Below are 69,702 nucleotides of genomic sequence, written 5' to 3' on the forward strand. Positions count from 1 at the left end.
CCACTCATGGACTCTGCTTTCAGCTCCCTCCAGACTGCAACCATCTTCACCAAGCTCGACCTCCGAAACGCTTACCATTTAGTGAGAATAAAGCAGGGTGATGAGTGGAAAACGGCCTTCAATACTCTTCTGGGACATTTTGAGTATTTAGTGATGCCGTTTGGACTGACTAATGCTCCAGCTGTTTTACAATGTCTCATCAATGACGTTCTGCGTGACATGTTGAATAGATTTGTGTTTGCTTATCTTGATGATATTTTGATTTTTTTCACGGACTCTTGATGAGCACGTTCAACATGTCAGTCTTGTGTTACTGAGGCTGTGAGCAAACAGGCTCTATGCTAAAGATGAGAAATGTGACTTTCATGCCTCCAGTGTCAGTTTTCTTGGGTTTGTGATTGAGAAGGGCCAACTCAAGCCAGATCCTGCCAAGATCAAAGCTGTAGAAGGGTGGCCTACACCCACAACCAGGAAGCAACTCCAAAGGTTTTTGGGGTTTGCCAACTTTTATCGGAGGTTCATCAGAAACTACAGCTCTGTGGCTTCTCCCTGGACCAAGCTGACCTCTGTAAGAGAACCCTTCACCTGGTCCTCAGGAGCTGAGGCAGCCTTTATCAAGTTGAAAAGTCTTTTTTGTTCTGCTCCTGTACTGTCTCATCCTAATCCTACAGCGCAGTTCATGGTGGAAGTGGACGCCTCAGAATCTGGAGTTGGGGCGGTGCTCTCTCAGCGTTCATCCTCAGATCGGAAGATGCACCCCTGCACTTTCTTCTCCCGACAGCTGTCTCCTGCGGAGAGGAATTATGACGTGGGGAATCGTGAGCTGTTGGCAGTTGTGCTGGCCTTGAAGGAATGGCGCCACTGGCTGGAAGGAACAACTCAACCTTTCCTGGTATGGACAGATCATAAGAACTTGTCGTACCTCCGTTCTGCCCGCAGACTGAATCCCCGTCAAGCTCGGTGGTCCCTTTTTCTGGGACGCTTCAATTTCACCCTCACTTACCACCCAGGGTCCCGCGACCTATAGCCTGATGCCCTGTCCAGGCAATTCGAGCTGCCAGCCTCCTGTGATACTCCTCAGGACACCATCCTACCTCGCTCCTGTGTTGTCGGGGCTGCCATCTGGGAGGTGGAGCGTGAGGTTGAGAGAGCTCTGAAGGACCTTCCCTCTCCACCTGAATCTCCCACAGGTCTTCTGTTTGCTCCCCCATCTGCTCGTTCCTCTGTGCTGCAGTGGGGCCACAACTCCAAGGTGGCTTGCCATCCTGGAATACACCGGACTTTGACGTTGCTTAAACAGCGGTTCTGGTGGCCCTCCATATCTGCGGACACACGGGAGTTTGTCCAGGCTTGCTCTGTCTGTGCTCGTGGAAAGGCTTCTCATTGAGCACCAGCAGGTCTTCTGCGACCACTCCCAGTTCCTCATCGACCCTGGTCCCACATAGCTGTGGATTTCATCACTGGCCTTCCACCTTCTGAAGGTAACACAACAGTCTTGACAACCTTCGACCGTTTTTCAAAGTCCGTCCATTTTGTGCCACTTCCCAAGCTCCCTTCAGCCCTTCAGAGAGCAAACCTCCTGGTCCAGCAGGTATTCCGTTTGCATGATCTGCCCCAGGACATTGTGTCAGACCGAGGCCCCCAGTTCACCTCCAGGGTGTGGAACGCTTTCTGTCGGGCCATTGGGGCCACAGCTAGCCTGTCCTCTGGATACCACCCCCAGACCAATGGCCAGACTGAGCGGGCTAACCAGGACCTTTGCGCTGTGTGGCAGCTAGTCATCCTGCTTCGTGGTCAACTCATCTTCCCTGGATTGAGTATTCACATAATTCCTTGGTCTCCTCTGCAACAGGTCTGTCTCTATTCATGGCGTCCAATGGCTATCAGCCTCCCCTCTTCCCCTCTCAGGAAAGAGCCGTGGCCGTCTCTTCTGTCCAGGACCATCTCCGCAGGGCCCGTCGTGTTTGGCACGAGTCCCGGGCAGCCCTCTCCCGCACTGCCTCTCGGAACCGTGCTCAAGCGGACCGCCGCAGGGTCCCAGCCCGAGAATACAAACCGGGTCAGAAGGTTTGGCTCTCCACACGAGACATTCCCCTGCAGTGCGAGTCCAGGAAGTTGTCTCCGAGGTTCATTGGCCCTTTTGAGATAGACTGGGTCATCAACCCCTCGGTGGTCCGTCTTAAGTTGCCTGCCTCAATGCACATCCACCCGTCCTTCCATGTGTCTCTCCTGAAGCCTGTCTCCTGCAGTGTTCTCAGCCCTCCGGCCGAGCCCCCTCCTCCTGCCCTGGTCGTGGATGATCATCCGGCGTTTCCTGTTCGCTGCCTTCTGGATGTCCGGCGACAGCGTCGCGGTCTGCAGTATCTCGTGGACTGGGAGGGTTATGGCCCGGAGGAGCGTTCCTGGGTTCCCCGCTCCTTTATCCTGTCCCCTGCTCTTTTTGATGACTTTTATGCCCGTCATCCCGACAGACCTGGTCGGCCGCCGGGTGGCGTCCCTTGAAGGGGGGCACTGTTGTGATCTGTGTGAGCAGGTGGGCGTGGCTGACTTTTTCCCTAGTGCCTCCCTACATGGCACACCTGTTCCTCATCTCATCAATGTCTTTAAATGCCTGAGCCTGTTGCTTCTCCATCCCGGATTATCACTTTTCCATTGCTCTACATATCTGTGGTTTTCTAGTCTAGCTCCCTGATTCAGCTGCCTGTCTAATTCTCTTCCTTGTCCTGTGAGGAATAAACTGTTTAACTGCCCTCGGAGTCAGATTCTGCTTTCGGGTCCTACCGCTCGCCATAACAGATTTGTTCCAACTAGAAAGTGAGGGGGTAACAAATTAATGCATTTAATTAATTCTAAGGAAACATATTTGATATAATGTATATTTGTTTAACCTTTAAATCTTATTAAAAAAAAGTAAGAGACACAAAACTGTGAGAAAATAAACATTTTCTTGTCACATTGAAATATCAAAAACTTTATGATCTTGCTGTGAACTTTCAACAGAAATTTACCTGAGATCCGATTCCAAACTGTTCTGTCGCCAGTCAGTCGGTCGGTCGGTCGGCCAGCCAATCAGTCAGCCAGCCAGTCAGTCATGTTTTGGGAATTTTATAAGCAATAAATAACCAAAAATTCCCATTTAAGTTTTTAAAAGGGAAAATTAAATGTCTTTAGGAGTCTATCGAAATGGAGTCTTATTTTATTATAATTTTAAAAACAATGAGGGGAAAATAAATTAAGCATAATAAAAATTTTGGGTGCATTTAACCCTTTTCAAAACAGTAATAAAATGTGAGACAGCTGATCAACTAAAACAAAGAGAGGAGATGAGAGCAAGTGTTAGAATTGGATCAGTCAAACTAATTCTTGATCAATTTCATAGAAATCTAATGTGAGAACAGTTCAAAAAACACAAGCCTGACATCTATTGGTCAATTGAGGTATTACTCTTTATTCTATATATTTTTGTGAGATGTCCTAATCATACATCTGAGCTCAATTAAGGCCCAACATGACACCATTTACGCTGCTTTGCTTTAAAGGTAATGATAAAAAAAACATTCATTCATCTTAATAATAAATCGGCATGAAAATACTGACTTACGTAGATAAAAATAATCAGTAAATCAACTTTTTTTAAATTGTAATTGTACATAAAGTGTTTATGATGCATTTAGTTCCCTGAAACTCTAAAACCTACATTCAGTTGGTGTAGATGAGCTAAATGAAACATTTAAAAGTTAACATTAAAATTCCTGATTACCATTGGGGAAAGCAACGGTTAACAACATCAACATCTGGTTTGTATCAGTCAACTTCAGGGGTCGTGATTCAATCACTTTCACTCGAAGGAACTGATGTCAGCCTCTCCGTCTACAACGATACAACCCTTGTGCTATCCTATGGGGTCAAGATGAACATTGACGTGTTAGTCCTACCATGACAAAGGTGGATAAAGGTGAAGAGGATTTCATGTAATCCATGGAAACCAGTGAAGATCACAAATCATTGAAGAAAAAAGGTTCAGCGCACTGTCTAGTGGGTCTAAATGACCCAACTTCCAATGTTAAAGTGCCTAAGATAGCACAACAAAACAAAGGCAGATGAGATCATTCTGTAGTAAAAGGAGACGAATGCCTTTGTATTTGTGGTCGTTGACGTCCATCAATGATGGTTTTATACAAAAAGGAAAAGCTGAAACCAATGATTCAGGCTCAGTTTGTCATTTTTAATCCCTGCCGCTTTCACTCGATGAACAGATTCAAACATTTAGAAAAAATCATCTTTAAAGTCCCCCTGATCATCTTTTGATCTATTGTAAAAGAATTCCCAGTGTTGTTTTTTTAAATCTAGGTCATAGTTTCTGCAGAATATCAGAAATTAATCTCTATATAAGTGTGTAGGACTTTTTGCATGGAGTGAGCCTCCCCTCATTTCCCATCATCCTTCTTCCGCTAGCTCACATCCCCCTCACACCCCCAATATTTTTGCAGTGTTGCAACAAAAGTAGCGAGCGATATCAGAGCTATCCAGCCGTTCAGTGTTGATCCAGATTCCAGCTCAGACGAGGAAAACAAAGACGTTCATGACTATTTTTATCTGCAAGTGGAGGCATCAGAATGGAGCGGAGCAGGGAGCTTGTGGCCCGCCATTGTAGCACCTACGTGACTACTAAAACCTGTTTTCAATGGTTCCTGATTCCCCATTTGAATAAACAGAAATTCCATTTTAATCTTAATTTTCTGTATATTTGTCGTCCATCATCAGAAAGATGTGGAAAAAACAAGAAACAGCATTTTCATTGGAGTGGCTCTATGAATGTTGTCGATCATTCAAAATAAATGTGAGAGATGTAGAAAAGCCCCGCTAACCGCCCATTCCCAACAAGCATCAACAAAAGCATATCATGAACTTCAAGCTGCTCTGGACCTTCAGATAAAATAGCCTGCAGGCTTGCAACCTCCTTTGTGTGTCAGCACACTGTGTAATCATTGTTGTTGTGTTGCTGCCGATGGACACAGGGCAAATATCCACACACATAACAAAAATGATCTTTTTGTTGATTAAAACTCAAATTAAAAAAAAAACTTTTCATCAACATTTAGAGAGTAAACAATTTCTTTGATAGTGAACAATCTGCTTCAGTGACTTACCACCAGGGGGCGACATCTGTCCACTTCAAAATGCGTGTTGCTGACTAGATCATCATAACAAATCTATGGTATTGCAGGGACACTGGAATGCTGTGAGGAGCATCTTTTAAAGTCTCACAGCATGTTTGCATGAAGAATCACAGTTATCCAATAATGGTGTTTTTGTTTTTGGTTTTGTTTTTGTTGGATAAGTGATGAATTTTGTAGTGAAGCAGCCCCACCCATCCTGTGGTTGATAAATTACCAAACACTAACGGGTGACTGGCAGGTTAGCACCGTAGCAGCACTGCTACACAAGATGGAACAGGAAAAAAAACAGAAACTCAAAAACTAAAATGACTTGAAAGTAATATCTGAGGTTTTTGGGTTTGGAAAAATGTGAATTTTTAAGAGTTGGCTGCTCAGATAAACAGTTTGTGTGCATATTGAGTGTGTGTTGATTTCACATTTGTTGTTAGACAAGAAGGGCCAAAAAGTAAAATTGGTTGCTTTTATTTACATTTCCAGAAGACAGTGACTTGTTTCACATTAAAAGTGCAACAATATAAATATTTTTCAATAAAAAACGGACCTGTAGAACTTTTCTTTTGTTTTACCTGCAGCTGTGAGAGAAACTTCAGAAATCCACATCTACACACATAATCTCTTCATACAATCCTTGCGTCTCATTCACCTGTATGTGGGAGGGGCAGAGTCACCAGCTGTAGGATTGGCTGCATGTTGAGAAGATTAAAAACGACGCACTGTTTAAGACCCAGATTCTCCAGAAACTTTATGTAATGTTTGTACTTTTGCCAGCAGCCTCTTGATTTAAAGACCCTTAAACATCGGCGCTTTAGCTCCAGTGCTTACATTCCTTCGTCTACGTAAACTCATCACCCGTTCACGCAATTAACGTAATTCCAGCAGATTCTGAAACAGAGAAAAGCAGCCCAGCACTGATATGCAACAGTAGTGAAGTGTTTACACCATCAACGTAAAATTAGCGGATTTAGTCTTGGAAAAAAAGCGGCTTTGCCCCGTTATGCAACTCTTTATGAATTTTAGTTAAGTGTGGCAAAGCGGCGTGAAATGGTCAAAGAGTTACGGTTTGTCAAACTAAATGATGTCTGATGCCATTTTTGTGACTTTAGGTCGCATATATTTGTCTGCTTAATGCTACTAACGCATTGCAGCACATTCTCATCTTAGCTCGAGACCTTTTGGCTAGCTCGGTACTAAACTTCTGAGACTCGTAAGATACTTTCCCAGTAGCTTACGAGATCCTCCTCTTCACTGTCCACACAGTAAACGTTTTAAAATGGGCGATGTGTCTCCGACCAAACAGAGTGAGCGAGCTGCAGAATATGAATTACACCATGGCACTTCTCCATACCATGGAGAAGGGGAGCCAATCAACCTGCACACGACACCACCTGGTGGACAACATATGGTACTACATATGACTGCATACATTTTAAGCCGTGAACATTTTCTACCACGACAAAAGGTGTATTAATATTCAGGCGTAGTTTTTTCTAAGTCATGCTCTTTAATGAATAGTGACATATTGTTTCTGGTACTGTCATGGGATATATCGGGGGGACGTGTCGTATCGTGCCATGTGTATCGGGATACGTATTGTATTGGCAGCCTCTTGTGAACTCACACTCCTAGTCTTAAGTATCACTTTGTGCTATGAGTAGGAAAATCTCACAAGCTAGGATGGGTCATTTGAACACATCTATTGTGTTAAAGGGTTCAAAGCTTCTTCAATGAAATTGGAAACACTCCTAGTAGTGTATTGCAGAATGGAAGGAAAAAAAGAAACATTTTATTGACTGATGCATTCCAACTTGTGTTCATGTGTGTGTATGTTCATAATATAAAATGTAAATTAGTGTTTCAGAACCCGTCACACAAACTGTATCTGTGTTGTATAGTTTTTCAATTCAATTTCAATTCAATTCAATTTTATTTGTGTAGCCCAAATTCACAACAACAGCCGTCTCGATGGGCTTCGTATCGGTAATTGAAAAAGTTAAACATAAGATCAAAAGGATCATGAATAAAAAGAATTCAATAGGAAAATACTAAATTGAACTAACAACCTGACTAAGCTAAACTGGACATTCCTGCCCTTAGACCCCCCCCTTCGCGGTAAAAAAAACTCCTGAAAAAACGGATTCTGGAAAAAACAAAGAAACCTCAGGGGTGCCCACATGAAGGAGGGATCCTCCCCCAGGACGGACAGGCGATTTACCAGAACTCTTAGAGAAGAATTAACTTGTCTATCCCTATAACTACATATATAAAGTCCAGCTGACAAGCTTCATCCAGTTGAAGTTGGGTGGACAGTCGGGGGCGCGACACGAGCCGGAGACAGGAACCACAGCCAGGTGTAGAAGCAGGAGCAGAGACGTTTTACTTGGAGCGAACGTGGCTCCAAGCTACCTGGTGAACTGAGCTGGCTGTGGCTGGAGGGCTTTCTCCTGTGAAGCGGTAACTGTTCTAAAGGGAGAGAAGGACAAGTCATCTCAGTTGTGACACACCCTGTTTTTTCGATGAGTCCCAAAGGAAAAATGTGAAAGGAAGTACATAATATTCCGTTTGTGGTTTTGCACAGAATATAATTTGGTTTCTTTTCACTCCCAGTTCAACAATTCAATTCAATCCTGTTCATTTTGATGGGCTGCACTGGTTCAAATCCCTGCTGGCTTCTCTCTGTGCAGAGTTTGCATGTTCTCGTGCATGCTTGGGTTTTTCTCTGGGCGATCCAAACACAGGATTCGTCTGTATTCCCCCTAGATGGGATTTTGAGTGTGAGGTTGTGTGGCCCTGTGAAGCAATGACTACCTGCTCAGGGTGTATCTGCCTTGAAGGCTGGGAGAGGCTCCAGCAACCTCATGATCCTGAAAGGGATTCAGTGGTCGGATGGATCCAGAAAACTTAGATGTCTCTGATAAAGGACGCCACGACTCCCTTACCCCTTGTTTCGGTTCAAGTCTCGAGTTTTGCGTCATGGTTCTGTTTCAGTTCCATATATGATTTGTGTGCAAAAAAGCAACAAAAAGAATATATTTCGGATTTGCTAATGAGCGATTAAGCCTTGTGCAACCCAATAAAACAACAGTAAATATGTTGAATTCAGCACAACACCTGGGTTTGACACTTTCAACGTAAACAAATGCAAACATTTGTAGTCAGGATGCAACGATTCACTCTCCCCACGATCGGGTTCAGTGGTGTCACATGAGGTTCAGGTTTGAACCGAGAATTGTGTCCATCCGTGGTGCTGATTCTAGTGCATGAATGGAGGAACATTGTCCAGCCCATAAGCACAAACACGTAAAGTAGTTAGGTGAACATGATTATTCTGCACACCCAGTTACTGAGAAAGGTTAATTGGTGAATTACACTGCCATAGGTTGATGTTTCAGTGAAGTTTCTTTGACATGTCAGTTCATTTTACTTAAAATATTTCAAATGTACCCAAACTATCAGCTCCTGCGACTTTGCGTTGCTGGTATTTTGGTGTGTGGAATGCAATAATTGGGTAAATGCTGCCTTACAGCAATTTTCCATCACTGGACATGACAAGAAGGAAAAATGTTTTTAGGACATCTTTGCCAAAGGTCAGAGGTCATGCTTCGCCTTATCAGAAATGATCAGGCGAATAACCTTATGTATGGTGGATTTGACTATCATAGGGGGCGTTTTCCTTGCTTTTCACCATACGGCTGGTTCACTAAAGTCCAGACGAAGTGTTTTTGCACTCCTGCTCTTTGCTGTGCTCTTCATTGAGACTAACCTAACACATTTTTGAAAGCTCGCCTGGGTTCTCTCTGCTGTGCCTCTAGGCAAAGCTTGTTTTAACCAGTGCCAGAAGAAAGCAGGTTGAGACAAAGCTGCAGTGTAACTCACAAAGTATGACACAGATGAGATTTGAAAGAGGAAGAGTGGCTCCTAAAGCAACCACCGGAGCAGCTTGCCTTCTTGTTGGGGCCTGTCTTTGAAGAAGGCCAAGTGTAAGCTGACATGCGATCGAAAAAGTCAGAAGAGCAGCAAACGATCCACACGGCCGATTCCGCAGACAGCTTTCATATTCTTTTCCTATTTGAGGTGAAGATTCGATTGTCTGGGCATGTAGGGCTGGTGCCGGTTTGCAGGGGTGGAGACAGCATTCAGACCTTTGGCCTTTCACTCATGCAGGGGGTTTTAGGAGTGGATATCAGCTTGTAGAGGTAGCCATGCATGCACTTGTGCAGCTGTTCCAGTAGTAATGTTTGGCTTCAACAGGTCACTCCCTCTGCATGATAGTGTCGCCTTCACAATAATGTGGCTGCCTGCCAGATAAACAGTAAATTAAAAAAAACAAGACTTTAAGTAAAATGCAAGCAAATAAGACACAACATGTTGCTCATTTTCAGAGACAGTTGAACGTTTTCCCAACTGAACAGGTGGAGCTGAAGATTAATGCCTGTGCAGTCAGATTCTTTCTTCTCTAAATCTTATTTTTGACTTTACTAAACTGGTTCATGTTGATCCAGTACTTAGTGAGAAGAGATGGGTTTCTCCTTTGGGCCTTGTGTAAACAGAGTCTTCAGGAAAAGCTCAGCGCTTTGAAAAAGTTTGTTTAATGCTTCGTCTGACAGCAGCAAAAGGGGGTTTTATCCACAACGCATGCAATGTTTTTCTGGCTGGATTTTTGTTTTGCACATTTAAAAATTGAAACAAAGACCGCGTCTGCCTGGATAAAACCTAATTCCACTGAGGACGATCAAAACAAATAAAAATAACAGGTTGAGCCACAAACCCAGAAACTTGCTATTTTCCCAGGAACATAAAACTTTATGCGATTTGAAATCTGCAATTTAGTCAAATGTAAAGATGGTGACCAAACGTTACTGAGCTATGGGCGAAGGCTGCAATGATCTCAGGTGTGTTTGGTTTGTTGTTTTTGCTCAGCTGAAGCTACAGTCACATGCACCTGTTGACCCGTATTGGCCTTGCAGGTTTCTGGGTTGTCCGGTTGCATCATAGTGGGAGTGCAGACTCCTTGAGACTTGTTGAAAATGGAGTGCATCGTGTGAATCGTGAAATATTTATAAGGCTATATTGGACGCTGCACGCACTTATGACGTGCAGGTCATATGTGCTGTTGCCTTTACAGCACAGTGATAGTAAAGCACTAGTCACGCCTTCCCCTGTGGCTGAAAACAGGCTGCAAAAAATGAGCAAACCTGTACGGGGGACACAAGGAGCATGCTCTAATCCTGTTGGCAGCACATACTGACTCATTTTTGCTGACTTTCTAGCAGATAACAGAGCTGGAGTGAACTTAAAAAACGTCTCTGGGGTCGATGTGGATATGTCCTCATACTTCCTCATATGTGATGATCACATGATATACCTTTGACAGAAGACTGTCTGGGCTCTTTCAGCTCCAACCACACCCAAGTTTGCTTTAAGTAAAGTTTATTTCCTTGTGCTTTGCACTCATTCACAGACACTTTACCACAGTCTTTCTAACTTTCTTTTTCTCGTCAAGCTTTATTTTTAAATCCTTTTTTCCAGATTTCAGGGGGATTTTTTTTCTTTCTGTCATTTTTTGCTGGATTTTTTTGTTTTTTCCAAACAGTCATTTATAAAATTTCCACTGTGAAGCAGGCAGAAATGGGATCTAAAAATCACTTTGAAATTAAAATGTCACCTTTAAACATTTTAACTCACATTTGGTAGAATTTGGTGAAAAGTTCATGAATTATATAATCAAAGTTACAACGTTATGTAAATGTAATATTCTGCAGTTCCCTCTTTTTGCCAAAGGCGCTGCAGATCACATAAACTGTCATTTCAAAGTGTGTAAAAAGGCCGAACCCTTTAGGCAGGCTGGGATTGGACCAAATAGTGTGGGTAACATCCTCATACTTGCTGAAGGGCGTCTTTTTTCACCTTAAGGGGGTGCTTCACCTTTCTGCCAGTGAGCGGTTCCAAGAAAGCCCCTCAACAGAACAAGGGCAGCTGCAGCAATGCTGCTTATCCAAACTGTCAATCATCCATCACCCTCTCCCAGTCAGTTGGAAGGCATGTGACAAGAAAAATGTGTGAAAGTAAGGTGTGATTGAGAGTCAAATGTCAATGTTGAAGCTCAATGTTCAGCACACTCTCACTTTTCTTCTAACCTTTCTTTAATTCATGATCATTTTTCACGTCTTAAGAGATCAAATGAAGATCAAAGGAAGCCTACAAGGTGGAGGTATTTAGGTGGGGTCACATATACTCAAGAAGAGAAAGGCCGTGCATTTGCTCAAGAATAGAAGAATATAAAATCAGAAAGAGGGAAATGCCTCTGTACATGCACAAAGGGTCTCGTGCTCTGCAGTTTGGGAGAAACATTAAAAATAGTGGAGAAACTAGATGTAAAAGGTGGGCATTTCCTGCAGCAGCAGCAGCTTAAATGAACAGAAAAAATGCCTGTCGTGACTTCATTGTCAGGCTTTCACTAATGGAGAAAGTTCTCCTCAAACTGGAAAAGGTTTTTTAAGCCAAATTCCTCAGTCAGCAAATTCTTTTTTGGCTGCAACTAGAATAAAAAAACCTATTTAAATTATACCAGTCTTCACCTGCAAAGGGCATCAGTGATTTATGAAATTCAGAAATTTAATTTACTTTTAGTAAATATTCTTCTGTATTATTTTGGCCACCAGGTTCAATGTGAATCAATAGTGATAGAAAAATATTTTTATTAAACAAAAAAAAAGCTTTTTAAAATGGACTTGAAATTTATAAAGGAAACAATATCAAGTCTGATTTAATCTGTTCTGAAGAAAAAAAAAGTGGAATAGGGGGCTCTTATCTTACATATTGTGCCACTCAAATGTTCACTTTTTATTATTTTTCAGTTCTAGTTTAGTACAATTTGGTATTTTATTCATTTAATTTTTTTCACTGACATTCCTCATGTATTGGAATCAGCCAGTGGCGGCGGTGGCGTGTGCTCAGTAGATTTCATTTGTAGTCAAAAGCTGCCGTTGAGCATCTCCTGACTCTGACTGCAGCTGGGAGGTTCTGCTGCTGGAGGTTGGTCCATGTTTGATTCTACAGCCAATACAGTGCAATAAGTTAGCATCCCTGCTTTGATTAAACTATAGCAGGAGGGCGGAGCAAGCAGCTCTAGAAGTTAATTTAGTCTTTGTTTTGGTCATCTTAAACAAATCTTTGTTTTTTACAACACTCACACTAGTGCAGTCAGTGTTTCATCTCATTCAGTCACACCCACATTCCCCAAATCTGTTGTGTCTTCAGCTTAAATTCCATAAGAAAACACTGCGTGTAACTCTAAAAATCAACAATTTAAGCTTACGTGGTTTCACTATTTTCTCAATGCGTAACATTTGAAATAGAAAAAAGTAAAATTACTGAGCTAGGATGTTGGAAATTGTTTAAATTTTCAAGATAAGACTTGGTTTGAATTTAAATCACCAACACATCCACATTAAGATCACAAGTATGTGTGAACATTTCAAAAGAATCTCATAAACTTTGGTGTGTTTTTTATTTTTCAGTTTTGTGATTCTTGGTACCAGACGTTCATGAGGCTCTTCTACCTAAATCTTGTTTAGTTTAACACGGATGCCTGTGGGTGACTGTCAATCATCCTCATTGTGCGCAAGAAATGTCACAATAAAAACTTGTGACACGAATGATTTGCGTTCCCAGGTTTCGGGCAGGTGTGTCAAAGTAAGACAAATATGTTGCCAACCCCTTCCGTCCAGATTCAAGTCCCAGGCCCCTCCTGTCACATCTAAGACTCTCAGTTATGTCAGGGAGGGACTTGATGACAGCCTGGAGCTACAGCAGAACAACTGATATTGTGGAGAAACTACCCAGCAGAAGCCCACAAATTGGCCAAATTTTAGAAATGAAACCCTACCGTGTGCTTGGTTTCAGTGTTTGGATTTCGGGAGTCACTCTATTAGGTGAAGAAGAGCCGCAGGGCGCTGAAGAAGGGCTGTTGGGCTCGAGTGCCAACCACTTATGCAACAGCCAAATTGAACTGTGACAAGCAGGTGCATGCTCCGGGAGCAGGCATGAACGCAGGGGATCATGTCGGGGCTATATCACTCAGACACCAACTGCACCTTGCAGAAATCAAAAGTTTGGTATCCAGTCACCATCTGCAGCATTCCTGTTAAGTGCCATTCTGCGTCAGGACATATTTTTATTGATTGATGTGCTGCAGCGTAAGCATTGAGGAGCCCGGGGAGCTTTCAGCCTGCAAAGCCTGGTGTTGTCCTGTGAGTTTGCACACCTGTCCCCATTTATGAGCATAAACACAAGTTTGAAAAATCAGAACATTTTTTGCTTTAAGGAAGACCAGCAACTACAAGGATAAAATATACAGATGGAGGGTTAAATGATAAGAGTAAGAAAAGGTGTAATGTAAATAATGCACGAAAGAACTACAGCAATAGATGGCCAGCACACACAACCCCATGTTGTATTTGTGCATCTACACTAAAGACTCTGTGAGCTTCAAACACCACCATTACTGTCTTCAATTTCCTTTTTTATAACCTGTGTAAAGAGTTCAGTGAATGACGTCAAAGTGGAGGGTTTAACTTTTTCCTTCTTTTTTGCTGTAAACTCTAATGGTCTCTGAGCGTGAAATCATTTAACAATGATATCTGAATGACAATGATATCTGTGTCATTATCACAGAACAAACCACAATTGGTGCATTACTAACCAGTTGAGATGCAAAAAGAGAAGCAAGAGCTACAGGTATGGTCACATACACCTGTACGGGTGCTGCAGGTTCTTTAGGTTGTTCTGGCCCAGCAGAACAACCTAAATGTAGAGATGTAGAGGGGATGTAGAGAACAGTGGTCAGTTCAGGATGCATCTTAAAGGGAGCGCAGGTGTGTCTTGCATTTCAGTAGAGGCTTGGAATTGTGAAGTATTTGTAGCATGCACTTTTGACTTACGGGTGATGCTGTTGTATGGTGCCCTTAGTCACAACTGCTCCTGGTGCCAGTTGTGGGTGAATGACGGACAAACTTGTATGGCACACGCAAAAAGAATCTGCTCATCACGTGAACAGCACTAACGGGTTTCTTGCATTGTCCATAGGATTTGTGTGGTTGAAAAAAATGAAAAGTATGTACGACACACCTGCTTCTCACTTACTTTACCCTTCCTTACCTTTATGCATTGTATAAGTGTGATGATCTGTGGCTTGCAGTATGCCCATAGAAAAAATGTGGATGAAATGTTTGCTCTACAGGCTCACGGAGTGCTCTACAACCTTGATAATGGTCAGGTTCGACCATTTTTTTGCCCATAGATGGCCCCTATCCACCTGTAAGGACAGTCGGTACTAAGCCATTAGCAGTTTCTGATGTCATTGTTCTCCCTATACAAAGGTCATGAACCCTTCATGACTGACTAGAGGAGCTTGGAAAAAAGAAGGTTGTAGGAATCTTTGCTTAAACTGGCAGATGCACAACTGCATAAATGATAGAACAGGTACATAAAGGAATAAGCTGGTTTTGGGTGGTTCCAACACTCTGGATTATATGTCAGTGAATCCTTCAACCATTACAATGTACAAAAAAAAACAGAAATCCACAATGCAGTTTGAAGACATTATAAAACTCTGTTTGATTGGCTACGGCGTCACTGTCAGGTTTATGTCCTAGAAAATCCAATGGACCACAGTGCAATGGACTGACTGGGAACTCAGAAATAAATGAAAAGCAACGCTCACAATGCAGAACACTGAAGATTCTCCAACCATGAGATCAACAAGGGTCCTTTTTCCAGAAACAGATTTAACCCTTGTGCCATCTTAGATGACCCCACCCTTACATTGAGGTGTTCTCCCTACCATGACAAAGGTGGATAAAGGTGGAAAGATTTCATGTAATCCATGGACACCAGTGAAGATCACAAATCATTGAAGAAAAAAGGTTCAGCGCACTGTCTAGTGGGTCTAGATGACCCAACTCCCAATGCTAAAGTGCCTAGGATAGCACAAGGGTACACCTTAAACCAAACTCTTTTAAAATTATTTCATGGGATAACTCTTATGAGTTCCGTGCTTGGCCCTAAATGTGTTGACAACTTCTTTCTTCAGAAACTTTATATAAAGAGCTTAAGATCTCTATCACACTTGTATATTCCTGTTAACAGTTAACCTGTCACCACATGAATAACAAGCCTCTTTGCATACAAGGAGATGCCACAGAAGAATGTTGCTAAAACAATCATCCAAGCGTACAACTTTTACTGTTACTGGACCAGAGACAAGCTGGACACTTTGCAAAGCAGCATTCCCTGAGACAAAAGGGTTTCCTGGTAAAAGCTATAAATGAAGAAAGAGTGAATGCAAAATTAAAATACCTTTAAAAAAAACAGACTGATTTTTCTTGTTTAGGAACAACACCCTCAAAGTATTTTTTTTGTGTCAAAATGATAATGAAAGAAAGTGACAGATTTACAACATTGCGCTTCTGTTTGGTGGAGCCTCTCTGGACCTTCTGCACCTACATGTGTCTGCTTTATTTCTGGGGAACAGGTGGAGCAGACTTCAGTTTATAAACCTTCACGCTTAACAGATCACCACTTCATGATGATTTTCTACAATCACTTAGTTCTTCTGAATCCATCTTGAAACAGAGCCATGCTTGGGCATGTTGACTGTCGACTACACCTGGGCCTTCCTGTCTAATGACGTGTCCTAAAACATGATGCTACCACCCCCATACCTCAGATAGGGTTTCAGCCATACGGCCTTTTATCTTTTGTCATTGCACACCTGGCTTTGCAAGAATTTTCTTCCATTCTGTCATTGCATACTAGTCAATCTATAGAACACCAAAGACCTCCTCGATTGAGATGAAAGCTTTGTGTTCCTATAGTGGTTAGATATCATGTTTAGGCTGATGACTGGAGGACCTTCAGATACCTCTGACAGATACATTTGTTTTTAAGAACATCTGCCGTTCTTATCTAATGTCTTGGATAATGTCTCTTCCCATGATAACTTGCAGGATGCTGCGTTTAAGTGGTGTCCTAAAATGCATTCACAGAAATGTCTTCAGTTTACTCAAATCGTGTCTGACTGTTTCTCGGGTCATAATCGTCATCCATCATTAGTTACAACTGTCCTGATGAGTGAATACAGGCTACCGTGGGCGGAAAATGGGCAAATCTGTACAGAGCACAAAGGTGACCCACCAGAAATATTACGATCGTAGTGAACCCGCAGAGAGAAAATGTTCATACACATTTTTTTTAACCGGCAGAGAGGTCAAAGCAAACACTTAAACAACATGCAAAGGTAACCAACCAAACAACCAATTTGTATAGCAGGAGCAACCAAAGTGCTGAACATAAAGTCAAATATAAAATAAAATCACTAAACAATAAAATACGATAACAGAAACAGTAACAATAAAGCAGCAAAACCTTTAAATTAACAAGCTGGCCCGCTAGATCAGCTCGCTGGCGTTAAAAATCTGAGTAAAAAGATGAGTTTTTAAAATTGATTTAAAATCTCAGGGATCTGGCAGACCTCACAGAAAAGGGGAAAGCAGTCCAGATTTAAACTTTAATTCTGCTCACTGTGGAATTAGCCCAGTCATGCTGTTCACATGCTGAGTACGTGCTCCTTGCGTGCAGCCTGACTGTTAGAAATGAAATGAAAAATAAATTAGCGAATCACCGTAGATTATATAGGCGTCCTACAGACACTTATGTGTTACGTCCCATTCAATTCAATTTTATTTCTATAGCACAAATTCACAGCAACAGTTGTCTCATTGGGCTTCGTACCAGTAATTTTGAGGTAAAAATACAATCAAAAAGGATCATAAATGCATAGAGTTTAATAGAATAATACTAAAACTTTAACTAAACTAAACTGGCATCCCTGCTTTTAGACCCTCCTTCGCGGTAAGAAAAAACTCCTGAAAAAACAGAATCTTGAAAAAACAAAGAAACCTCAGGGGTGTCCACATGAAGGAGGGATCTTCCCCCAGGACGGACAGGCGATGTACCAGAACTCATAGAGAAGAATTAACTTATCAAACCCTACAACTACATATTTAAAGTCCAGCAATTGATCTTCATCCAGTTGAAGTTGGGGGACATCTGGGGGCGCGAGACGAGCCGGAGACAGGAGCCACAGCCAGGTGGAGGAGCAGTGGTGGAGGCAAGCCAGAGACGAGGTACACGGCCAGGTACAGGAGCACGGATGAGCCAACTGGAATCTGGAAGCAGACAGGGACAGTACATGAATTGCACTGCACCAAACAGAGGTAAGAGTAAGAAAAGTACTGACACCTTACTAACAACTAGTGTGGCATGAAGGCACTGTACAACAGAAAACCCCATATGTCGTAAAATGTGTGTATCTTTAATCATCCTTATAAATACTTTGCAATACATATACCACACACATGACAATGGTACATCCCGTTTTTATGACGCCCTTTAAAGTGGACATACAAGCCTCAAAGGAACTGAAAGACACACCTACACTCCTCTGCACGACCCTTCACGGCCCCGGACAAAGCATGTGATCATGAGGGTTTAGAAGTCTAAACGGGTTAAAAAAATAAATCTGCAGATAATGAAGCTTTCTACATTGGTATGCAATCAAGCAGTAAGACTACATCCATTAGTTCATTTTGAGTCACAGGGTTGCTGGAGCCTATCCCAGCTATTGACGCCAGGAAAGGTTTAGTGCAGGTTTAACATCTATGAGACCCGTTGGTTGATCTAGATGATATCCTTCCAGTCAAAAGTTTTCCAAATTACATCCTTTGATGTGTTTGATTTAATTTATCTTTCCTATTACGTAACATGTATAACTCGTAAAATATCGTGCACAGTTGCACTTCAGGGGGTGGCTGTAAATTTGCTTTTAGATTATTTGAAAAAAGTACAGACAAAAAAAATAAACTAAACAAAACAAACACATGCATGAGAAATATCTTCTTAGGTCAAGTCAGTGAAATTTTCATAAAGGAAGCCAAGATTGCAAGGCGTTGCACTGTAAAGAAACACGAAAAAATCTTGTTCTTCACAGCCGCTGTGTATTTCAGCTATGCATCCACTTGCCAGTTTGCCTGTGAGCTATTGTAGTACAGGGTGTGGTTGCAGAAGATATGAGAAAGGTGCAGCCTTTGGATCGTAGCCTTTAAGAATGCTGCAAAGATCTATATGTGCCCTTTCAAAGCCCTGTCTGAAGACCTTTTACTGTTGGGGGGCTTCTCCAAGCTTTGGTCCTGCACCTTTGATTTCTAGAGAAATGAGATGACATCCATCATTCTTTAGGAAGCTCAAGGAAGGGCAGTGGCTCTGGTATTTGACCTCGTAGTACTCATCTAAAGGTGTGGCAGTTTGTCTCACTGCCAGAATTCCCCTCCGGCTTGCGGACCACTACCATGACCCTGTGAGAGCATTTGGAGAACTAAAGAAGCCTCCTAGATGCTGGATACCAAACCAATATTTAAACGAATAAACTGTTAAAACACGTTCATTGCTTTTGCTCCTGAAATGCAGCCTCATACTTAAACTATTTGCTTTATATGTTTTTAGCCCCTTTTTCATGTCTTTCTGCACCTGATCAAACCCAGCTTCATTTTAGCCCTGAAGTTATGGAACAAATTCTTTGGTGGAGCTAGTCAGTCAGTTTGAACAGAGCAGAGGATTTTTTTAAGAGCAGCTCAGCTGTGAAAAATGTTGGTGCAACACTGGTTTAAATAAAAGAACCACATTGCTGAATCCACAGTGGAACATTTGCTTGACCTAAAGCGATTGAGGTCAAAGCTATTTAAATGATGGATAAATGTTCCCTGCTGCAGCGAGGGCTGTGACTGGACTTTACTAAGTGCTGTCATAAGCACCCCCCCCCCCCCCCACACACACACACACACACACTCAACCATCAATTCATGACCTTCCTGCAGCATTTGGCTTGAAGAAAAGCCTTTAGTTTGAGAGAAGCCATAGTTAACCAAACAATCGGTAGAAGTCCTCAGAAACAAGAAAAAACCAAAACAATTTGCAGAGTACGCCAATGTCTAAAATTTGTTGAGAACTACCTTGTAAGGATGCTCTGTCGTGGTAAATGAATCTGTGAAATACCATTCCACACAGACATGCAATCATCCCAAGTGTAATCTTTTTTCTTTTCGATGCAGAATTAGATCGAATTGCTGATTTTTTCAGTGAACAAAATTGTTCCGTTTTACTAAAATAACCAACATGAAATAAAGCAAGCCAAATACTTCTTTGTTAAGAAGGGCTGGGGTGTAACAGGCCTGCAGGAAGAAAATGCGGATCTAACAGGTTTTGGCTTGTCTACTGCAACCTGAAAGAAGAGCTGCAGGATTTGGATTTAAAACGGTCAATATTCTTTAACGGCTGTTTAAGAAATGTTATTTTATCTTAAAAATGGATATGCTTAGGACCTGGGTTCTCTCAACTGAACTTCCAGCAGGTTGGCTGGGTGGCCGTCTGGGGCGGGTCTCCCTTGGGGGTCTGGTTGGGGTTGAGGTTGGGGGATGCTTGTCGGCTTTTCTGGGGTTGAGGGGCTATCTGGCTGATTGGGCCCTGTGCTGGACCCCCTTGTGCGGCAGGACGGCTGTTCTTCTGGCTGGGCTGGAGCTTGCACTCTCCATGCTCCTGTGCCCCCCTGCTCCCCGGCATTGGGGAACCCCTGCGGTTGTCCTTCAGACCCTGGTCTGGGTGGCTGATGTCGGGTTACCCGGTGGGCAGATTTCTTCGATCTGCTTTCCGGTGCAGGTGTCTGGGGGGGCTTGGCTACCACTGCTGCCTCGTCTTTGGCGGGGATCTTGGAGCAGGGGAGAGCGGGCGCTCCCCTCATTTCACATTTCAACATCCACCACAGCAGAACTCATTCACTCACCTGAGCACAGGCGTCAGCTCACCTTTGCACTAATGGTGTGCGTGATGGAATGCTGGACGTGTGTGTGTTTGTATACATAGGTATGTGTGTGTGAACTGTAGTTGTATTGTGTGCGTGTTGACATGTTTGTGTGTGAAGATCTTTCGAGCCAACGTTTGAATGTGTGTGGCCCCGCCCTTTTTGACATCTACACCTGACAGTATAAATGATTAATCTCCAGCAACTTGTTGCTTTATGTTTCTTATGTTTCCTTCCTATGTCTTTTTCATCCTCCAAATGTTCTTAACCCCTTTTTTGCTACCCCCCCCCCCCCCCCCCCCCCCATCGCTAACATCCAACTTTCTCCTTCTGTCCTCTTTTTATCTGTCCGGTCCAACAAAAAATATAGGGGACAAAAGGGGTTTATACAAATATGCAACTAATTTGCAAAACTTTACAAGAAGGGAAGTGTTTACTTAATCAACGTAAGTCAACTTATTTTGAGGCAGAGATAGCGGCCAGTATTTCTAACCAGCTTTGCGCCGATATGAGTTAGATAAGTTCAGTTCATCAAGAAACACAATCGCAGACCGGACGAAAGAGCTAGCAGGTGAGCTCAAATTACAGATTACCAACAATACAACCAGTTTTCTGGCTTAGTCATTAGATTAATGAAAGCACAAACCGCACAACTTTCCCTTTCAGTTCTAAGTGTACAGGCAGTCCTGTCTGTCACTGAGGAGCTGCTGGATTTAGCTGCTATGCTTGGCACAACAACATGGAAAGGACATTTTTCAGGCAGCGTCCATAAAATACCGTGGGAAAGTTTGATGGACTGACTACAGACGGCGCTCTTGCAATGTTTGGTGGAAGAAGAAGTTTGATTAGACTGGTAGAAAAAGCATAAAGGCGTGGGTTGTGTGGTCCTCTCGGTTTTAATCTGTGTTTTTAATCTTATTTATATTCATTTGATTGTTGTATTTGGCTTTTTTCATTTTGTTTAATACTTTTTATCAAATTTTAGTCTGTGTATGGGACTTAGGAAGCTGTTCATTTGGGAAATGTGCTCTATAAATAAAGTGGATTGGATTGGTAAAAGAAAAAAAGTGCTCAGAAAACGTCTCACTGCATCATCCATCAAGAGGCTTTGTGATGACATGATATTGTAGCCACAGCAATGAAAACAGTCAACTTTATTAGTGCGCACGGTTTTAAATACGGCTGTTTTCAGCTCCTTTTTTAAGAGAGGGACGCCAAGTATTGAGATGTCCCGTATCACACAGAAGTGGCTCAAAGTGCTGTCCTGCAGTGATTCTTCGAGCTCAGAGAGACAATTGTGCTTCTAATGCGAAGCAAAGTCTTGCATGAACTTTCAGATCCAACGCTGGTGTGTGTCTTTGCCATGTTGTGTCATCTTCTGCTATGTTTACACCAGCCTCATCAATGTACATTCAAGCTACCACTTCCAATGAAAAGTCTACATAAATGCAGATGTATGCTTTTGGGTTTCTGCGTTTATTGTTGGAGAAGTGTCGAGCAACGAATGATGCACGTCAAATGAAAGTTGCCGGATGCGCCGGATTTCGCCCAACAGAACCTGAGACTGCAGGGACGCAGATGTCCGACTTAATCTCAGCGTTCCAGCATAAACGTCACCTCTGGAAGTCCCATCGAACAGGACAACCTTGCCCACTTTCCTGTGTGCCACAGCATTTCAGACTCATTCAGTTTTTTTGTGGGTCAGTTGGCAACCAGAGAAATCGAGGGTTATCTGACTTCAAAGCACAGCAGACAGGTTTTGTCATCTTTGCAAATCCCTTTACTGCTGATATAGACATCGCACTGCAACATTTCAGATACCAGCATTAATAATAATCCATTTCATTTAAAAGCGCCTTTCAAAAAACTTAATAATATTAATGGATTGGATTTATCTGCGCTTTTCAAGTCACTCAAAGCGCTTACAGTGTGTCCATAATTCATTCACTCCTCAATCATACTTTGTTTTTTTTTTTTTTTTTTTTTTTTTTTAACTTGTCCTGTCCAACAGCTAGGCAAACAGATGAGAGCTGAGGGCCTCTTGTGTTGGACATATTTTATTTTAACAAGAGGGGTTATTAATCTTCAGACAAACCAAAGGTATGTCTGAATAAACCCCTTTTGTAATTGAGGCCAAACTTTATTAATTTCAATCATGTTTGAAAATCTTTGGTGTTGGACCTGACGGAAAAGGAAAGAGGGGAAGAAGAGAGAGGGACGTTAGAGAGAGGGGGGGTAGGAGGGTGATAGTAGGAGGGGAAGGGGGGTAAGACCATGAAGCAGCATAGAGCAGACAGGTTTACTGGTTGTTTATCATTACGGTACGGTTCAAATGTAGTACAAAAAGGGCAGGGCCTGTCCACACACACACTCAAATGTTATAAACACACCAGCTAGCTGCAAAAATGTCCACATGTCAACATGGACACAAAACAGATAGTGTTCACGAACGCATACTTATGCCTTTAAACCAACTAGTGTGAAATCTTTCATTCATTCAATCATGCAAACTATTAGTGCAAAGGTGAGCTAACACCTGTGCTCAGGTGAGTGTTTATGTTCTTCTAAAATGGATGGTGGAATGTGAAAAGAAGGAGGAGGAGCCCCCAGCCACCCCCACACCCAGACCCCGCCACAGCAGCAGCGGCAGCCGGAATTCCCCCAATGCCATACGGGAACAGGCAGGGAACAACCGCCCCCCGGGCGACCAAGACCGCCACCCAGGCCAGGGCCAGCAGGACCGCCGCGAGGCCCCCAGAGCCAGAGAGCATGGAGGCGCGGAGGGAAAGAGAGCGCCGCCCCAGCCCAGCCAGGAAAGCAGCCCCCCCGCCGCGCCGGAATAGCCCAACGCAGGGCCCCACCGGAGAGGGACGCCCACAGGGAGACCCGCCCCCTACTCCAGGCAGCCACCCACCCGGCCCACGGTTGGTCCAGGTAGGAGCAAGGCAGGGGCCCGCCGCCCCCGCCCAGGAGGGGGGAACCCCGGGGAAAAAAGGGTGGCCGACAAGGGGTGTTATAAAAATGGCCCGACCAGGCTCGGCCATGTTGGAAGTTTGGCGGGGCCCAGCGCCCAGGGGCAAGGACCAGGACCCACCCCCCAGGGACACGAACACCCCCGGCTCAGGTGTAATATGAACCCCCCCACCGTGCGGAGAGAGCACCGCCGTTCCATTCCTCAATCATACTTGGTGACGGTAAGCTACGGTTGTAGCCACAGCTGCCCTGGGGCAGACTGATAGAGGCGTGGCTGCCAGTTCGCGCCTCTGACCAGCACCGGGATCATTCATACACATTCACACACCAGTGGAGCCACACTGGAGGCAAGGAGGGTGAAGTATCTTGCCCAAGGACAAAGGGGGATAAAGAAAAAATGAATTGAACAAGTGCATGATAAAAAAAAATCCTACACTTCAATAGTAAACAATGTTGTTGTTGTTTTTGTATTTTTAAACCAAATATAGTACTAGATGTTTTTTAGCAGACAAATTTCACTTAAGAACATTCAACATTTGAATAAAAGGGTTGGTGTCGGGTACCGGGGTCCAGGGCGGTTATAGGTTCACCTTCACTTCCGGGTTGGGGCTTTTATTTTGTTAGGTTCCGGTTCGGTGTTCTGTTGTGCTTCTGTGGACTTGACGTCTTCATCGCCAGCACCTGTTTTACTCACCTGTTGTCAATCACTGTTGTGTGTATATATACCTTGTGTTCCTCCTCACTCATCACCTGATCGTTCTCTTATGACTGTTACTAGTTTACGAGTCTCAGAGCTTTCCTCAGGATTAAAATCCTTGTGTTTCTCAACTTCTGTCGTCCTGCATCTTGTGTCCACGTCTTCGTTCCATGACAGTTGGAGCAGGGGGGCGTGGCTGGCCTTTTCCCAGGTGCCTCTCTACACTGCACACCTGATTCTCATCACATCATCAAGCATGTCTTTTAAAGCCTGCATCTTTCTCCCCGCCGGATTATTACTATTCAGTGGTTCTTAGCATCTGTCCTGTTCATCGGTCTAGCTCTGTGAATTCAGCATCTTGTCTGATTTAGTATTTGTTCCTGAGGAATAAATTGTCAACCTGCCCTCAGCTTCAGTCTCTGCTTTGGGATCCTTCCACTCAACCTAGAAAAAAATCACGTTTTTTCCAAACATTTAAGTTTCAAATTTGGTTTGATTGAAGAAAAACGAGAAAAAGAAAAAACTTTTTGAGCCAAAACACATTTTCTTTTTACTTTAATGCTACAAAAGGAAAGGAGGTGGCTGTGGTGCAGAGGTGGAGCAGATGATAGGTGAGTGGTTTGATTCCTCACTTCAATTCAAAGCTCTGCATGCGTGGAAAAGGACCAACACTGCAAAGTGATGCATCTCTGCCTTCGTGCAGGTGGGTCCAAGACTTTAAGAAGTCAGCAGGTACACGGTTTTCTCGTCAAAACAGGAAAGGCATGTCCTCCTCGCTTATGGAGTGACTTCAGGCAGAGCTCTGCTGCATCACCAGAATCAAACTATCATGTGCCCGGTTGAGGTTTTACTTTTGAAAGGATGCTTCTGCCTCCTCCTTCTCTACCTCCCACCCACAAAGCATAAACCCGATTGTTCTTGTCTCAATCATTTGCATGATAAAATGATCCCAAGATTCTGCTCTCCAGCGTCCCCAATTATTCTCCCCTCCCTCCCAAGCATGCCATTTTAGACTGAAGGCACCTGCCAAGATGCAAATGCAAAAGAGCTGGCAGCGGCCGAGCAGAACTCGTTCACATAATTAGCTTGTCTTTTTGATTCCTCCTGCCAAGTTTCAGAGGAGTCAACACCCATTGGGAGGTTGGTTCTCACAGAGAGAGCGTCATGTGAACATTCCTCAACGTGTGCTGACACTGCTCTGCGCCACATCATGTGACATTAAATTGACTCCTGGATCCTGGGTGTCACTGCTTTAAGGGAAAAGGGAGACACCCCTCAATTTGGGTTTGGCTCTACCTGGTATTTTTTTCCAGAAAACGTTCAAATGTTTTTTTTTTTTTTTTTTTTTTGACAGGTCAGTGTAAGTTTGCAGCTTTTTTCTTTATTGAGAAAAAAAAACACATCTTTGAATGGATTTCCTTTTGGTCAAATATTGGAGTGAAAAAAATGGTTAAACACTTTATGCTGTCTTCAGAGATGTTCTGCACGTCTCTGCAGCTTTTGCTCAAAGTGAAATGTGCTCAAAGTGAAATGTGTTTACCGCTTAATAGCTGCGTTTAACTGTTGGGATTGGGAAACACGTCGCTTGTGCTCAAACTTCTCTGCATATCTTGATTTGTAGCTCTGACAGCTCGTGTTGCTTCAGTCGGGTTGGGTAATAGCAAGTTGGAGATAAGGAAACCGGAGCTCTCTTACTTGGAAAGAACCAGTTGAGTTACTTTGACCACTGACTCTCCCTGAGGCGTCCGAATGGAAAAAGACCACAGTGGATCCAACCCTTCATGGAGAAACTTTTTCTCGTTGTGTTTCCACCGTTGGTTGTGAAAAACGTGCCATTGTGGTCTGTGGTTACATGCAAGCTGCAGTGGGTTTCCGTGGAACCTAAAGGGAAAACCGGCGACATATTAATTACTAATAATTCTAATATGAACTGTCACGCCACAACAACACCTGCTTTCATTTGAGTAGTAACGAGGAAATTTAGAAGAAATAAACATGCAAGAACATTTGAGTTTCACAAACATTTTCATGGCAAAAGACAACTGAGAATTTCTAAAATGATCTTCAATAACTAGATAATACTTATGTACAGAATCTGGATGTTTTCATGTGAGCTGCAAATGACAGCAAATTCAGACAAAAATATTATACATAAATCACACTGAGGTTCTTCTAACATTTATTTAGTTTTGTTTATTTTATAGTCTAACTTTTGTTTGTATCCTTTGTTTATGTTGACCTAATCCCAACATATAAAGTAACTTCTGCTTTTGAGGATTTTCTACGAAACTCTGGTATAAAAAAAACTTTTCTAGTCCCAAAGTTACAACAGAATATTACAGGCCACCATTAAAGAAAAAGTTTATAACTATAAGAAAAAAAAGACACAAAATTATGAGATTAAAGGTAAAAATTTAAAAAGAATAAAGTTGCACAATAATACAAAGAAAAAAGCAAAAAATGCTGTTTGACAAAGATTGTATTTGTGACGTAGCAAATACGGTGGGCGGGGCCACAAGCTCTCTGCTCTGCCCCATCCACTTGCAGGCATATAGATCCACGAACGTCTTTGTTTTCCACGTCTGAGCTGGAATCTGGATCTAAATCTATACGGCTGGATAGCTCTAAAGTTGCTCGCCATTTTTGTTGCACTGCTAATGGGGTGTAAGCTAGCAGGAGAGCTTGTTAACAGAGAGCTCTCAGCAATGGGGAGGGAAGGGCGAGGTTGTGTCAACGGTTCCGCCCACAACTCAAAGCTGAGTTAGTAATGAACGCCTGCCGCTCTGGAGATACTATGTTTTAGAAAATGACACAGGTTTTTTGATTTTCAGTAAAAACTGTAAAATCATAAATAAAAGATCTTTGGGAACGCTTTGAAAATAGATCAAAAGAGCATCATAGTGGGACTCTGCATTCATAGTGAACTGAAGGTTTAGGGGCACAATTACTTTTGCTCAGTTGTTCCTGATGCAGAGTTCTCTGGCTACAAGTTTGTTTATTTGTTTCATAGATGTTGATAAAATTACAACAGAGTCAACGGCATCACTGCTCCTTTATAACTGACCTCCAGTGGGTGTTTGAAGGAACCTCAAGTTCTGCCGTTTCCCCTTTAGCTCCGGCATGCTGGAGGGTGAATGCTAAAGCGGTAAGATCACGCATACAAACATCTGTGCTTGTGCAAGACTTGTTTATTTTGAACAGCAGACATGTTGCTTGACTTGAAAATTGCATGTCGGACACAATTTCTGCCTGATTCTCCAAAAATCAACAATCAAATTGTTGGAGAAGTCAGGTACAATACAGTGTTCCAGACTGACAGAATAGTCACAGGTTCAGTTTTTGGATATGTTGGTGACTTTAAGATTTTGACCTCTAGTTCATGGGATTCCATCAAGGAGGTGGCGGACAGGGGGATGCTGGCTAAGCTAACATCCATCATGGATACCCCCAAACTGCAGAGGCGCTGACCAGCTCCTTCAGCAAGAGACTGTTGCCCCCACAGTGCAAGAAGGAGCTACTGCAGGCCATTCCTCCCCACAGCCATCAGACTGTACAACACCGTGTTACAGTGACACTCCACGGACCCTCGAGGGTTTTTGGTGTTTTGTTTTGTTATTTTATTCACTCATTTTACTTATTTTGTAAACTGTTGTTGTCGTTTTTCATTTTTCTACGGTTGCTTGTGCTGTGTATTTTTACTTAGTTATTTTCTGTTTGCTGTTTGCACTTCTGAATGCTTTTTTTTTGCTGCTGGAGATAAAAGAATTTCCCCATTGTGGAATGAATAAAGTTTTATCTTATCTTATCTTATGGGATTCCAGTGTAATATCCTGAAAATGCACCTTAAAGGTGTAGAACGTTGCTACTCCTATAAACATGACGGATTCTTTTTTTTGTTTTTTTGCATATAACGTGAAAAGCATAATAATGTTGCACAAACCGAACGAAGTGCTCTATGTAGCTCAGCAAAGACAGAAAAGGGAAGGAATGTCATGCATGATGTTAATTTCCATATCTCCTTTACTGACAGCAACAACCTCGGTTTGCAGAGAAGCTAAAACAAACCAAACAACCCGAATGTACCAGCTCTGGTAAATCTTTTCCAGACACGAATACTGACAAATGTGCAGCTTTCAGCATTTGAACATAATTCTTCCATAAAGTTATTGGAATTGAGAATGAGGCAGAGGTTTCTACATCTGGGGCGTGACTCTCCGTTGTGCCCCGCAGATCGTTGCTATGCGCCGTAGAGTTGCAGCAGTCAACATTTTCATACAACCGTTCCATTTCTATCACCATCTGTCCCGCCTGTTCATCCCTAAATCAAAAGAGGTTCAACACAGATTTTTAAAACAATAATATTTAAACAACGGAGACTTAAAGTATAGCTAAAGTAGTTTTCAATAAAAAAAAAAAACCCTGCAGCAACCAAAAAAAAAAAAAAAAAGGGCTCTGCAGATGGTATGCATGCTGCCCTCAAGCACCCACAAAGTACAAGCCTGAGCAAGAGCTGCTAAGATGATGGATTTAAATTACTGACTTTAATATTTGGGACGGATTGATTTTTCTTCTTAACGTTGGTACTGAAATTTTCAGGAAAGTCACATTTCTGTCATTATTGGCCATCAGTGTGGTCATTTGTCTGCAGGTTGAAACATTTGATGCTCCTGCAGAGCCTCACCACTCACTCTTTGTGCTGCTGCTTGATGGTTTTGATCAAGCTCTTCTCTTTTCTGTCAGAAACCTTGTCTGCATGACTTGACTTCCTCCAAGAAGTCATCGTTTCTTGCATGCTGATCTGCCGCTCTGCAGTTGATCTATAGTAAGTTTAAATTCATTTTTATTGAAAATGTGTACGCTGAGTGCATCTGAAAGTGTGTATTTAGCTTCATGCGCTCACGCATGATCCTATTTTAGCTGTTTTATCTGTGTTTGAAACTAAAAGTTGCTGTTTTAAAGCTGCCAAACTCTAAGAAAAGGATATAAATGGCATTTTGATGAGCACATGCTTCGTCCCACCCTGCCCTCACACGCCTCTTAGAAAGCCCCCAGCTCATCAAGTGTCATGGGCTCCCCTCAGGTGTAAGGCTGTTCCTCTGCAAGCATCTGGGTGTGTCAGCTTGAGTTACTTTATACAGACGACCCTTTTTCTTGTCTGACAGGATGGGCAGCTTCATGCTGGTCTACCTGCCTGACAGCAGAGCCTCCAGGAGCACAGAAGATGGGAGGGGAAGTGGGGGAGGAGCAAAGGAGGCTGAAGGCAGATAAAAACCCTCAGAGACGGGGGTTAGGTACTCAGAGGGACTTGGCTCTCCTCTTAGTGTGCTCTGCTGCTCTGCCAAACCTCTCTCTGCTCAGCCTTTTCTTTGCACATCCTTACTTTAAAAAAAGAAGCAACAATGTCTGTCCAAACAGTCAGCAGGACGTCGTTCAGGTCTAGCAGTGGTGGCCGTGCGTCAGGATCAGGCCTCATGTCATCAGGATTCTCCTCAAAGTCATCAGCAGCTGGGATGTCAGGCGGTTTTCAAAGTGGCTCTATCCGTAGGTCAGGTGGATTCAGCTCCAGCTCTGCTTATGGCGGAAGTAGTGGTTTTGGCATGAGCTCTGGTGGTTATGGTGCCGGCTCTGGTGCTGGCTTTGGTTCTGGCGCTGGTGCTGGTTTTGGTTCCGGCTTTGGTTTTGGTTCCGGCTCTGGTGCTGGTTTTGGTGCCGGTGGTGCCGGTGGTGCTGGTGGTGCCGGCGGTTTTGGTTTCGGCGCTGGCTTTGGAGCTGGAGGCCCTTCACTGCCGACAATCACAAATGTTCAGTTCAACCAGAGCCTGCTGGCCCCCCTCAACCTGGAGATCGACCCCAACATCCAGATTGTCCGTAGCCAGGAGAAAGATCAGATCAAGAACTTGAACAACCGCTTCGCCAGCTTAATCGACAAGGTGAGTCTCCTGTCCAACGTTGTTGAAATCTGACCAAAAGATGCCAATCTCGTTATTTTTCTCATGAAATTTGCTGTTGGTAGAAACTAATTAAAGGCACTGAAAGACCGTAAACTGATGCTGCAGCACACTTTCTGTAAGGCACCACCTGAGCTCATTAAATATTAAAACAGCAACTGATCCTCACCATTGTACAGAGTCACCAATGGGGCTTGGTAGCCCAGTCTAGGATGATAATCATAACCCAATTAGTTAAAGGAGAGTGGGAAATTTACCTATGACAGATCTTATTTTCATGTGCTTCCTACTATCTCCTGATCTTCATGTAGCCCTAACTTGCCCCCCTGCTTCGGACATGAAAGACTACACGGGTCGGATCCAGTGTCTGGCAGCTTTTAGAGTGAGAGAATGGAGGATTATCAGGATATTATCTGTTGCCATGACCCTTTGATTATGCAGTAGTTGCAGAACCTTTCTTTTGACCGTATGCTCACAGGTTTTGGAGAGACTTAAGTTGCATGACTAAGAAACTCCAGATGTTGACCTTAGCTCGCATGACAAAATTATCAGTCCCAGTTTTTCCTGATTGTGTTTGTTTTTGCATCTCTACTTTTCAAGCGTCTCACTATTTGTGAGCTAAAATTAAGGAAAATAATGAGCAGATTGGAAACCAAGCATGTTTTCAAAGCACAAGCTTTCGATTGAGATGACAGATGACACCCGCAGGCATGTTGCATTAATTATAGGTTTTGCAGGAAGACAAGTTCACTCAGTGAAAGTATTTCTCCTTTAGGCGGGGGAGTTGTAATATCTAAGATGAGGTGTGGCCCCTGACCCCTCCCATTGTCCCTGTGATGGGACTTGTGCCAAAAAATTGACTCAACATTTTATTCCACTTTTATTTTAAATTTTTACATATTTATTCCAGAAACGAGTAGACATTTCCAGACCACAAAAACTTTAACAAGTTACTTAAAAGAATACACAAACACACAAAAAAGGCTGACTTAGCATTTGCAAACTTATTTGTAGGTGTGTCTCAACAGGTTCTTGCAGAGAAGTTGACTTACTGCAACCACACACGGTCCACTGAATGGGTTAAAATGAGATAGCAGCAAGATCACAGTGACAAACAGCTAAATATGATGTTGATTTTGTAGGTCCGCTTCCTGGAGCAGCAGAACAAAATGCTGGATACTAAATGGAGCCTGCTGCAAGATCAGACCACTTCACGCTCCAACATTGACGCCATGTTTGAGGCATACATCGCCAACCTCCGCAGACAGCTGGATGGGCTTGGCAACGAGAAGAACAAGCTGGAGGGAGAACTGAGGAACATGCAGGGATCAGTGGAGGACTTCAAGAAGAAGTGAGTCTAAGTGGGATATCTAACTTTTTTGCTTTCAAAGGTAGACCTATCTTACAAAAACAATACAATCATTTTCCATCTGCTCCTCTTTCCACCATCAGATATGAAGATGAAATCAACAAGCGTGCCTCTGTGGAGAATGAATTTGTGCTTCTCAAGAAGGTGAGGATGAATCTGACATTTGCTGATTATTAGCTTTTGTAATTCTCTTTGCCCTTTTTGACCACCTATCCTCTTTCAGGATGTAGATGCCGCCTACATGGGCAAAATTGAGCTGGAGGCCAAGGTAGATGCTCTTCAGGATGAAATTAACTTCCTCAGAAGTATCTACGAAATGGTAGGTCCCAAAACCCACAGAAACCTAGACGTGTTCCCACAGACATTAGTCTGAACTCTGTCAAAAAATCCTTGAAAATTAACCCAATATATTCACTCCACAGGAACTCTCTGAGCTTCAGGGACAGATCAAGGACACCTCAGTCATTGTGGAGATGGACAACAGCCGCCACCTGGACATGGACGCTATTGTGGCTGAAGTCAGAGCTCAGTATGAGGAGATTGCCAACAACAGCCGAGCTGAAGCTGAGAAGTGGTACCAGCAAAAGGTTAGCAGAGACTGTAATGGGAAAATCACCAAGCTGAGTTCAGTAGTTTAACAGCTATTTCCAATTTCTGCTTCTCAGTTCCAGGAGATGCAGGTTTCTGCAACTCAGGCTGGAGATGACCTTCGCAACACCAAGAGCGAGATTGCTGAGATCAACCGCATGATCAGCCGCATCCAGAATGAAATTGAGGCTGTCAAGGGACAGGTAACAACACTTAGTCTGTAGTCTGTGGTACAGCTTTGCTTAACAAGAAAATGACTTAGACCCACACTGCTTCTGCCTACTTTTCCACCACCTAGCGTTCTAACCTGGAGAACCAGATCGCAGAGGCAGAGGAGCGTGGAGAGATGGCAGTAAAGGACGCCAAGCAACGCATCAGGGACCTGGAAGAGGCCCTGCAGAAAGCCAAACAGGACATGGCCCGCCAGGTCCGTGAGTACCAGGAGCTCATGAACGTCAAGCTGGCTCTGGACATTGAGATTGCCACCTACAGGAAGCTGCTGGAAGGAGAAGAGCTAAGGTAAAGCTATTTGCCTCAGAGGGACACAGTACTGAATTTTATACATCAACAGCTAAAACATCTCCTCCATTCTTGCTGTAGGATTTCCTCTGGTGGTGGCACTGCCAACATCCGGGTGATGTCTTCAAGCTCTAGTAGTGGTGGTACGTATGGACATTTAACTAACTGTATAACTCAAATATGAGAAAGAACTGAACATCCTCTAACTTTGTGCTGCTCTCATCAGGAGCTGGTGGTAGCGGTGGAGGATCAGGCTTCGGAGGTGGCATGGGATATGGCATGGGCGGAGGCGGAGGTTTTTCTAGTGGAGGTGGAGCTGGAGGATATGGAGGCGGAGCTGGAGGATTTGGAGGCATGGGAGGAGGCATGTCCTCGGGAGGAAGCATGAGCTCAAGAAGCAGCCTTCGGCTTTCTTCTGCTCGCTATTAATAATAATATCAACATTCAATGTTTCCCTATAAATCCACTCAGGCGTCCAGAAACCCAATCCCATCTTCTCCAGCATACATACAGCATTTCCTGACATTTCCTGGTAGAGAGAGCGTGTTTTTTTATCCAGAAAAGAAGCAGAAAAATAGTAAGACCAAAAAAGCAAGAGCCACAGAGATTTGAGTCAGTCCTGTCGTCCTTCGAACAGTCAGCCCGGCTGTCTTTTGGTTGCTGGATATGCTGTTGAGCAGACAAAGCAAAAATTGTAGTGTCAGAACAGAAAATCCTAAAAAGCAACAACCACTACGCACAATGAGCTACATCTGTACAAAAGGAGGACAAGATACTTTTGAATTCTAAAATTGCATATAGGACATGTAGTGTCGCCACAATGACTACTTTCATTTGTAACTTGTTGTGCACGTTAACACCATCAAAAGCAGCTCTATGTAATGTTCCCTCTCCCCTTCCTTCTCACTTCCTGTTCCAGAGGTAACCCTCAGCTGCCATATCTCTAAATGAATGGTTTCTTTTGATGCAATTTGTTCCTTTTCACAAACACCAAAAAACTTACATGAGGCTGACTGGTACAACCAGATTTATAATAAACTGTACCATCAAAACATCTGTAATAAATCTGTGTTCAATTTTCTTATGGGTACTCTGTGTCTTTTTTCCTTTACAATTTTAAAAATAAAACCAATAATGGCCCTCAATGCTGATACCACCAAGCACTCAGATACTGAAACTGATCAGCCATCACCTTCATTGACCACTTCCTTATCCTTAATTCTCTCATCGAGTGAAACAAATCTTCAAAACACTGAGAGTACACACTTACAACCCTCTCTCAGTTCTGTGCACTTTCCAAGAGAAGAAATTGAAATTTAAAGCCTCGCTTAGATCATGTCTTAATGTGTTTTTTTTAATTACAAATAGTTTTTAGCCAAGAGCAAAAATCTTTTGTCATTTCCTGTGACAGAAACTACTACTGCTCTGCAGAAACTATTACAAATTCATTGAGACAAAAAGTCACAATGGAGAGATAGTTACATGTGCTGACAACACAACCACACAAAAATTATTCATGGAAATTAAATGAATTAGCCTACGGAGGTCTGGATGTGGAATCACACTCAAAACTAAAGTGGAAAAACTCACTACAGGCAGATCCAACTTGGATATGTCTTTGAAAAAAAAGTCAAAAGGAGGCTCAGTTGTGAGTTTGGCCTCCATATGCCTGTATGACTTCCCTGGGTATGCTTCTGATGAAGTGGCGGATGGGGGATCTCCTCCCACACCTTGACCAAAGCATCTGCCAACTCCTTGACAGTCTGTGGTGCAACCTGGCATTGGTGGATGGACTGAGACGATGTCCCAGATGTGTTCAACTGGATTCATGTCCGGGGAGCAGGCGGGTCAGTCTATGACATCAATACCTTCATCCAACAGAAACTGCTGACACACTCCAGCCACATGAGGTCTAGCATTGTCTGGCATAAGGAGAACCCCAGGGCCAATCACATCCACGTGTGGTCTCACACGTGGTCTGAGGATCTCATCTCAGTACCCCTAGCAGTCAGGCTACCACTGGTGAGCAAATGGAGAGCTGTGCAGCTCTCCAAAGAAATGCCACCTCAAACCATTACTGACCCACTGCCAGAGGGTCATGTTGGACGATGTTGCAAGCAGCAAAACCTTCTTCACAACATCTCCAGACTGTCACGTCTGTCAAAAGTGCTCATTGTGAACCTGCTTTCATCTGTTAGGACCACAGGGCGCCAGTGGCGAATTTGCTAATCTTGGTGTTCTCTAGCAAATGCCAAACATCTTGCACGGTGCTGGGCTATAAGCACAACTCCCACCTGTGGGCGTCTGGCCCTATACCACCCTCATGGAGTCTGTTTCTAACAGTTTTAGCAGACACTTGCACATTTGTGGTCTGCTGGAGGTTATTTCGCAGGGCTCTGGCAGTGCTCCTCCCATTTCCCCTTGCACAAAGGAGGAGGTAGTGATCCTGATGCAGGGTTGTTCTCCTATGGCCTCCTCCACCTGATGTACTTCCCTGTCTCCTGGTAGTACCTGAACAAACCTTCTTGCCGTAGCTCACATTGATGTGCCGTCCTGGAAGAGTTGCACTTCCAGGGCCACTTGTACGTTTTAGATTGATTAAATTGATTGTCGGAGTTGTTTCCTAATTGGACAGTTTGATTACACAGATGCATCTGCCTGTCTGTCACATGGATCTATTGTTGTCAAAATGTCTGACTGTAGAATCATGAACTCTGACCTCAACAGAGTTGTATCGTTCTAATGGTCCAAGGGTTTCTACAGGAAGGAGATTTTTTAAATTGTATTGGTTAATCTGTCACCCAACTGTTCCATTTTTTTCCATTTTAAGATATTTTTTCAGTTAACAAGTCTGCAAGTAATCAGTGAGGCAGATAAATCAACTCTAATTCAATTACAAGAGTTCACCTCTGAGTTACTTTTCACTAAAATCCAGGCAGGATTGAACTGATTTTTGCTTTCCTACATGAAATCGTTGTTCAAAAACGATTTTTTGTTAGGTTTTCTTTGTGTATTCTCACATCAAATTTTTCTAAATCACAAAAGTCATCAATATGCAAACACTGACAGTAGATAGACATGATCTAAAAGACACTGTATCTGTCCCAGAGCTGAGCCGTAAAGTCAGTCGTGTACAGGCAGCTTTCCAGATAAGTTTCTGACAAGAACAAGGCTACAGTCTGACTGATCAACTGAATGATCCTCACTATCTAGAACCATGTTTTGGATGTAAAGGAGGGTGATCATAGTCAGTTTCTTACTAGTCTCAACCTTTTTATTTGTGTTTCTTTCCAAAAACTACTCAGTTTAGTTTTTTCCGTCAGTGAATCAAAACTTCTCAAAAGATTGTTGTGATGCAATGCTCCCCTCTACTGTTGGAAACATTGAAGTATCATGCATAAAAATAACAGTATTTAGAATCAAATGACCCTTTTTTTAATGAAGCTTTTGTATCCTACACAATATAAACTGTGGAAAATGTTCTTTTTAAAAAGCATTTTTATCAACGTACACTGGAACATGCATTCCATACATCCACCTCACAGCACAAGAATGTCGTCTCATTTCCAAGTGATGTGTGATAAAGGCGGGTGCATGGTGGTGCAGTGGCGGTTCTGCGGTTTGGAAGTGCATAACATAGCTGCACTGCCATTTATTTATTTTTTTTTTTTTACTTGTTCTGTCCAACAACTGAGCAAACAGATTAGAGCTGAAGGCATTTTGTGTTGGACAGGTTTTACCATCACAAAAAACAGATTATGTAACTTCAAAAAAACAGAGTTTAAATTTGTATAAACCCCTTTTTGTTTTTTATTATTTTTTATTTAATTGTTACATTCAGTGTGGTTGGGGAGGGAGAGGCGAAAAATGTCAGGGGGGGGGGGGAGAATAAAAGGAAGAGAGGTGGAGAAAGTGGGGGATACAATTGAATAAGTTATTATTTTAAACTGTGTAATAATTGTACCAGATCTGCAGGAAAGACAAATATTACATCAAAGGTGAAATTCTGACAGGAAAATGAGCAGAAGACATCTGTCCATCAATACACTGTGGGTAAGGAGGAGGGATGAAGCAGACAGGGAGCAGTGTGGCAGTGCGCACGTGCACGTGGGGGTGGAGATACATGCACGCTGCTGAAATGAACCGTGTGTTCATGAGGGGAACCAGATCCTACCCAGCCCGACCAGCCAGACCAGGAGAGGGGAGGAGAGACCTCCAGGCCAGGAGCGCCCCAGGCGATGGGACACAAGCAGCCCGGGAGGGGGGAAGGAAGGGACCGCCCACCCAACCAGCCAGGAGCAGAGGGCGGCACTTCCAAAGCCTCCATGGTCGACCATCTTAACTGAAAATAGAGTTTTAATAGTTACCCGTTTCTTAGCTTTGTGTGCCTGAGGCCCACTTTTCACTGCAGTCATCCAAATCAAAAATTAAAAAAAACATACAGGAATATATTTACAAACTTATGATGTATAAAGTGTTAAAAATATTACGTTTACTAATGAAACAATAAGTAGGGGTTTTAAAAACTTTAAAAATATAAAAAACAACAAAATGTTTGCCTCCACAGAGAGCTCAGGGGCCTGTTTCAGAAAGGAGGTTCAACCAACTCTGAGGTTGAACTTGAACTCTGAGTTGGTCAATCGGGAGATTAACAACTCTGAGTTTTCTGTTTCAGAGAAGCTGATCCGAGTTAGATCAATCAACTCTGAGTGGACTGATTCGGAGTTTAGCGTGCGCACCGCGACTATAAGAAGCCATTATCAATGGAGCGCAGATATAACGAGTCACCATGGCAACCGTGAAAAAAAGAGGTCTGCGTATTTTTCGCCAGCTGAACTTGACGTGCTGCTGCAGAGTTACAGTGAATATGAGCACATATTCCAGAAGAAAAGCAACACCGCTGCATCTGCAAAACAGAGACAGTTAGCGTGGAAAACATAGCTGCTCAAGTTAATGCGTAAGTTTGCATTTTAATCATTGTTATAAAATATTGACAATTACTCAATTACATATATACAATGAAAACAACATTAGATATGTATTGCTATGTAGATGTTTCATATGTCAAATATTGTCAACAAAGCCTACATCCATGACATGCTTATATTTGACCTGATTGAATTATGTTTTTATACTTCATTTTTAGCTGCTGCCATGTTCTTTTAATTCCTGCAGGATTGCATCTACATGAAAATGAAATCAGGGACATTGAATTAGATTAATGTAACAATTACTTTTTGGAAACACAATTTGCTAGCACTGCTCACTTTTTTAATCCCATATAAACCTATACCACTTGATCAATACAAGGGTAGACATAAACTCACTTTTAAAAACACAATTGAATGTATAAATATTAAACTGACCAACGTTTGCAAGAGGGGAAGGTTAACAAAAAAAGTCCTCTAAACATTACCTACGTTAAATGCATTTTTCCCCCACATTGGTTCTGTTCAATGTGCAGCATTTCATGCAATTACACCAGGAATAACACTTCAAAAGTAAGTAAGTATTTCACACCTTACACTATTTAAAAAGTTATTACAGCCAATTTTTACAACAATGATTTATATGCAAACTTGCGCATTAACTGGAGCAGCTATGTTTTCCCACGCTAACTGTCTCTGTTTTGCAGATGCAGCGGTGTTGCTTTTCTTCTGGAATATGTGCTCATATTCGCTGTAACTCTGCAGCAGCACGTCAAGTTCAGCTGGCGAAAAATATGCAGACCTCTTTTTTGTTTTGTTTGTTGCAATTGTTCAATAAAAAATAAAATAAAAAAAAGACCTCTTTTTTTCCACGGTTGCCATGGTGACTCGTGATATCTGCGCTCCATTGATAATGGCTTCTTATAGTCGCGGTGCGCACGCTTAACTCTGAATCAGTCCACTCAGAGTTGATTGACCTAACTCTGATCAGCTTCTCTGAAACAGAAAACTCAGAGTTGTTAATCTCTCGATTGACCAACTCAGAGTTCAAGTTCAACCTCAGAGTTGGTTGAACCTCCTTTCTGAAACAGGCCCCAGGTTTATAAGCAAAATCTTCACAAACAAACCATGTAGAATGAGTATCAACTGACCTGAGGCTCCGCCTCGGGATGTGGATCCTGCAGACCTCAACCAATCAAGAACACCTGGCGCTGATTACCGTTTAAAGCCCTCAGCCGCAGGTGTTGAGAGCATGTGACCAGCTACGACCAATCCCTTTGAAGTACACACAGTGACGCACTAATGCGGTCAATAGAATCCAATAGAATGGAAGATCCTACATTTTTGAAATGCATTCTGCAAATGTTTAGTTAAAAAAAATAGGAAAGGTCCGTTTTTTGGAACTATTTACTTTTTCAACAATAACAATAATAATAATAATAATAATAATATTGTTTAAGTAACTTGGTTGCTGCCTTTTGGATTTTTTTTATGGAACACCAAATTTAACTTAGTTGAAAAAAATTGTTACATCATTGAAGAAAGGAAATGAAGATAATAAAATAGAAAACATACATTTATATAACCCCACGTCAGCTCAGGAAAAGGTCAACCCAAGATGCTGACACTAACCTGAAAATCCTCATTTTGCTGCTTTGAATGTAGAAACACAATCAGGAAACAATTTAATTAAAAGTTTGCAATTTGCGGCTTAACTTTCCGTCCCTAAAACATGGATGTCAGTCTTCATCCATTTTCTTCATCACAACCCCAACCTGACAACAAAAATCCAGCCGTACAGTTAAGATCCAGATTCCAGCTCAGACGAGGATAAATAATGTGAAAAATCACATTTAAAGGCGAAATACTAAGTTTGCTGAAAATCGTTTGATTTTTCACCGTATTTTTTTAATTTGTTTCATAAAAACGCAGTTTTTCTATAGCCTGTCGTACCTTTTACCTTCAAATCATCCTTTATTCTCTGCATTTCAGTTCCAACTCACAGTTTGCCTTTAGCATAGGTTGTCTGCTAGTATGTAGAATAACGCTTCTGGTCCTAAAGTCTTTATTTAATTTTCTGAGAGTCGAGCTTTGTTGACTTTTGCCATCGAGAGTAAAGGACGTAATGCTGTCATCCAAGGTTCATAAGGTCTGCCCAGCCGTTTGTTCATAATCTGCCGCTCATTTCAATCCTCTCAGATGTTTCTTGTCTTCCTTCTGCTGGTTGCAGCTGCAGCATGGTGTAGAGACGGTATCAAGCCAGCCCTCGTTGAACGGCTCTCAAGTGAGCCCTCTCTTAAAAACAGCGTGCTAATTTCTTCTGAACATTGAGGTAATAGCAAGAAGGACTTCTTTTTAAGTATAGGACATCTAGTGATGTAACAAAATATATTTCAGACTGATCCGATGTGGAATTTCAAAATAAGACCCAGTTGAAATCATGTATTGAGTAGTACTTACTTTAAAGTTAACATATGTGTAAAAAAAAACATCTAGTTTCCACAGAGTCATTTCACTTCTCACCGATAGTGTCCCATCCATTGATGTAACAAAATACATTTCAGACTGATCTGATGTGGAATTTCAGAATTAGACTTTGTAGAAATTGTATTTCTGAGTATGTCTTTGTTCAAATCGTTGTGAATCAGGAGCAGATGAAAAAATGACGTTTGAAAAAGATTGTATTTGTAACATAGAATCGTGGGGCCACAACCTTCCTGCTCTGCTCCATTCTGATTCATTCACTTGTGGACAAATAGATCCATGAATGTTTTTTTTTTCCTCGTCTGGATAGCGGCTGGATGGCTTCGATATTGGGCGCCATTTTTGCTGCACAACTCAGAGATGAATTTCTGATAAACTCCAGAAACTATACGTCCTAGAAAACAACAGTTGTTTTTTGGGGGTTTTTTGCACTTAAAAACATCATAAGTATCATAAAAAGACCACTGGGAACATTTTGAAAATAGTTCCAAAGATGATCAGAGTGGGACTTTAAGCGGTCTAATGCTGATTATGAGTTAATAAGAAAATTGTAAATCATCAAAAAGTTCAAACTTTAAACAACTTCTTGTTTAATGGAGCCTCCATTAAGCACCAACATGCTCTAGCCTTACATTGAGAAGGCCCTGGTTCAAATCCTGGGTCCCCTCTGTGTGGAATTTGCATGTTTTCCTCATGCATGCCTGTGTTTTCTCCAGACACTCCGGAGAACATAGAAGTTTATTGTTTCCAAATACTTACATAAGTAAAACAACAATCAAAAATGACTTGAAAAGGAAAGTAGCAGATCAAAAAAGCTGGAGAAGTTCAGAATAACAGTTTTAAAGTTTTTCATTTAGATCAACAAATACTGTTAAAATGTTCCCACACTATACAGTACAGACCAAAAGTTTGGACACCCTTCCCATTCATTTGAATGAGAAGGTGTGTCCAAACCCTTGGTCTGTACTGTAAATGAGTGAAAATCTCTGCTTCCCCTGTGTTTCTGGCAGCAGTGATGTGTAAATGGGAAAAAGATAAAATCAAAATACTTATGAGTTGAATGTCGCTCCTTGCAGCCGAGCCCTGGTCTTCTCAATCCACCATCCTGTTTGTTTTCCAGTTATTCCTGCTAGTTCAGTAAATCAGAAACTGGACTTACCTGAGCCACTTTGTCATTACACCGGAGGGGGCTGGACGAAAAGCATGGGAGTAGCCCCCGAAGACCAGGGTTGGGCAGCTGAGTGTAGCTCACGTGATGCCTCTTAAATACACATTTACTACAGCAAAAGTAAAAGGCAGTAGTACTGCTATAGAAACGTTTTTTTAGTTACTGATGTAAATGTTACAAAAAAGTTTGACAGGTTTTTAAAAGTGATGACTGTATCCAGAAGAGCGTGAGTCGGTCCACCAATAATCAATATTCTTTGTAGGTTATTCAAATTTTAGGAATTTCTAAAAGTCTATCTGTTCCTAAAGAATGCTGCTTCAGTCTGTTGTGTATTTGATGTCAAAACATGGTTTTTATGCCGTTTTCAATTCAAATGTGACTTTTAAGGCCACCTTTGATGCATTTTCACCCTTAAGTAAAGAGAAAGCTGTCATCCACATGATGGATGTCATAAACATCCATCACTAAGAAAGGGCCTTAAGAATGTAAGAAAACATGCAACCCATTAATGGAGCTATGCTGTACTCCTATGGTGCATGTTCTTTGGATGATAATCTGCTTTTTAATCTCACACACTGTTCTGTTACCATTGAAGTATTCACACTATTGTGTGATCAAGAGGCCCAGAGCAGTTCTTGGTCCCGGACCAGGGTCCGCTTGGGTGTATTCAGATGGAAAATTTCTTCCTGGATTACTGGGGAAACGAACTCTGGTTCACTTAAAGAAAACAAAATGTGTCCAGTCTGAATACACCCTCAGACATTTTTACTGACTCTATGAAGTCTTGACCATCGTCTAATTTTCAGTTAAATTGAGTCACTGCACCTGATAGAAGACAATGCATCATTTTGCTGAAGTCAAAGGAGTCTTAAAAAAATGTATCTTACATAAAGAAAACGTTTTTTTACCTGCATGCACACACAGAAGCTCCTCTTTCTACTTTTTATGCTTTTGTGTTCTATGTGTTTTATCTGTTCTTAACCTAATGTGAAAACACACTGAAGTTCTGCTTACCACCGGTGCCACAGTTATAGACCATAATCCGGAGAACGTACCAGTCGAGCTAAGTGACTGGGGTCTGGTCCAGAGGTCTGCTCAAGCACCGACCTCAACTCCTGCAACCAGGCCGGAGTGGAGGTGCCACAGCCTCTAACATGTGCTGTTCCTCTGATGTTCTCAATCCTGATCCTGTCCATCCTGGTCACTCCCAAACTGAACATCAGCATCTTCAACTCTGCTGCCTCCAGCTCTGCCTCCTGTCTTTTCCTCTGGTTCTCTAGGCCCAACAACATGGCTGGTCTCACCACAGCTTTGTACACCTTTCCTTTCATTTGAGCTGCAACTCTTCAATCACATCTGACACTTTTCTCCACCCATTCCAACCTGCCTGCAGTGTCTTCTTCACTTATTTTCCACACTCCATTACTCTGAACTGTTGACCCTAGATCAGGGGTCGGCAACCTGAGGCACTCATGGGTGAAACAACGATAATCACTTGATCTGTCGTCTGTTTGTATTTTTTAGATTTGAAAATAAAAATCAGGTTTGAGTGAAGATCTCCCCTCACAATGTACGTTTTTTTTCTTCTCTTTGGGGTCATAAAGAAAGGATCCACTCATGCAGCGCTGTGATCCCGGCCACCGCAGACGTAAACAGGATTTTACTTAGCTTTGATATCTGTGTAGATGAAATTGATGCAATCGTCATTATTTTATGTTAGCAGATTAAATTAAACAGATGGTAATAATTTAATATGTTGGTCATGTTCTGTCCCCTGTCAGTCATTCAAGGTAGAACTCTCTTATTACAAGAACATGGTAAAAATACCGTGGGGCATTTGTGCTAACGTTTTTTACTTGTGTCACTAGCCGGAATTTATTCATATTAATGCAATAATAAAACAGAGGGCACAAGGCAAAAACTGCAGGTGCCTGCCGCCCACCCACATAAACACTGCCATTCCTTTCAATAAAACTCTATAGTTCCACACGATGCACATTACTTTCAGCTTTAGCCTTCATGGACAGGCGATTTAAATTAATGCAAAAACAAAGTTTTCCACAGAGAAATGAAAAAGTTGTAATAATATAGTACAGAAATTTGGGGGAATAATTACAAGAGTTCACTCCATCCTCTCTTTTTACTTCAAAAACCAGCCGTCAGAATTGTACATAAAGCCGGATATCTTGATCATCCAAACAATCTATTTTATCAATCTAGACTTTTAAAACTGTATGACCTTGTGGATTTTTACACTGCGCAACTTTTATACAGAGTCAGTGGGAAATCGTTAAGGAGGCAACAGACTGAGGGGATGTAGGAACTTCAAGATCAAACTGATAAGAACCACAAAGAAAAGTTTCTGTGTGTCGGTGTGTGGCACTAAACTTTGGAACGGTTTGAGGAATGAGCTCAAAAAATTTTCAAATATTCAAGAAAAGGTATAATGAAACTCTGATTTCACAATATAAAGATAAGAGTTAAGGATCAACAGGTGTTTGAATAATTCCAAATACATGTGTGAAGTTGATTGTGGTGAAATAATCAAAGCTCTTTAAATTACAACCACTGAGTGTTACATTGTAATGTGCAATAATGATTACTGAAATGTTTGAATTACAACCAATAAGCTATTGATTTTGTTTACTTGATCTGCAATGTGTAGCAATATTTACTTATTTGATCATGTGTTCTAATGATAATCAATTATTATTACATATCGGTACCGTTACTGTTTACTGAAATCATGAATGAATGTTTTCTGAAGATCATCAATCACTGGATTATGTTACTTGAAAAGAATCTATTTGATCAGAACCGGATTTAACACACTGTAAAACTATCAAATGAATGAACTCAGTAGGGGTGGGATTACAGAAACTTGCTTCTTCCCACTCCTTTTCAAGCAATAAATCAAACTCTACTTATACTTTGGTTAGTGATCACTGTATTTAATTAAGCAAATGTGATTTAAGTGACGTTTTTGTTTTGTTTTATTTTCTGTCTTTTCAATCTATGCATTTCATCATTTCTGTAATGAGTTTGATAAATATGTGTAAATTGTTTATTGCTTTGACTACAATGCTTGAAATAAAGCAATAAATTAAAAAAAAATATATTAATGACCCTGTGCTGTAAAACTGTTGCCGGTGAGATGACAGGTGCGGCAACATGAGTTAGGGTCTCTGGATAAAACCTGAGCGGCAAAAGCATGAAGCTGATCCGCGAGCTGCTGCACACATTTATGACTGCATAGCTTTTTTGTTGTGGTTCATGTTTTTGGCGTCGCAGCAGCTGACATTTATGAAGTTATAAGATCAGTTTGTTGAATAATAACCCAGGTCAGATTAAACCCAGACTTTCTTTCTGTAATGCCAAACGTTAATTTGAAAAATTTACAAGTTTTGAAATAGAACTACAGCTGATCATCACTCCATTCACCGGGGCTGGTTGTGCAGGTCTTAGATATATGTATGGTATTTTGCTCTGAAGTATCCAATCCTGTTGCTGTCGGTACGACATACCACAAATGCTTTCAAAAAAACATAGATTCAATACTATTTCAACTTTGACCTTTTTTCCATGTGCAATATTGTTATGAAAGCAGTTTTTTGAGTTCATGCCAAAATATGTCTAAAACCGTTATTTCACCCGTTGTTTGTGAATTAAATACAATTTCTGTTATGTTGAAAATTTGTTTTTTGTATTTCTTTGTATTAGAGTTTGCCGTAGAAAATGTTGAATTGGCCTTTCATGTCAATTCTTCTCTATTTCCTCCTTCATGTGCACATCCCTGAGGTTTCTTCTTTTTTTCCGGAATCTATTTTTTAGGAGAATATCTCTTACCGAGATGGAGGGTTTACTGGCAGGGATGTCTAGTTTAGTTTAGTCTGTTTAGTGTAGTTTAGCAATTAGGTGTTGTATTTTATGGCTGATTTTATGTCTTGTACAGTTACTAGTGTGAAGCCCGTTGAGACAACTGTGTTGTAATATCGGGCTATATGAATAAAATTGAATTGAAAATTGAATTACAATTCCTCATTCCACCACCAAGTCCCCTTTTCAACTTTCTTTTCCAATGCCACACTAAGCACACTCTTACCTGTCCTTCTGATCACATTAGTTGCATTTATCCCGTCATCAGGGAGTTCCTCCTGACCACCCAGAGCCTGTTTCAACTTCTTCTCTGCAACATTCTTCCTTTTTCAGCTTTTACCAGTTTGTCCTCTTCTCTGCCTTCACCCTTTCTTTGTTTTTATCTTCTTTCTTCTTCACCTCTGTCTAGAAACACTCTCACCTACCAAGTCTTTGATGTCAATAATGTTGTACTTTTTGTCATTGTGCCATACTTTAAAGACAATAATGTAAATCTGGCTAAATGTTAATTCTGAAGGACTTTTCGAAACATAATTAGAAAAACCTGCAACCAGCAAACCAGCAGTAAATTTAAATGAAAAGCAATGAAATGATTAAAAAAATAAATCTTACATTAAGAAAGTTGTAAGCAAGTACATTTGGTAACAAATCAAAGAGCAGATTATTTTACCAGATTTCTTTTAAATAGTCATTCTGCTTTAGTACAATGTCATCTGTTTGGTTATTGTGTTCCACATTAGGGACAATAATTTTAACCTGAGTAAATGAGCAAAAATATATGACTTGACAATACATAAAAAAAACTTGCATAGCAGTTACCTTAATTGAAACACTGAAAAGATTAAAGAAAATTTTAGACAAATATAAATAAATAATATATATAAATAAATAAATGTAATATATATAAAACTCAGACACTATGAACTTTATTGAACTAGGAAAGAAAATATATCTCACATGAAGAGACTTTTAAATAAAAAAGTTGGGAAACAATATAAAGAGAAAACTTCAGCATGTTTTCCAGATTTGTTTTGTCTTAAGAGTCGTTCGGTTTTAGTTACATCTTATCTATTTGATCCTTCTGTCTCACATTAGGGACAATTTAAGAGCAAATTAAACACAATATGTATGTACTGTATATAACTTGTAAACACATAAAAAACTTGCATAGCTTAAATTCAAATGAAAAGCAATGAAAGCATAACAAAAAATACATCTTACATGAAGGAAATTTGTAACAAAGAGACAAGTTCACTATGTTTACTGGATTTTTTTTAGAATCATTTTATTTTAGCTACATGTTACTGTCTCACATTAAGGACAAAATGGTTAATCGGATTAAATAGACAAAAAAACAAAGTGTAATTATGATGAGATCCATTTGTGACCTTTTTGTAAAACATATGCATAATTGTCAATAAAAAAGAAATAATTGAAATTATTAGATGACAAAGACGTAAAAATAAATCTTAAATATTTATAAAATGTACAATAACTTTGTTTTAATTTTCAAAGGATGAGATATAAATATAGATTGGTTTGACCATTTTTTTTTAAATTTAAAGTTAAATTAAAGCTACAAGCGCTTGGGAAAATCCCTGAATGACGGTTTAAGAAGCTCCCAGACCCACCCTTTTAAGTGAAAGCCCTCAGCAAAAAATGTTAAATTGTCTTTGACAGAAGTATTTGTTGCCTCCTTGCCTTTGGGTCGTGAGTTTTTCTTTTGCATATTTTTCATTCTTTTGCAGATCAGTTATTTTCTCTGTCCAACAGGCTGAGCCGTTCTAAGCTGGTCTTTCTGCTTAGAGCGGACCATCCAGGGGGTGACAGGTGAGTTAGGGAGGAGTCGAAGAGGCTGGATAAAACCCCCACTGAGACTGGATGAGACACTCAGGACTTGGCTCGCCTTTCAGTGTGCTCCACTGTTCTGCCAAACCTCTCTCAGTCTCTGCTCTCCTTTTTTTCCACATCTCTTTAAGAAGAAACAGCCATGTCTGTCCAGACGGTCAACATGAAGTCTCTCAGGAGCAACTATGGGAGCGGAGGTGCTGCTCTCAGCAGTGGCCGCAGTTTTGCTGGAGCAGGACAATCCTTCTCCTCAAGATCTGCTTTTTCAACCAGATCAAGAGCTGTAGCTAGCTTTCCAAGTGGCCTCAAGCTTAGGCCCGATGGTGGATTCAGCTCTGGTTCTGCTTCCAGCTTTGGTGTTGGTTCTGGCATTCGCATTAGCAGTGGTAGTGTTGCCGGTTTTGGTGGTGGTAGACTTGGTTTTGATACCGGCTTTGGAGTTGGAGTCGGAGGTCCTGCAATGCCGACAATCACAAATGTTCAGTACAACCAGGGCCTGCTGGCCCCCCTCAAAATGGACATCGACCCCAACATCCAGATTATCCGTAGCCAGGAGAAAGACCAGATCAAGGTCCTGAACAACCGCTTCGCCAGCTTCATTGACAAGGTGAGTTCATGTCCTCTACTGTCCAATGTTTGTGAGATCTGACTAAAAGATGCCAGTCTAATTTATCTTACAATGTTCCAGTTAGTATAATTTAATTAAATGCATTGAGGCACTGTAAACTAATGCTGCAGCACACTTTCTACAAAGCACCAACTGAGCTCATTTAATATTAAACAGTAACTGATACTCCCCCTCACAGAGAGTCAACAATGGGGACTCACCTGCCCAGTCTTGGATCTAAGATAAAAGTCTATCTGCTAAAAAATTCAAAAGACCATTAACTTAGTGAAACATCCCAAGGGATCTCAAACTGTATGATAGAAAATACATGCAGACACAATGCTTTAATTACAACGATTTTCAATAATTAGGTTCATTTTTAGTCAAGGACATTCTCCAATAGTGTATAAGATCAAACATTTATATATAACATATAACATTTATGAGGTGTAGAACCTCCCCTCGTCACATGAATTAGTTTGGATCAGAAAAAGTCTCATTTAGGCCTTCATCACAAATGTTTCACATAAGAAAAAAAAACATTTTTAGGATCTAAACATGGACATTTTTGGTATCTTGTATGTAAGTTTTAATTCATTTACTTTAAAAAATGGAATTACTAATTAAAGATGAAAGCTTTTTGTGGTTATTCACACAAAGTCCAACACAAAAGCATCATCAACCAGTTAGATATTTATGATTTGATGAAAAGCAAATGTGATAAAAAAAAAAGTATAGTATTTTAATTGTGTGGACAGACGATCTAAATGTGACAAATTTCTTAGGTCCGCTTCCTGGAGCAGCAGAACAAAATGCTGGAGACCAAATGGAGTTTCCTTCAGGAGCAGACCACTACACGTTCCAACATTGACGCCATGTTTGAGGCATACATCGCCAACCTCCGCAGACAGCTGGATGGGCTCGGAAACGAGAAGGTCAAGCTGGAGGGAGAAGTAAAGAACATGCAGGGATTGGTGGAGGACTTCAAGACGAAGTGAGTCCAAGTGGAAAATCTAACTTTATTGGTTGCATAGGTAGACAAAAACAATACAATCATTTTCCATCTGCTCCTCTTTCCACCATCAGATATGAAGATGAAATCAACAAGCGTGCCTCTGTGGAGAATGAATTTGTGATCCTCAAGAAAGTAAAGAAGAAATTTGCTGATTATTAGCTTTTGCAATTCTCTTTGCCCTTTATGACCACCTTTCCTCTTTCAGGATGTAGATGCCGCCTACATGGGCAAAATTGAGCTGGAGGCCAGGCTAGTTGCTCTTCAAGAAGAAATTAACTTCCTCAGAAGTATCTACGAAATGGTAGGTCCCAAAACCCACAGAAACCTAGACGTGTTCCCACAGACATTAGTCTGAACTCTGTCGAATAATCCTTGAAAATTAACCCAATATATTCACTCCACAGGAACTTTCTGAGCTTCAGGGACAGATCAAGGACACCTCAGTCATTGTGGAGATGGACAACAGCCGCCACTTGGACATGGACGCTATTGTGGCTGAAGTCAGAGCTCAGTATGAGGAGATTGCCAACAACAGCCGAGCTGAAGCTGAGAAGTGGTACCAGCAAAAGGTTAGCAGAGACTGTAATGGGAAAATCACCAAGCTGAGTTCAGTAGTTTAACAGCTATTTCCAATTTCTGCTTCTCAGTTCCAGGAGATGCAGGTTTCTGCAACTCAGGCTGGAGATGACCTTCGCAACACCAAGAGCGAGATTGCTGAGATCAACCGCATGATCAGCCGCATCCAGAATGAAATTCAGGCTGTCAAGGGACAGGTAACAACACTTAGTCTGTAGTCTGTGGTACAGCTTTGCTTAACAAGAAAATGACTTAGACCCACACTGCTTCTTCCTACTTTTCCACCACCTAGCGTTCTAACCTGGAGAACCAGATCGCAGAGGCAGAGGAGCGTGGAGAGATGGCAGTAAAGGACGCCAAGCTCCGAGTCAAGGACCTTGAAGAGGCCTTGCAGAAAGCCAAACAGGACATGGCCCGCCAGATCCGTGAGTACCAGGAGCTCATGAACGTCAAGCTGGCTCTGGACATTGAGATTGCCACCTACAAGAAGCTTCTGGAAGGAGAAGAGCTAAGGTAAAGCTAGTTCCCACAGACGGAAACAGTGCAGGATTTTATACATCAACAGCTAAAATGTCTCCTCCATTCTTGCTGTAGGATTGCCTCTGGTTGTGGCACCGCCAACATCCGGGTGACGTCTTCAAGCTCCAGTAGTGGTGGTATGTATGGACATGTAACTAACTGTATGAATTTAATTTGAGAAAGATCAGAAAATCCTCCAATTTTGTGCTGCTTTTGTCACCAGTGGGTGGTTCAGGTTTGAGCACTGGCTTTGGAGAATCAGGCATGAACTTCTACGATGCTGGGTTTGTCGGCCCTGCCATTGGAGGAGCCGGAGGATATGGTGCCAGGAGTTCCATGAGCACCAGCAGCCTCAGCTCAAAAAGCACCACTATGATCGCCAATACTCGTCATTACTAAAAATGTCTGCATTCATCGTCTCCTTTCACCCTGCTTGTCCCAATCAAGCTTTCACAAACTCAACATGTCTTCATATCATTTCTTGACCAGCTATACCCGAAATCATTTGATAAAGAACAGTCAGCCTGGTGTTCAGGAAAAAGGAAATAAATGGTTTCTTTGGACATAGTTCTTCCTGTACCACAAATGATAAAAACAATGTGAAAGCCTGACTGGTACTTAGTGATTTATGATGAAATGTACCACTGAAACACCTGAAATAAATCTTCCAGCTTTCACAGTTACTTGTTGCCTTGTTTTTGTTTCATGCAAATGAGAATAAATGAAACTGTCTAAACAAAAATAACAAAACATTTGTTTCCAATTTGTGTGAGAATTATTAGTCATGTGAAATGTGTTTATTTTGTAAAAAAAATTAAAAGAAAATAAACAATTTAACAAGTTTATGGGTAACCATGGTGCAGAGGTAGAGCGATCGGCCTCTATAGGAAGATCGTTGGTTCGGTTCCTATCTTGCCCGCCCATATGTCAAAGTGTCCTTGGTGGTTAGAAGTTAGCCCCACAATCAGTATGTGCATGAGTGAATAGGGCTGTGACTATAGAGCACCTTGAGCCGTCAAGGAAGGTAGTAAATGGCCATATAAGTACACGCCACTTACCATTTATGCCTTGCAGCTTTTATTCTCATTTAACCAAGTTAAAGTCTAGTAAGTTATTTTCTTTTTAATAATTAAAATTTAACATTCTTGAGTCCCTAAAGGCATTTAAATTTAACTGCATCTTCAAAATAACGGCAAAAATACTGCAGTGTCTTCTTCAGCTGTAACGGTTTCAGTTCCTTTGTGTTTTGTTCCTGGGTTTCCTGTTTTATTTTGTAGTATTTCCTGTTTTGTTGTTTTGAGTTTTACCTTGCCCCATCAGTCCTGAGTGTTTCCACCTGTGTCTTGTTGCCTTGTATGTATTTAAGTCCTGTCTTTCCCTTCCTCCTGTGCTGGTCCATATTGTATTCTTCCCTGGTTTCTGAGCTTAGTACATTTCTAGTGTTTCGAGTTTTGCCTGCCGTATGCAGTGGTCTTGTTTTTGTCTTTAGTTTTGTTATTAAACCCTATTCCCTGCATCTTCCTGCCTCCTCTCCTCTCTGCGCCTGGGTACTCCCTCATCCGCTCCCCGTGACATCAGCTGGTTCCATTGGTGTCTGAGCCACACCAGACCTCAGTAACCGATGCAAGCCAATGTCATGTCCAGTCTAGGTTGCTTCTGCAGGACATTCCTGTTTGTTCTGAGGGTTTTCTCAGCTACACTTCAAAGATTTTTTGTTACATTGGGTCTTCGAAAGGTTTCTGAAACCTTTTTACCTGGAATGTCTCCACGATGCTTTTTACTTGGTTTAGGGGAATCTCTGAGGGCTTCTTCGTCTAACCCAGAGGGTATCCATATCCCTTGATGGACTTGTTTGGTTCAAGGCGTCTAAGAGTTTCTTCTCAACCTGCCAAAATCTAAGAAGTCTCCTAATTGCCTCTTAACGTGTACGTAACGTGTCATAGGCATTCTGGATGGATGCGTTGTCCAGGCCTATGAAGGGTCGTAGAGAGGAGCGGCCGGTTCATCTTAAGGGGAGCTCAGGTGTATCTTGCAGTTTCCTTGACTCTTGTTAAAAATGGAGCCTACTGTTGTCATGCATGTGATAAGTGTATCGGTATGTTTTTGTGAGGCTAATGGAAGTTGCACACACTTACAGTATGACGTACAGGGGTTACTGTCATTTGGTGCCCTTAAGCCACACTCCAGTCATTGGTTAAGCCTAGGCAACTGTCCTTATGGCTAAATATGGGCCAAACAAAAAAGATAAACCTTTTCTGGGCATGCAAGAAGCTTACAAAACCCTCGTCTATGGAGTCATTTTTGTGCCATTATTCAAAGCGTAACACTCATTGTTTTGAAATTCTCTCGAAACAGAGCAGGACGCAGAGCTACAAATGTGCAACAAAAGCCAGCCAATCACAGACATGGATATGAAGGTGGATTCTGATTGGTCAGAAATTCTTGTAAAGTCATAAAGAATGGGATGGTTCTGGACCTCTGTGATCTCGTCAACCGATATGACTCTCTCCTACAATGTTTACACCACAGTGAAAACATAGAGAGTACAGCGGAAAATACAGGGCTCCAGACTAACTTTTTTCACTAGGAGCACAGTGGCCCCCAACTGAAAATTTTAGGGGCATAACCAGAAAATTTAGGGGCACATACCGTAAATCAACATGCCAACCAAATCTACTAATTTCCACTGTATTACTAATAAATACTTTATTAATAGATGCAGAAATTACAATGTGCTGTTTCAAATTCATTGTCACATTTTATTCTACACTTTTGAAGATGCAACAACGAGGTAAACTGACAGCACCATCGCTGTCATGACAGTACAAATAGTAAACAAAATACCATACATTTAGAATAAAAAAAGTTTTTAGTAACAAGTGATTACCGTAGTAACCTTTCGGTCATTTCACAGTTTCATACAATACTTAAATGTATGTAAACATTAGGGAATGGAAATTCATGTTGGCGACACCAAATAGGTGCAGCCAAGATGCACAATAATTTGAGATCACCCAGATGGACACAACGCTGCGCAGATCACCTGGTGTGAGACATATTTTTGTTTTTGCTCTAACATCACCTGTCAATCAAAACAAAAATATCACGAGAAGGGGTGGGAGCAAGACCCCAACCTGAGCGAACGCAGCTGGAAATTTAGTACTGAACTGACTGAAAGCTGCCCTACTGACTACAAAACAATGCATTATGGGACATGTGTCCTGATGGGTTTTTTGTAGTTCACTGATCAATTAAAATAATTAAAAAATACCAACTGATTATAAAAATGCTACATACATTAAAAAACATTAAAATAATTATAAAAGATGTAATATCACAGATCATACTTAGGGGGAGAGGCATATTAAAACTAAATTGAATGTTAAGGACAACTCCTAATTCCTGTTCTCCTTCAGTCTTAAACACGTCTATCGTTGCATTTTCCCCACGTGTTTTAAATGTGTCTTAGACTAAATTGTGTTGTCGCTCACACGTGTTTAATGTTAGAGCATGAATACGCATGTAGGTGTGGGACATTTATTCTCCTCAGCTGACCATCTCCCGCGGGAGCGGTGTGCTGCCGTAACAGCCGTGCATCATGAGAACCGTGGTTTGCTTCGCGAGTTTGAGACCCCTGCTGTACACTCTGGCACTGGTACACTAGCCGCAGGTCGAAAGAACGAATCAATAGTTCGCTTGCTCATAGCTCAGACGCACATATCAGGTTGTGATGATATTTGTCTCCGTTTCCTTCCCACAGATGTTTACGCACACTCGATTATCTCTTGGCCCCGCCCCTCTACATATTTTAGCCACTTGCAGTGACTTTCCCTATTCTTCTCACACGCATTGGTCGCCTCAGGCATCACTCAATGACACGCGAGTGTGCGCTCGCGTGTGCTCCAGTCTCATGAGTATTCGCGCGAGTGTGTGTGTCTGTCTGCGTTAGGGATGGGTACAGTGCCCCGGTATTGAACCAGCCCCGGGGCCACATTCTTCAAGACCGCAGTATCGTTCAGATCTGACCTGAACGGTTCTGCTATCGGTACTGGAGAAGTCGCTTTTTCTTTTTTTTTTTTGTGTCCAATTAATGATGATATTAATTTCGGTATTCTCGTTGAAGCGGAGAGCTCTGTCTGCCTATTTGTGTGCACGGGGGGCGGGGCTGTTGTTCAGATGGCACGCGCCGCGCGCTCACACACACAAGACAAGGCAGCGCACACACATTCAGTGGCGATCTCGTAGGGGACACGTGAGCGCCGTAGACTAAGAATACCCGTTTCTGCGTAAAATTAATGAAGTTTGCATGAAGGAGCCCCTACCATGCCGTCACCTTGCTGCTACGATGAACCTTTGTTGCACTGTTTGTGTAGAACACGCTGGGGCGGCGTGTTCTACACAAAACTAACAGGTAGAGAGGCGTGGCTTAGATTCACCGCCTATGATTCCAGACCCGTCACAAACTATCAGCTGCTTCCTAATACTTAATAATAATTAATGACTGATGATAGTTACTATCCGTAAAATTAATATCATTTATTGGGTTTACTGGATTTAAACAAAAATAAATAAATAGAAAGGAGTCTGCATCAAAGTGAATTTGTTTCCATCATCTCACTTAACTCTGGTGTTTGACAGACAGAAAAGTCTATTCAAGGTTGTGGAAAATGGACAAAAGATCAAAGGAAACATCACTCTCATAAAGAATACAAATAGATTAGAAATTAGATTAAATAATTTAAATGAATATCCTGTCTGGAACATTCTCATGTATAAAGTAAATTTTTTTGTTAAAAAAAGTGTTACATAATGAGGAAATAAAACACTTTTTGTTCTTAATTTGTTATTTATTTATTTTTTGTCCTCAGAAAGTATCGATAAGAGTACCGTTAAAATACCGGATCGATAAGCAGTATCGATAAGAGTAGTAGTACCGTTAAAACCTTAACGATACCCATCCCTAGTCTGCGTGCGTGTGCGCTCGCGTCTCATTGATGATTTCATTGCTCATTTCAGAGATCATTGACGTGCCCCTTCCACGTTTAATGTATAAAAAATAAGGAGGGTGGGGGAGGCAAATTTACTGGTCGCACATGTGCGACTGGGTGTAAAATTCAGTCGCATACTCTCAAATTTTGGTCGCAAAATGCGACCAAATGGTCGCAGTCTGGATCCCTGAAATAGGTTTTATTGTGAAAAATGGACCTGATACACTTTACACTGGCTTGCATGTTTCACGGTTTAGGTCGCTTATTTTGCCCCAACTCCCGTAGCCGGCTGCTACGACGTCCGGCCAAAATTGAAAGCCAACGAAATGGATTCAAAGCGCCAGAGGGCTGGACCGGAGAGGATACGAGCACCTCTCCCATTTTTCAAATTACATAAAGACTCTGGCGGCCGCACCAAGGCTGTACTTGATCCAGTGTAAACCCAGGTTTATAGTTAGTAAAGTAACAAAAATTATATATTATGTTCTTGTATCTATGCAGACTTCAAGTATTTGGGGGCAGGCCTCCATTGTTTTGCCCAGGACTACTAGCAAGACTAGCCAAAACCGTTTCCCCTCCAGCCCGCAGGATCTGGAGGGTCAAAAAAAGACAATGTCCATAGGACAGCCAAAATTTCCCCTTGCATGTTAAGTGCTCGCAGCATTCTAGTAGAAAAAGGTGCATAAATAACGGGCGGCCGTGGGGCAGCGGTAGTACGGTCGACCCCTGATCATAATATTGCAGGTTTGATTCACACCTTGCACTCCCATGTGTCAAAGTGTCCTTGGGCAAGACACTGAACCCCACCTTGCCTCTGGTGGAAGGTTGGCGCCAGTGTCTGGCAGCGGAGCCGCCACCAGTGTGTGAATGGGTGAAGTCGTGAATGTAAAGTGCTTTGGGCCATTCAGCAAGGTAGAAAAGTGCTATACAAGTTTACGCCATAAATGTTTTTTGTTCTACAAAAACCAGAATTGAGGAATCAGATTTCATTTTTTTTTTTCATTCTGCTTTTATTTTTGTATCTCACAAACAGTTACGTTTTTAGAACAGCAGCAATGAATAAATCTAAAATGACGATCAAATATTATATGATCAAGAACACAACCTAAATATAAAACACAACACATGCTACAAGCATGCTCCCTATTAATGACTAGGTGTCAACAAAAGAGAGGTTTTATTAAATATACTATCTTAAAACGAACCAAAATTGCTCCTTGGTACATTGGGCCAATTCAATTCAATTTTATTTGTATACAGTGATCCCTTGCTATAACGCGGTTTACTTTTCATCGTTCCCCTACTTCACGGATTTGCATCGTGCATTGTGTTCTGCATTCTGATTGGTTAAAAAGTCACTCCGCTTCTTCTCTACCTGTGCGTCAATAACGTTGCAGTTTAATATGTACACGTACGTAAAACAGCTTGCCAAAATTACAGTACGTACGTAAAAATTCTCTTGCATTTTCGAGTTTCTCTAAAATAGAAAGAAAAACAGTAGAAAAAAGAGCGACAACAACTGCCTATCACTATGTTCTTCTCCCTCTCTCTTGGGTTCCTTTTGTTCTGGCATGATTTCAGTTCACGTCCTGTTTTATTTTGAAAGGTTCCTGTGTTAGACATTGGTTGTGAGTTTTACTTTGGTTCTCTTCTGTCCTGAGTGTTTCCACCTGTGTCTCGTTTGTCTGCATGTATTTAAGTCTTGTCATTCCCTTACTCCTTGGCTGCTCCATAGGTTAATGTTTCCCTGTTCCAGTGCATTTCGAGTTTCAAGTTTTGAGTGTTTCTAGCCTGCTCTGCAGTGGTTTTTGGTTTGTTTAGTTATTAAAGATCCTGTTCCCCTGCAACCTCCTGCCTCCTCTCCTCTCCTCTCCTCTCCTCTCCTCTCCTCTCCTCTCCTCTCCTCTCCTCTCCTCTCCTCTCCTCTCCTCTCCTCTCCTCTCCTCTCCTCTCTGCGCCTGGGTACGTCCCTCCCATTCCCCCCGTAACATTATGGAGCAGCCCAGGAGGAAGGGAATGACAAGACTTAAATACATGCAGACAAACGAGACACGGGTGGAAACACTCAGGACAGAGGAGAACCAAAGTAAAACTCACAACCAATGTCTAACACAGGAACCTTTCAAAATAAAACAGGACGTGAACTGAAATCATGCCAGAACAAAAGGAACCCAAACACAAAGGTAAAGAAACAGAAACCGTAACATAACCCCCCCCTCAAGGAACAGCACCGAGGTTCCACAAACGAAACCCAGGGAGAAGGGGGCCCGAAAGTTTAACCCAAGGGCCAACAGCAGTCTGTTGAGATGGCTCCGGAGGACTACCTGGAGGCCGCTCTGTCCGGCGAGGCGGGTCCGGAGGGCGGCCGGGAGGCCGCTCTGTCCGGCGAGGCGGGTCCGGAGGGCGGCCGGGAGGCCGCTCTGTCCGGCGAGGCGGGTCCGGAGGGCGGCCGGGAGGCAGCGCCGTCCGGCATTGACAGTCCGACCAGCAAATGGCTGGCGGCTCGGGCTCAGAGTCTGGAGCTGGCGGCTCAGAGACCGCGTCTGGAGCTGGCGGCTCGGAGACCGCGTCTGGAGCAGGCAGCTCGGAAACCGCGTCTGGAGCAGGCGGCTCGGAGACCGCGTCTGGAGCAGGCGGCTCGGGCTCAGGGTCCGCGGCAGGTGGCTCAGGGTCCGCGGCAGGCGGCTCGGGGTCCGCGGCAGGCGGCTCGGGCTCAGGGTCCGCGGCAGGGGGCTCGGGCTCAGGGTCCGCGGCAGGGGGCTCGGGCCAGACATCTGGTGCAGGGGGCTCGGGCCAGACGTCTGGCGCAGGGGGCTCGGGCCAGAAGTCTGGCGCAGGGGGCTCGGGCCAGACGTCTGGTGCGGGAAGGGGTTGAGGTGTCTCCGATTCCCTCCGGTCTGCCATCCCCCTGTCCAGGACCCTCCTGGGAGCAGGAACGGGACGGGGTGCGACCGACACCCTCCTCGGAGCCGGAACGGGTCGTGGTGGGTCCGACACTCTCCTCGGAGCCGGAACGGGTCGTGGTGGGTCCGGCACCCTCCTCGGAGCAGGAACGGGTCGTGGTGCTTCCAGGTCCACCTCCGGAACCAAGACGGGTAGTCGTGAAGGGCGGCGGCGACGACGGCGGCCCCTTCTTACAGCCAGACGACTCCCGTCAAAAACGGAGGTGGGACACTGGAACCAGTCAGCCAAGTCTGTCATCTCCTCCTCCTGGCAATAGGCATTCCACAGCCACATGTCCTGATCAGCTGGGTTGAGGAAGAGGGCCCCTTGGAGTGCGTCCGGCTCCACCACAAGAACAGGAGAGGAACGTCGACGGGGGTGGTGGCGATGACGGCGACCCCCCCTCACAGCCAGGTGACTCCCCTCAAAAACGGAGCTGGGGAACTGGGGCCAGTGGAATCTGGTCCTCTCTGCCTGCAGGCAGTAGGCCTCCAGGAGTCGCATGTCCCTCATAGAGGAACTCGTCCGGCTGGTTTTCGTCTGCCTCCTGGCAGAATGCTCCAAAATGTAGCATGTCCCTCTCTGCTGGGTACTGATTTGGCTGCTCCATAATGTTTCGGGGGGAATGGGAGGGACGCAACCAGGCGCAGAGAAGAGAGGAGGCAGGAGGTTGCAGGGGAACAGGATCTTTAATAACTAAAACTAAACAAACCAAACACAGGAACCTTTCAAAATAAAACAGGACGTGAACTGAAATCATTCCAGAACAAAAGGAACCCAAACACAAAGGTAAAGAAACAGAAACCGTAACAAACACTGCCACTCCTTTCAATAAAACCTTTATAATTTCACACAATGTACATTACTCTCAGCTTTGGTCTTCGCAGACAGATACGGTGGCCCTGAAGTGCAAATCATTCAACAGATTACTCGAAAAATCTACAAGATCACAACGACATTTTAGAAAACAAAACAAAATTTCAGATACAAAAATTTAAAAAGCAAAAATGAAAAAACATTTCAGAACATTTAAGAAAACAAAATGAAATATTAAAAATTAAAAAAACATTTCTAAACCACAAGAGGCAGGTACTACGGGACAACGCTGATTGGATGATGATGTTTGTCAATCATTTGAACAGTACAATATTACAACAAATACTAGAAAGAAAAAAATGCTACTGTGCAAAACATCAAAATGTACAAAATATCCCCCCCCCCCCCCCAAAAAAAAAAAAAAAACTGTAAATGCTGTGTTATCTCCTTATACCTTGAGGTTGTCTGGGAGTTCTGAACGTCCTGCATAGGTAGGATTCATTGTGATGTACACAAAGCAGTTGGGATTCAGTTTGAGCATAGTTCCTTCAAAGTTAAAGTACTCCACTTTGTGCATGATGGCCCTCTGAATGCAGAGAACCTGTTGGGCCACTACAGATAGGAGCTTCAGCTCAATGCGTTTGAATTCATCAAGGAATGCCCAGGCTCCAGTTGAAGCTACACCTTTAAAGAACTGCGAGTAATAGTACATTAACATTACTGGTACAAGCAATGATACAACAATCAAAAAGGTTGTTTTTTCCAGTTAGTTGTTTACTTTTTCCATAGCGAGATAACTTCGGAACAGTTGAAGACCACACACTGAACAGCAAGAGCTTTGGCCAAGTCTTTGGTGGTTTCCGTCTTTCCTGTCCCAGCCGGACTCTCCGGAGCACCACCGAAGTTCACATGGAATGCTCCAATCTGAAACAATGTGAAGCTTTAGAGTACTCAGTACTGTCCCAGTGAGAGGATGAAAAGCCAGTGAACAAATGTTTTTACCAGGCTTCAGTAGCATCTATCTGTCAGAGCAGTGATCACTAGACGAGGTGAATTCTCCAGGTCCTCATAGGCATATTTTACATCACAGTTTATGCTGTGGACTCGAACATTGTCATTCCTCCAGTAATAGCGAAGCTGAGCTAGCCACTCAACGTCAATTTCATGTGATACACCTATAAAAACAGGCATATTCAGTACATGTAAACTACGTGCATTTTCCTTGAGTGCTTTGCATCATTAAAAAACATCTTAACACAGTAAGTACCTTTCTCGATGAGATCCATGACTACATTCCTGGCATGGACATCAATTGATACCAGTGCTCTAAGAGTAGTCCTTGTCTGTTCAGGCAGTTCTCCTCTCATCAGTTCTACAATTTCATTTACTTGATTTTTTAGTTGTTGATGATACTTTTTTAAACCCTGTAGGGACCAAAAACATGTTTAATATTTAAATTAGGGCTGCATAACTTAAACAGCATATAAACTGCATAGACAGAAACATTCAGAGACTGTTTTATTTTTTTTATTTATTTTTTTTAAATGGTTTATTTCATACGGAGCCCGTGTCCTGACATTAAGATATAAAAATATATCTTGTTCCCACAGATTAATATCTTGTTCCCACAGGTTATTATGTCGTTGGCACGAAATACTATTCCGTTCCCACAAGATACTATTCCGTTCCCACAAGATACTATTGCGTTCCCTCAAAATACTATTCCGTTCCCTCGAAATGATTAACTCGTGCGAACGCAATAATTATGTCGTTCGAACGCAATAATTAATCCGTTCGAACGCAATAATTATTCAGGTCATAAGTCATACACGCGGATAAAGATCAAGTCAAATGAATTACACATTCACAAATCACAGATGTAGAAAGGGGATATTACTCGACTGGCTTTTTCACAGCTACCTGTCCAGTCTAAAAGCACAATCATATCTATCTATGATTGGGAGAAACAACAATATACAGCTTTTGTAGATTTTTTTCCCCTACTGGACTGATTAAGTACCCGATGCGGTGATTTTGCAAAATAAAACATTTCTCAAAATCAAAAATAGTTCAGACTATTAATAAAAGGATTACAGTATTGAATACTTCTTCAGCGGACCGGCCTTCTTCAATTCATTTTCTTAACCCGCTATAACCTATGTATAACCTCTTCCATCCCTGTGCTGTCCTTGCGCCAAAGCACCCCGACTACTACCGTGTCAACCTGCTGCTATGATGACCGTATTTAGCACTCTCTGTGTTGGACACACTGGAGGAGCGCGGGGGAAAACAACTCTGAGCTAAAGAGGATATGAACAGGTAGAGAGGAAAAGCAGGTAGGGAGGCGGAGGAGGGGCGTTGGCTTAAACTGTCAGAGAGATGGAAACACGGGCGTCAGATTCACACGCAGCTTTCCCTGCGGGAGTTGAAGCAGAGACTTTCTCTGGGATGATCTCATGAACTCAAACATGGAAACATGATTACCAAGTAGAACTCTCCAAAATATTAAACCTGATCTCTCAACATTCTCCGTGTCTACCATGCATTGATACACACAGACATGCAGCGATCAGACAATAACGTTAGCTCGTAGCTCCGCCCACACGCGACCGCGGTGTCAGCTTTAAACAACGCAACTTCTAAGAGGAGGGGCGGGGCGGCAAACCCCCAACAACAGGTTAGATGACAGAACCCATTAAGCGTCTCTGCCTGGCAGTGGCGGTTCTACCCTGAATTACTCCCCGGGCGAGACCCTCCCCAGGCGCCCCCCCCCCCCCCCCATAGTCACAACAGAACTTTGTTTGTCTTTGTCAACTGAAATGTTTTATTGTCATTGAAATTAAGAAGTGGATACAAAAGATGTCTGAACAGCATTATAAAAGTTATCAGAACACAAAAAATAAAAGACCATAAGCATGGCAAAAATACAGTTAGCTAAGAAAATATTGAATCAAACTCAATATTAAATAAATAATATAAAATAAATATTTTAAAAACATTTATGAATTGGAAATTTAAATTGTCATGTTCTATATCGATCTCTACTTCAGAGAAGAAAAATTAGCTCATGTTTTACTACAATCCTTTGATTGGCACATTTTTAGTTATGACCTGTTACATTATGTTTTGTCCCCATAGAGTTGCAGTAAATGGTAAATATTCATTTTTAAAACTACCTACAGATTTATGGAAATTCTATTGGCTAAAAATATAACCCCACATTTGTAAAACAAATAAAAAATAAACTTCATATGCAGGCTCAAAATTAACCCCTAAATCCCCAGTTAAATGTCAAAAAAACATTGTGGAAACGTTTAGGCTGCCACAAATGATTATTAATTAATGACCAATCTCAAATTATTTGCCCCATTAGCATATTATGGCAGCAGCAGCATGCTGTGTAACCATCACAGCTTTTTTAACATTATGAACTAGTATACAAAAGCAAAACACAACAAAACCTTTGTGTTACAGCAGAGCAGACAGACACATGAATCATAACTAATGTTACAAGTTAAGGCAGAGCAAATTTTTAAGAATAAAATCTAAAAAAAATAAAAAATGACGCTATTTGCAACATTTGGGCCTACTTCAGTGTTGGTCATCGACCAAAATAAAGTTTTCATCGGCCACGTTGTTGTAGGGCAGGTAGCATTAGAATTTGGAAAAAACATGCATCAAGCTGTGAGGACTTACCCTTTTCTTTATCTCTTTTCTCCTCTTCTTCTTTTCTTTTCTTTCTAAATTGGGCACCAGATGGCTTTGACCTTTTCTTCTCCATATTTTAGATGTTTTTGGCATTTGTTTGGCATAAATGTCCTCACGTCACGAAGAAGGCATCAAGTCCGTCGACTGAACCAACTGTCACCTTAGTGACAGCATTGTTTTGTGTTGCCATTTTTTTTATTTGGGCATTTCACACAAAATTAACCCAAAAAGCAGAATATATTTTTTATACCTTTATTAAAATGTATGTTATAGAATGTCACCTTATGACTGACTTATAAAGAGGTTTTATAAAGTAGATTCAAACCCCCGCCCTTGTCCCCACCTAGCCACTTAATTTGGAAGCGTCCCAAAACTGATTCCCCGCAGCCCCCTCCCCCCCCCCCTTCCTTCACACATTTCCAGCAGGAGCGCGTGCAGCTACAGCCAGGGGCGCTCATTCGCTACATGACGGCGCAGTCGCAGCTTTTACTTTTATTTTTTTCATCAAGCCCGCGACCGTCGCCTCCCCTGAAAGATGAGCCAGCCAGGTTTTGCGCATGCGCAAACGTGGCTGGCTCATCTTGGCTGAGCCGCCGGTGCCGCCCCCCTTCAGTTTTCCGCCCCAGGCCACCGCCCGGACGGCCCGTGCCTAGAACCGCTGCCTGGTGCGTTCACGGAGCTTCAGAACATAAGACTTCAACAGCCACCCAGCCTAACGTAGTACGCTATTATATATTCATGAGTGGAAAAAACCCGCCGAACAGACCCTAAAACCGCCCAAATTATGCAAACCCGCCCAAAGCCATTTTTACCCGCAAATTTAGAACCAAAACCGCCCAATTGGGCGGAAAACCGCCCAATCTGGCAACACTGCTTGGCTGTTGGGGCGCGTTATAAGTTCTGGAGTTCATTCAACGCACCAAGCATTGGCTCTCAGTTCTGTCACTCAGCCTGTTGTTAGGTAATTTGGACCAATGGGGTTCAGCAATGGGCCGAATAAGGGAAATGGGAGGGCTGGAGCGCGAGCAGGGGAATATAAAGTTGGGAGAATCGCTCTCGTCTCGGCGGGAGAGATTCAGGAGTTGCTGAATTAATTGTACGGCGTTTGTTGCGGTCTGCAGTAACCAGAATAAAGAATCTTAAAAGAGGTTAAGTCTCCGTGCCTCAGTGTGGGAAAGAGACGCTACATAAGATTCAAGATTCAAGTTTTATTGCCGTTTGCACATGCGGTACATCGGAATTTTTCTTTGGCATCTCTCATGTCAGGATAAGTTAAAAAAGGACAAAAGAAAATTTTGAAGAAGAAATAATAAAGAAAATAAAAATAAATAGAATAAAGTTAAAAGTCAAAATTAGACAACAAATTTACATGGTGTATAAAAATATAAATATCAGTAAAATATGATAATGGATATTGCAGAGACCCAATCTGTACAGAAGCATTATTGCACATAGAATTATTGCACATATTATTGTTTATTGCACTTAGTAATTTAGTCCAGTCTCTATATATATATATATCTATACACACGTATATATATACGAATATATATATATATATATATATATACACATAGATATACAAATATACATATGTAAATGTATACACACATGTGTATATATATACACACACACACACACACACACATATATATATATATATATATATATATATATATATATATATATATATATATATATATATATATATATATGTACATATATATATATTTACACATAGATATATACACATATATATGTATACACACATATATATATACATATATATATATATATATATATATATATATATATATATATATATATATATATATATATATATATATATATAAATATATGTGAAGAGACCACCAAATTTAATGTGAGACATAATCAATCAAACAAACAAACAAACTATAAACTACAGCAATGCATAAGTAAACAAACACACATGTATATGTTCCAAAGTTGGAACCATAAAGGTAGAGGACTATGTAGACAAAACCACAAATTCATGAAGACGCATCCATGCATTTACCCACTTAGAATGTTTTACTGCAAAGATCACAACCTAAAAGAAAGAGGAGGCATGGCCATTTGGACAGATCTGACAAATTAATTTGACAGGTCACGCCCATCACAATCAGCATGTGAAGATAAATAACATCTCTTTAACTTTACATCTGTCTGGTTTAAACTAAAAAAAGGTTTTAGAATGTATCTATTTCATATATTGCCAAGAGGTTCAAGACTTCCATATTCAACCCCGGAAGCACTGACCTGAGTCTGGTTTGCACTTGTGTGGACAGAAAAGTTGAAAAAAAATGGAAGGTAGCAATCTTTGTCCAGATTGTTCATCAGTTTGTCCTCAACATACACTTACTTCCCAGTACCAATAGGACCAACAAACAGGAGAGGACTGTTCAACGCAGATAAATAAACCATGAGAAATGATTAAAAAAAAGACATTATAAATACAGAAAAACCACAAAGCCAAAACATAACTAGCAGAGCAATGACACAAATATAAAAAATACAATTTTTACCCTTGGCTCATCAATAAATGTTATAGTTACTGGGTTAACAAAATCGTAAAACTCTCAGTGTCATGTTACCATAGATAGTGGGATAACTGTTTGACCTTAGTCCCACATGAGGACAAATTTGACCCTTAATTTCATTTTTAAAAATGTATGTACTCTGCATAAAAGGTGTGTGTAAAGATCACTATTTGAGTTGATACAATTCAGGAGACAATGATTGCAATAATATATGGTAAATGCATGGAGAAGGGGACCCATCTGACTTAGTGAAGACCGGAGCGTGGACCCCAGCATCAGGGAGGAGCCGTTGGTAGTGTGTGATGAGCTCTCCAATAAGGAGAGATATTTTTAAGTTTCGTGTTAAACTTTAAATAAATATAGAGTGACACTTCCACAGCTTTGTTGTATCATTGTACTAACTAAACATGCATTGTTTTGAAATCAATAGCTGTTATGAAAAAAAAAATTTCTGAAGAAATTAAACCAGAAAGTACATTTGACCCCCACCTCACCCCTCCCCTCACAGAGTTCAAACCGTGCCCACTGAGAACCCGCTAATTTTGAAATGGAAACTGCAAACTAAGCTAGCAGCAGATGGGAAGTAGCTAATCCCCCCACCCACAGGGTTCCAATATATTTATCCCAAAATATAGGGAAATCTGTGAAGGCTGTAAAAGTTTTTTACACATCATACACTTGATTGATTGATTGACAGATGACTGAGACACAGAAGTATGCTGTGTGCTGATCAAAGAATGCCCTCCTTAAAGCTTGCTCATGGGTATGGAAAAGCTAAATAATGACAATAGTAATAATACCTTCTCATATTTTCTTTCAATTTCGGTCTCCACAACGTGGAGGGTGAGAGGGGCGTTTTTTGTATATATATACACATATATATATACACATATATATATATATATATATTATATACACACATGTGTATATACATATATACACACACACACACACATATATATATATATATATATATACAGATACAGATATACAAATATATATATATATATATATATATATATATATATATATATATATATATATATATATATATATATATATAACCACACAGAAATATATATATATATATATATATATATATATATATATATATATATATATATATATATATATATATATATATATATATATATATATATATATACATATAAACACACACATATATATGTATATACATATGTACACATATATATATATATATATATATATATATATATATATATATATATATATACATATATACACCTATATATATAAATATATATACACATATATATATTTATACACAATTACACATATATATATATATATATATATATATATATATATATATATATATATATATATATATATATATATATATATATATATATATATATATAACTTTGACGGTTTAGTTAAAAGCCTTGCAGCAGCGATCTGGACAACCTGGAGCCATTCTAAAGATTTTTTGCCTAAGCATGTGAAGATGGAGTTGCAATAATCAAGACGAGATGAAATAAAAGCGTGGATCAGCATCTCCATCTCTGAACGTTTCACAATTGGACTCAGTTTTGCAATGTTTTTAAGATGAAATTTGGATAATTTTTTAACTAGTTCATCTATGTGTTTGTTTAAATTTATAAATTGATCTATATGGATTCCAAGAAATTTTATTGAGTCCACCTGTTGTAGAGATCGCCCATCTATATTTGTGTTTAATTTCCTTTAGGTGGATTTGTGTCTGGATGTGTGGAATATGATAAAAAAGTTTTTGCTAGTGTTTAATGACAATTTATTTAATGACAATTTATTGCATTTGAACCAAACCACCAAAACCACTGTCATGATACTAAAAAAAAGATTTAAAAGTTCATAACTTTACATGAATATAATTTCCGCCTAAAACAAAGTTATTAAAGGGTGATTGTTTGTTTTACAAGAACTCACTTCCATCATGGCTGTGACTATTTGCTTGCCCACAATGACAAACTCAGGTGAGAACAAATTTTTCTTCATAGAAAAGGCTACGATATTCGAGTAAATGTGAGATATGGTGTCAACACTAAAAGGATTTATGCTTATAATGTTGAGGTGCCAAAGGAATTGAGAATTTACAGCATTCCTTCCACCACAAGGTGGAGAGAAACTGCACATCTACAAGGATGATTTTGGAGGTGTCCTTCAGGTTGTACCTGTGGTAACAAAGCATCCTCGCCTCAACAAAAAAGCTCAGATTTTTTTAATCATAGTGACATTGTCAGAATGCTTTTTATTAAATCCTTGCATGCAAGTTTAGTTGGCCTTTGAAAACTGGTGGCTCACCAGTGTCCATGGTCCAAAAACTGTCGTGAGAGCTCTCTACAGGAGCCATATGCTATCCACAAACAGGACATACCTTTTTCCCAAAGGAGGGCCAAACACCCCTTTTCTTCTCTTATCTAGATTGGACATAATAATTTTCTGGAACACGTGACAGAAAGTAAACAAGTACTGTGTTAAAATTTCACCTGTTTTTAATCAACTTTTTTTTTTGTCTTTTATGTGCATGAGTGAGGTTTTTTCTTTTTTATAAAGACACACATATATACATATATGTATATATACATGTATATTTACACATATACACATATATAGATATATACACATATATAGATATATACACATATATATATATACAAACATATATATATATATATATATATATATATATATATATATATATATATGTGTGTGAAGAGACCTCCAAATTTAATGTGAGACATAATCAATCAAACAAACAAACTATAAACTACAGCAATGCAAAAGTAAACAAACACACATGTATATGTTCCAAAGTTGGAACCATAAAGGTAGAGGATTATGTAGACAAAACCACAAATTCATGAAGACGCATCCATGCATTTACCCACTTAGAATGTTTTACTGCAAAGATCACAACCTAAAAGAAAGAGGAGGCATGGCCATTTGGACAGATCTGACAAATTAATTTGACAGGTCACGCCCATCACAATCAGCATATGAAGATAAATAACATCTCTTTAACTTTACATTTGTCTGGTTTAAACTAAAAAAGGTTTTAGAATGTATCTATTTCATATATTGCCATGAGGTTCAAGACTTCCATATTCAACCCCGGAAGCACTGACCTGAGTCTGGTTTGCACTTGTGTGGGCAGAAAAGTTGATAAAAAAAATGGAATGTAGCAATCTTTGTCCAGATGTTCATCAGTTTGTCCTCAACATACACCAACTTCCCAGTACCAGTGGGACCAACAAACTGGAGAGGACTGTTCAACAGAAATAAATAAACCATGAGAAATAAAATAAAAAAAGACATACATACAGAAAAACCACAAAGCCAAAACATAACTAGCAGAGCAATGACACAAATATAAAAAATACAATTTTTACCCTTGGCTCATCAATAAATGTTATAGTTACTGGGTTAACAAAATCGTAATACTCTCAGTGTCATTTTACCATAGATAGTGGGATAACTGTTTGACCTTTGTCCCACATGAGGACAAATTTGACCCTCAATTTCAGTTTTTAGAATGTATGTATTCTGCATAATAGGTGTGTGTAAAGATTTGATACAATTTGATACAATTCAGGAGACAATGATTCCAATAATATATGGTAAATGCATGGAGAAGGGGACCCATCTGACTTAGTGAAGACCGGAGCGTGGACCCCAGCATCAGGGAGGAGCCGTTGGTAGTGTGTGATGAGCTCTCCAATAAGGAGAGATATTTTTAAGTTTCGTGTTAAACTTTAAATAAATATAGAGTGACACTTCCACAGCTTTGTTGTATCATTGTACTAACTAAACATGCATTGTTTTGAAATCAATAGCTGATATGGAAAAAAAAAAATTTCTGAAGAAATTAAACCAGAAAGTACTTTTGACCCCCACATCACCCCTCCCCTCACAGAGTTCAAACCGTGCCCACTGAGAACCCGCTAATTTTGAAATGGAAACTGCAAACTAAGCTAGCAGCAGATGGGGAGTAGCTAATCCCCCCAACCATGTACATGGTTCCAATATATTTATCCCAAAATATAGGGAAATCTGTGAAGGCTGTAAAAGTTTTTTACACATCATACACTTGATTGATTGATTGATGGACAACTGACTGAGACACAGAAGTATGCTGTGAGCTGATCAAAGAATGCCCTCCTTTAAGCTAGCTCATGGGTATGGAAAAGCTAAATAATGGCAATTGTAATAATAGCTTCTCACATTTTCTTTCAATTTCGGTCTCCACGACGGGGAAATTAGCAAAAAGAAATCCACTACAGTGAAGATTAATCCACCTGGCAAAGTGGATTAATCATATATACACGTATATATATACGTATATACACATAAATATACACACATATATACATGTGTACACATATACATATACACACATGTATACACATATATATACGTGTGTTTACATATATATATATATATATATATATATATATATATATATATATATATATATATATATATATATATATATATATATATACAGACACGTATATATATACGAATATATATATATACATACATTCATTCATTTTCTTAACCGCTCTTCCCTTTCGGGGTCACGGGGCTGCCAGAGCCTATCCCGGCCACTTGTGGGCAAAGGCAGGGGACATACATACATACATACATACATATATATATATATATATATATATATATATATATATATATATATATATATATGTATATGTATATATATGTATATATATGTATATGTATATATATGTATATATATATATATATATATATATATATATATATATATATATATATATATATATATATATACACATAGATATACAAATATACATATGTAAATGTATACACACATGTGTATATATATACACACACACATATATATATATATGTACATATATATATATATTTACACATATAGATATATACACATATATATGTATACACACACATATATATATATACATATATATATATATATATATATATATATATATATATATACATATATATATATATATATATATATATATATATATATATATATATATAAATATATGTGAAGAGACCACCAAATTTAATGTGAGACATAACCAATCAAACAAACAAACTATAAACTACAGCAATGCATAAGTAAACAAACACACATGTATATGTTCCAAAGTTGGAACCATAAAGGTAGAGGACTATGTAGACAAAACCACAAATTCATGAAGACGCATCCATGCATTTACCCACTTAGAATGTTTTACTGCAAAGATCACAACCTCAAAGAAAGAGGAGGCATTGCCATTTGGACAGATCTGACAAATTAATTTGACAGGTCACGCCCATCACAATCAGCATGTGAAGATAAATAACATCTCTTTAACTTTACATCTGTCTGGTTTAAACTAAAAAAAGGTTTTAGAATGTATCTATTTCATATATTGCCAAGAGGTTCAAGACTTCCATATTCAACC

At 41.1% G+C, this 69,702-nt stretch overlaps 2 protein-coding genes and 1 long non-coding RNA gene across 3 annotated transcripts; 2 read left to right on the forward strand and 1 right to left on the reverse strand.

Moving 5' to 3' along the window:
- The first annotated feature begins 28,920 nt into the window (after positions 1 to 28,920).
- On the forward strand, positions 28,921 to 33,265 carry LOC101167707 (keratin, type II cytoskeletal cochleal). Its single transcript, XM_004070274.4, has 9 exons — positions 28,921 to 29,691; positions 30,852 to 31,060; positions 31,162 to 31,222; positions 31,302 to 31,397; positions 31,501 to 31,665; positions 31,744 to 31,869; positions 31,965 to 32,185; positions 32,267 to 32,328; positions 32,412 to 33,265. Exons 1-9 carry the CDS (start codon positions 29,161 to 29,163, stop codon positions 32,612 to 32,614), a joined length of 1,674 nt encoding a protein of 557 aa, XP_004070322.1. The 5' UTR covers positions 28,921 to 29,160; the 3' UTR covers positions 32,615 to 33,265.
- A 13,057-nt stretch (positions 33,266 to 46,322) lies between these two features.
- LOC101168116 (keratin, type II cytoskeletal 8-like) lies at positions 46,323 to 49,889 on the forward strand. The gene is made up of 9 exons (XM_004070276.4): positions 46,323 to 47,096; positions 47,882 to 48,090; positions 48,183 to 48,243; positions 48,317 to 48,412; positions 48,516 to 48,680; positions 48,759 to 48,884; positions 48,980 to 49,200; positions 49,282 to 49,343; positions 49,430 to 49,889. The coding sequence occupies exons 1-9, from the start codon at positions 46,632 to 46,634 to the stop codon at positions 49,603 to 49,605; spliced, it is 1,581 nt and encodes a 526-aa protein (XP_004070324.1). The 5' UTR covers positions 46,323 to 46,631; the 3' UTR covers positions 49,606 to 49,889.
- Positions 49,890 to 58,394: 8,505 nt separating this feature from the next.
- On the reverse strand, positions 58,395 to 60,676 carry LOC144993842 (uncharacterized). Its single transcript, XR_013657104.1, has 3 exons — positions 59,221 to 60,676; positions 58,956 to 59,128; positions 58,395 to 58,877 (listed from the first exon to the last, which is right to left on the reverse strand). It is a non-coding gene; the product is annotated as an uncharacterized LOC144993842 (long non-coding RNA).
- Positions 60,677 to 69,702: the final 9,026 nt, after the last annotated feature.

Source organism: Oryzias latipes, chromosome 7, assembly GCF_053564925.1.
Source record: "Oryzias latipes strain Hd-rR chromosome 7, Olatipes_Hd-rR_3.1".
Lineage (NCBI taxonomy): Eukaryota > Metazoa > Chordata > Actinopteri > Beloniformes > Adrianichthyidae > Oryzias > Oryzias latipes.

Bases quoted from the DNA above. Each gene is read 5' to 3' on its own strand.
- LOC101167707 (XM_004070274.4), top strand. From the start codon at position 29,161: ATGTCTGTCCAAACAGTCAGCAGGACGTCGTTCAGGTCTAGCAGTGGT. The intron at 31,061-31,161 runs GTGAGTCTAAGT...TTCCACCATCAG, and splicing joins GTGGAGGACTTCAAGAAGAA to ATATGAAGATGAAATCAACA. The intron at 31,398-31,500 runs GTAGGTCCCAAA...TTCACTCCACAG, and splicing joins TCAGAAGTATCTACGAAATG to GAACTCTCTGAGCTTCAGGG.
- LOC101168116 (XM_004070276.4), top strand. From the start codon at position 46,632: ATGTCTGTCCAGACGGTCAACATGAAGTCTCTCAGGAGCAACTATGGG. The intron at 48,091-48,182 runs GTGAGTCCAAGT...TTCCACCATCAG, and splicing joins GTGGAGGACTTCAAGACGAA to ATATGAAGATGAAATCAACA. The intron at 48,413-48,515 runs GTAGGTCCCAAA...TTCACTCCACAG, and splicing joins TCAGAAGTATCTACGAAATG to GAACTTTCTGAGCTTCAGGG.